At 54.1% G+C, this 69,025-nt stretch overlaps 3 protein-coding genes and 1 non-coding gene across 6 annotated transcripts in view; all 4 read right to left on the bottom strand.

Moving 5' to 3' along the window:
- The window catches only part of LOC132244085 (uncharacterized), a 12,814-nt gene extending 5,813 nt beyond the window's left edge, over nt 1–7,001 (bottom strand). Inside the window, exons 1-5 of one of the 2 annotated variants that reach the window (XM_059715057.1) lie at nt 6,885–7,001; nt 5,546–5,653; nt 1,691–1,777; nt 793–1,400; nt 1–258 (exon numbers count right to left, since the gene is read on the bottom strand). The exon at nt 1–258 is cut by the window's left edge and continues 266 nt beyond it. In XM_059715057.1, the coding sequence (XP_059571040.1) occupies nt 1–257 (257 nt within the window). In that variant the 5' untranslated portion in view covers nt 258; nt 793–1,400; nt 1,691–1,777; nt 5,546–5,653; nt 6,885–7,001. Of the gene's footprint in view, nt 259–792; nt 1,778–2,284; nt 2,350–5,545; nt 5,654–6,884 lie in introns of those variants that run through there. The other variant, XM_059715058.1, reaches the window with a different exon arrangement.
- A 9,060-nt stretch (nt 7,002–16,061) lies between these two features.
- On the bottom strand, nt 16,062–16,143 carry TRNAS-GCU (transfer RNA serine (anticodon GCU)). Its single transcript has one exon. It is a non-coding gene; the product is annotated as a tRNA-Ser (tRNA).
- A 24,673-nt stretch (nt 16,144–40,816) lies between these two features.
- Nucleotides 40,817–48,960, bottom strand: LOC132244086 (uncharacterized). Of its 2 annotated transcripts, XM_059715060.1 has the most exons (15): nt 48,896–48,960; nt 48,302–48,388; nt 47,404–48,011; nt 46,354–46,871; nt 45,897–46,015; nt 45,470–45,598; nt 44,988–45,067; nt 44,733–44,835; nt 44,538–44,624; nt 44,224–44,331; nt 43,647–43,782; nt 43,439–43,533; nt 43,059–43,211; nt 42,056–42,219; nt 40,817–41,461 (listed from the first exon to the last, which is right to left on the bottom strand). In XM_059715060.1, the coding sequence occupies exons 4-15, from the start codon at nt 46,868–46,870 to the stop codon at nt 41,449–41,451; spliced, it is 1,704 nt and encodes a 567-aa protein (XP_059571043.1). In that variant the 5' UTR covers nt 46,871; nt 47,404–48,011; nt 48,302–48,388; nt 48,896–48,960; the 3' UTR covers nt 40,817–41,448. The 2 variants fall into 2 exon arrangements, with proteins under 2 accessions (XP_059571043.1, XP_059571042.1); XM_059715059.1 differs by having other exon boundaries at nt 47,404–48,388.
- A 4,379-nt stretch (nt 48,961–53,339) lies between these two features.
- On the bottom strand, nt 53,340–60,856 carry LOC132244087 (butyrophilin subfamily 2 member A1-like). Its single transcript, XM_059715066.1, has 3 exons — nt 59,700–60,856; nt 54,427–54,708; nt 53,340–53,656 (listed from the first exon to the last, which is right to left on the bottom strand). Exons 1-3 carry the CDS (start codon nt 59,809–59,811, stop codon nt 53,625–53,627), a joined length of 426 nt encoding a protein of 141 aa, XP_059571049.1. The 5' UTR covers nt 59,812–60,856; the 3' UTR covers nt 53,340–53,624.
- Nucleotides 60,857–69,025: the final 8,169 nt, after the last annotated feature.

Raw genomic sequence — 69,025 nt, 5'->3', positions numbered from 1 at the left:
CGCCTGCCCGGGCGCACCCAGGGCCACCTCCACTTGCACCTGGAGGTGGTGGGCTGCTTCAAAGGATCTTTGGCGCTGGGAAGTACTGGTTTTTTATGCCAGCACATGGAGCACAGCCACGTCCTCGCCTGGATGGGCCCCTCCTCTTCACGGCTGGGGGGGCCCAGATGTTCCTGCCCAGGCCCCCTGCTGTGATCTTCTGGCACAAAGCCCACCTTGGCGGTCCTCCTCCTCAGCACCCGCCTCAGCCTGTCCATCCTGGCACCGAGCAGGAGCAGTCATCAGCTGGCCTTCAAGGCACCCCTGCACACACACGTCTCCCCCGACCCTCCTGCTCTCCAGGAGACAGGCAGGTGTGCCCTGTATTTCCCCCATGACACCAGTATCCTTATCACTTGGGGATCATGGACAGGAAAAGCCCTGGGCTCGGGGTGAATGACCGGCAGGCAGCTGGTTTGGACACAGCTCCCTGCTGCTGCCCCCACCTCTGGCTCCATGTGACTGGCTGTGGGCTGAAGCCCCTGGGAGTCCAGGCAGAGGAGGCCAGGGGCCCCTTCCCTGCGACCCGTGATGCCCATCAGCGCCACAGCTTCGGGCTCCCTGCCCACTCCGGCTGGGCGGCACTGGCTGAGCTGGGAGGGGTGGGAGCTTCTGTACCTGGGGATGTTTCCAACCCCATGGAGCTGGTGGGAGAGAGCATCGGGGCCGCGGTCACCACCTTGGAGCGGGGTGGATTTTCCTCCCCTTTCTGCAGTCGTCTGCACAGACATGGGAAAACCGCTGGCCCCTCACCTGCCCGGGGGGATGGAGTGCTGCTGGGCAGGTGCTCAAAGGCCCTCGAGATGCCGCGCACTCCTCCCTCTGGTCCGCTACCGAGGCCTCCTGCCTCGCCTCGGGGGAATGTCCCTCGCCGCCTGGATCCGCAGTCACTGCCTTCCCAAGGCGATAACGCCTGCCCCTGAAAGGGACTATAGCATCCACTATGAAGCGATCTTCTTGTATAATCTCTTCCCCTATAACAGATCTGCACCGCTCCTGCCTCCCACCCCTTTCCCTCTCTTGTTCTGTCCCCTCCAGGAGTCCTGTCCCCCCAGACCTTCCCTTTCAGGCCCTTCTCGGCCATTAAAGGAAACTCTGGCTGCCTTCTGGCACTTCTTTTCCACACCAGGACTGCTATTTCCTTCTCCCTGGCCCTTGTCTTCATGCCTTTCACGATGCAGGAGAGCCCGACTCCCCTGCTCTGCAGAAACAAAAACCATGGCCCTCAATATAATGGAAGAGGAACCAGTGTTTTAATCGACACTGGCTGTGCACTGCACTCCAGCCATCCTGGCAGGGACAGCAACCTGGGCCCGGGACTGGTTTTGAAGCCTTCTGACACCCGTGCAGGAGAAGATGGTCTAAGGAGGCGATAAAAGACACACAAGGTTAGAGCGCAAACATTTCTTATCTCGGCCTCGGCAGGGGGTGTCCTGCAGAGCCTGCCCGGCTCCTGCCTCCTGCACACCGAGCTGGCAGGGAGCATTACTCAGCCCCTCGCTCCAAAGGCAGGGTCTTGTCGGCTCCGTCTCCTTCTGCACTTTTTTCCGAACACAGGCACAAGCCTGGAAGCAGAAGAGACCCTCACTCCCCTCCCAGATCTCCCGCTGCCGCAGCCTCCAGCAGCACTGCCTGAGGACCTCGTCCTTACCTGCTCACTCCTGGGTGAGAGATCCAAGAGCGAGATCCTCCCCGACCTTGGCTCTCCCGTCGCTCTCCAGACGATGCGTGTCGATCACTGCAAGAAAGAAGATGGAAATTTAAATTTGCAGAAAATACTTGTGCCCCTGGACTGTCATTTCAACAACAAAATGAATCCTCAGGCGTTGGAAGTGATGTGGGTTTGTGCTCCAATTCTGTGCTTCTTGAAAAGAGGGGAGACCCCACGTCTAGGTGCCTGCGGTGCGGTCACTCAGCTGGGCACGGCTCCGCTTCCTCGCTCCGGGCTTTACACAGGAACAAACCAGCCCCGAGAAAGGCACTGACCAGATGCCCACTGTTGACAACCTGCAGGATCGGGCTCCACTGCCCTTCCCGGTGCCATTTCTGGTGGGGCTGGTGCAAATGTCACCCCGTTGGGCTGCGTCCCCCTGGCACACCTCGTCATGGGGCAGGAGGGTGCCGGCCTCGTGACTCTTTGACGTCTGGCTCTAACACCCCCCTGGGGCAAGAGGCCTCGTCTCAACACCCATGTTGCCCTCAGCCAGGGGCAGAATGGGGGCAGCGGTCTCCGCAGCCGACTTACCCGTCTGTGCAGACCCCGGGCGCCCGGCAGCACCGCTCCAGCCTCCGCCGGCAACTGCCCGGAATCCCGCGGTGCTGCGATGGTACGAACACTGCCGCGGCAACGCCCGGGGACCAGCTCCATCGCCCCCCACCCCGCACCCAGCACCGCAGCCCCCAAACAGCACCCCACGTCCAGCCTGGAGAGCTGGCGCTGCCTGAACCCCACTGGACACCAGAAACCCTTCCACCCCCAACGTCTGACCCCATGGCTAAGAGCCCTCCCGCCCCAGCCCCCATGTGGGGTGCCCCAAGCTCCATCCCATTTACTACTATCACCGACTGCCGTACTCGCCTGTGCCCCAAACACAGTGCCCAGAGTCCTACCACATAAAGCAGAAAGGCAGCTCCATCCCTGCCCATTCCCTAACCCTAATCCTTACCCTCAACGGAGCTGGAACAGCCCAATGCCAGGCCGCAGGAAGGGACCACGAGCAGCCTGACCACAGGCACTACATTGAAGTGCCTGAAACCCACAGCCCTAAGTTGAGTCAGGAGATCCTTAGCTGCCTCAATCCACGGTGGAGTCAGAGGAACCATCAAACCCGCACGCCTGACCCCATCTCTGGGAGTCCTCCCACCCACAGCCCTGGACGGGTGCTCCCCGGCTCCATCCCACTCGCTACGAACATGGACTGCCCGAAACATAGCTTCGACAGCCCTGCCGCCCCAACTGCACAGACGGCTCGAGTCCTTGCCTGCTCTCTCCTGCGACCCGTAGCCCTAGCTCAGGCTGCTGAAGTCCTAGGTGCTACCCCTGTGTAGACATGAAAACTGCTTTAGCCTGGGGAGGGGTAGCAATCCTGGGCCAGCACTGTGGAGATCAAGATGGGCAGCAAAACTGTTGGAGAAGCAGGGCCTGTTAGCTGCCCCCTAAGTGACATGCTGGGGTCACAGAGAAAGATTAACAAAGCAAGTCTCTTGGTATCTGAGAGCCCGATCTCTTGCCTTGGTGAGTCTTGAGCCAGACCCTCAAGTGTTCACCTTCTACACTCAGCTGAGGAGCCAAGGCATGAACAAGCCCCACAGACTCAATCCTTTAAGAAAGGAAGCATTTTCCGGTTGTGTTGAGTGTCTATGAGGTGGGCAGGACGCAGACACTATGTTAACTGTGTTGTATGTATTTTGCTGAGTGAAAGCTTCAGTTCCCAGGGACTTTGTTGTCAACACTGATTCACTGATGTGTTGCCAGTTCCTCTTTCCCACATCTGTGCACATGTGGACGCACCAGCTCACCTTCCCTCTGTGGCCCCATAAGATAGAGTTGCTTAGTGCTGAGCTGATTGATGTACTAAAAGCCAAAAGATCAGCTGTGCTGAGCTGAGTAGGTGCCCAAATATTTGCCTATTGTTGCAGGAACAGAATCCACTAGATGGTGCCATAAGACTCTAGTTGTGATGCACCACAAGGCTAGGGATGGGGTGCTTGGCAACGAGTATATACAGAGATGGTTAGTAATGAAGTGGAAAAAGGAAATGGGAAGTTGTCCTCCCAGCACCAACAGCACAAGAAGAAATGGGGGGCGCGGGGGAAGCAGAGGAAGAGCGGAAAAGCCAAAGGTCCTTGTGGCAGCATGAGTGCAATGGCCAGGAGTCAGGAAAACCTTGAACATGAGGACTGAGAGAGGACACTCTCATGGACCCAGAGGAACAGATTTCCAGCTTCAGTTTTCACTGTGCAAAAATGAAGTTGATTTCCTCCATATGGGCACTTTTTACCACCTTTAAACTTTCCCCGAGCTTGATGAAGGGCGCATGAAACCAAAAGCTTGCAGAAAGACAATTTTTTGTTGTTGCAGTTTCTCAGTTGGTCTAATAAAAAGGTATCGCCTCTGAACCAAGAGCTCTAGATTTTTGCATTCACTTACCACAAGTGATTAGACCCCTTGAGTTCATTCCTGCATTGGTGCTGGAGCCTGAGGACCAGGGATGGCAGAGCAGTTACAGTGTCTTACAGATCCAGAAGCCAGAGTTCAATGCTTGTCCTGGACTCATGCCACAGGCCAAGTGGGTACCTGTTCATTTAGGCTGAGGAGCCAACAATGCCAGACATGATACTACCTACTTTGATTCTTTGTGTATGGTTAGCTACAAAACCTGGGGCACCTCGGCCCCACCAGCCCAATGGGTCACCGAGGCTCAGACACACCTATGACCGTTTTTCTCTGCAGGCGAGTCACTACTGGTCGTGGTGCTGCTGGCAGAAAATCGAGACCCAAATATTTCCCACCTCCCCTTTGCTCCTGGCATTGGGCTAGGAAGATGAAGTGGGTCAACTGTGTGAGGCATTGAACTGGGCTGGTACAGGGTGGACTCCAGGCTTGGTCAACCCCTGGCCTTGTTGGTAGTCCCTGCTCCTAATTGTGAGGTTAATGGGGAGAAGCTGCTCCTGGGACCAGGGTAGAGGAAACGGCTCCATGAAGGGATGGGGCAGAGGGGCCATTGGCCAGCACATGCTCACATCAGTCTGTGCTTAGTGAAGGAGGTTGGGATGGGCTTGGGGTGCTTCACTTGGAGCTGGTCCCCTCAGGTGCCTGCCCTGGCATGCATGTCTGGTGGGGCATGGAAGCATCGTCATGCTTGACCGTCACTGCTGAGCACAGCTGGAGCCACAGCACCTGGGTGCAAGCACCAGTCATGTCTGAGAATGCCCTGCAGGTCCCGAGTGCAATTTCTGTGTTACAACGTTTGCGGACATCGGGTCACATCACAATTATCAGCAGCTCTAGGATCCCACTCTCATGCATAGGCAGATGCTTGCTGGGCAAATGCCACCTTTGGAGACCTGGGAGCAAACCAGCAGAAAGCAGCCAAAGTGCCCAGAATAAATTAGCACATCAGATGTGCAGTCCAGCCCATCCCTGTGGGAGGATCCCAGGCTGAGCAGTCCTAGCATTGAGGAGGGAATTGCCAAATCTCCTCAGCACCACCGTTTTGCCCATTTAGCACCTCCTGCCAGCTTCAGAGGACAGGATTCGAGGTAAGCACCTCCCTTCCTCCCAGGCCTTATCCCTTCTCCCCTGCTTGCAGGCAACAGGACAAACACATTAACAGACTCCCGGCGCAGAGCTCCTCCCTCCTCACCTGTTTCCAGGTGAGCAGCACTGATCCCCCGGTGCTTAGCGCTCCTTTCCGAGCCCTGGACCAGAGCCCCCGTCCACCCTGTCCTGTCCCCTCTCGGAGGAGCTCTCCTCCCCCCACGCTCTTCTACCCTGTTTCATTACCTTTTGCACGGTGCTGCCAACAGAAGCAGAAAATGCCCAGGATAATCAGAATGGGCAGAATCACAGCCAGAGCCACCACCCAAGGGGAGCCCCGTGGGAAAAATTGATCTGCAAGAGAAAGGGTCATTCACTGGACAGCTCTAAGTGCGTAAATGCACAAGGCTTGGGAGCAGCAGTGACTTTCCCTGGGCCCCTCCTGATGGATTTCAGGTTGACGCGGCTCCTTTGTGCTTCACGCTTAGTATACTGGAAGCTCAAGCTCCAGCCCAGCTAATGCGACCACTGTCCTGCCCACTGACCCGAGGCAACAGAGCGGTAAATCCAGGAATAAACCAGACCCAGCAGCACAACCCCTGGGTGCAGAAACCTCTGTGGGAAGAGACAGCAACCGCCCCTTCCTCAGGGCATCATGGGATCCTTATGGGAAGGAGCTGCATCATCCACAGGTCACCAAAGACAAATACTGTTCCTATAGTCACAGGCTGGAAGCTGAGCTCCGTGTCAGTGTGAGGTTGTCCTGTAGCTCCGTGTAACCCCCCGCCCCCCCCTCCCCATGCTGGGCAGCGCAGGCTGAACCCCGGGCACAGCCAGGTACTGAGGTGCTTGAGCACCACGAATAGAGCCCGCAGACACACTCTCCTACGGAGATGCAGGCACAGAGCGATGTCGGCCGGGGAGCCAAATCTCTAGCTTGTCCCCAAGGCTCTGCAGGCAGTTTCTAGCTGGGCCCTCAGGGGATCCTGCTGCTGCTCTCTCACCCAGGAAGTGACTATTGGATCAATAGCAACTTCATCCTCACTCTTCTCCCAAGGGCTGTGTGGCAGGCCAGCAGCAGGTGCTCCTGCGCTGAGCCACCCGCCTCACTGTGCCCGACCACTTCCAGGCTCCAAGTGCCTCCCTGGGGGCGCCTCACATCTGGCCGACCCCCTTCTGGAGCACACCCGCTAGCCTGGGGTTAAATTGCTACCACGCAGGGAAGGGCTTGATTCTAGCTCTGCGTCCCCTGGGAAACACAGGTCTTGTAGCCCTTGTGGGTACTTGACTCACTTCAAGAACTTGGGGATGCTCTCCTCAGTCGGAAGCACAAGTAGTGGTCTTTCTTAGTCAGCCAAACCAAGGGGACCCAAGGCATAATCTAGACCCACTCCCAATAAGACTCCCACGCTAGGTACAAAGGAGAACTTTATTGGTTACAAGGGGTAGGGTTGGAATAGGGTACAGGGTTGGGCTATATGGGAGAAATCTCATAAAGCAAACTTGCATGTCCAGGTAGCCTTTGATCTCGCATCTGAGTTACTGCAAGCTATATATCTAGTTAGATCTCAGGTAGCTTACTTACTAGTATCCTCCAGAGGCAGGTGGAGATTCCCTCCGGAGGCAGGCATCTCATTGATCATGAGTTTTGAGAGAGAGCAAGTTTCAGATGGTCCACCTCTTCTCTCTCTCCGAGTCTTCCTCATGGCTGCTTCCCCCTCCTCCTGGGCAGTCCTTAACTTATATAGCCCTTCTGACCTTGTTTACCTGTCAGCCAACCAATTTGAAATACTTCATTGGTTGCCAGGCAGACAACCCCTCGCCCAGCCCAAGCCCCTCACCCAGGGATGTGATGCCAGTCACGTAGGCAGAGGGAGCAGGTTTCCCCCCTCCCTCAGGAATGTATCCAGCTCAGGTTAAACAAAGAGGTAGAGTAAGGTGTGCGTCCTCTGCTGGGCCCGTCCTAACCAAATCGTCAAAGAGCACAGTTTTGAGGAAGAAACAGAGGTGGCCTTCTGCCACATCCCTCCCCCTCCCCTCCACACTTTGAAAGCTCGGACACACGGCTTTACAGAGCTATGGAAACAAGCATGTTTCATTGGGAAGGGTCACCTTTTACACCTAAAGAGAGATTACACAACACATAAGACTGGTCATAGCAATAATACACCTAGAACATCCTAACCAAATTGTCACAGAGCTGAGTTTTTGGGGAGAAACAGAGGTGGTCTTCTGCCACAGGCTGTCGCAGGTGGGGCACGGGCCAAGTCCCGGAGGACTGGAAAAGGGCCAACGCGGTCCCCATATTCAAAAAGGGGAGGAAGGAGGACCTGGGCAACTATAGACCTGTCAGTCTCACCTCCATCCTTGGCAAAGTATTTGAAAAAATTATCAAGGCTTACATTTGTGACAGCCCGGCAGGACAAATTATGCTGAGGGGAAATCAGCACGGGTTCATTGCAGGCAGATCATGCCTGACCAATCTAGTTTCTTTTTATGACCAGGTTACGAAACACCTGGACACAGGAGGAGGGGTGGATGTTGTATACAAGAAATAATGGCCACAAGCTAGCAGAGAGCAGATTTAGACTGGACATTGGGAAGAACTTCTTCACAGTTCGAGTGGCCAAGGTCTGGAACGGGCTCCCAAGGGAGGTGGTGCTCTCCCCTACCCTGGGGGTCTTCAAGAGGAGGTTAGATATGCATCTAGCTGGGGTCATCTATACCCAGCACTCTTTCCTGCCTATGCAGGGGGTCGGACTCGATGATCTATTGACGTCCCTTCCAACCTTAACATCTATGAATCTTTGAATCTATGAATCTATGAGGTGAGGTGCCTTTGGTGCCCGAACATCACAGGCTCCCACTGCTCCGCTCAGCTCACACCAAGCACCTGACTCCTGTCCCAGCTGGGAGTGGCAGCAAGGCCTGGCTCCGTCGCAGCCCTGCTGGGCAGGTCGGAGCCGGCCAGGCATGAGGCGGACACTTCCAACCCCAGAATCTCTCCAGCTGAGGCAGAGGTTGCAGTAAAAAATACTCATGTTGTCAGAGCGGGTCGTGAAGTTGCTTTTTGAAGCACAACAAGAATACATAAACAGCAGCAGAGTGTTGCAGTGGAAGCATGCCGGGCCCATAACCCAGAGGTTGATGGATCGATGCCTTCTGCTGAATGGCTCTCCTTTTTTTTTGCTCTTTCTCCTCCTGACGTTGTGCTGTGTTTTTCCCTCCATCCTGAAGCTTTGCTCCCCATTTGATTCAAAGAGGAAGAAATGCTCCTACTCCATCTTGGGCTCCCCACCCTTCTTCTCAATGTTTGCTATGAGGGGAGCAAAATGTTGCAACCATGGACCATGGGCATCTGCCTCTTCCTTGGCACCTGGCCAGTCGGGGCTCCTGTCCCCGCTCTGGGAATCCCAGGGCAATGCAGGACACTGCTCCCTGCAAGGTGCCAGCCAGAGAGTTACCTGTCAGCTTCCCTGGTGTTGTCTGGCTTGGGCGAGACCTGAGCGGGAATGTCTTGCACTGCACACCTTGTCTACTTTGAGCAATTTGGGACTTGGCCTGGGCTGAAAGGCACGGCTGAAAGGCTACATCTGTTGGAGCCTGGGGGGAAGAGAAGCTAATATCGCCCCTGTCCTCTGCCAGTGCTTGGCCTGTTTGGGCATGGAGGGATGCTCGGAAGGCGTGGGGTGAAAAGGCTTCTGCAGCAGCCACTCCCCACCAGTCATGTAAGCAAACATGTTGGGGTGCAGGGATGAGTACCCAGAGCGCAGGTAAAAATCTCCACTTCTCTCGCCCACAGGTAGCATAGCTGTTTTTCTGGTGAATCACATTTCTCTTCTGTGCCAACCCCCGCAGTTGGGATCTCGAAGGCTGAGTGAGGAAGCAAAACTGGGAGAAAAAGATAAGAAGCAGTGATGGCCAGGAATTGAACCCCGATCAATGGGTGGGATCAGCTGTGCTCGCCACTTTAGCATCCACGCAGGGTTACCAGACCAGGGTCATCCAGCTGGAGAAGAAGGGCTCCTCCACACTGTGTGCATCTTTCCTCAAGCTGGCAGCAGCTCTAGGGATTTGTGGAGGACAAGACCTGGCCCTTGTGATCCCCTTGGAGCAGTCTCCCTCGCTGTATGGAGCAGGGACACCCAGCAGTGGTCCAGAGACCCAATTCCCTTTCAACTCGAGAAAAACTTCAGCGCGCAGTCAGAGCTGCCCCATCCCTGCGCTTTCAGGAGCAGCTGGAAAAGTGACACTGCAGGGTGTCCGGGAGCCTGCACACCACAGCCGGTCCCTGGGCACTGCGGTGCTGACGGGGATATTTGGGACCAGGCAGGTGCCAGGATCAGTGCCCTCCACTCGGGCAGTTTGACAGGGAAACTCCTGTGCTTGTGGGCCCCGCAGCTGGGAATGGATGCTGTGCAGAGCAGAGAACAGCAGCGCTCCTGGTTATGGTGGGCAGCGCGAGGCGGTGCTTTCCTCTGGCAGCAGGTGGTTTAGCACTTCCTTTGCTGGGCAGAGGGAAGGGCAGAGGTGGGGCAGGGAGAGGAGGGTCTCTGCTGCCAGGCCCAGGCCAGGGGGCAGGAGGGGGCTCCTAATGCCAGGAGTGATTTCCCTCAAAAATCCCTCGTGTCATTCTGCTGGAGACCCCCAGCAAAGGGTGGCCAGTCCTCAGCTGGTCCTTGCCGGCCCGGGGAGATCCAGCTCCTTCAACTGTCCCTGTGGGGGATGCAGAGCCTTGGAGGGGATGGCGGCAGCTGGTGCTGTGGGCAGAGATGGTGCAAGAGCAGGGCCTGGGGCACAGCCGTCGCAGAGCAGTGGCAAGAGCTGTCTGTCCACAACCCGAGGCAGGAGCATGTGCCAGGGCTGCATTTCCAACCGCAGAGTCCCTCCAGCTTGGCACAGGCCGCAGTACTAAATACTTGTGTTGTCAGAGGGGATCGTGAAGATGCTATTTGAAGCATGATGACAAGTTCGGGACTCCCATAGCAGAGTGGTGCAGTGGGAGCATGCTAGGCCCATAACCCAGAGGTCGATGGATTGAAACCATCCTCTGCTAAATGTTTCCTCTTTTTTTTTGCTCTTTCTCCTCCCGAGGATGTGCTGTGCCTTTCCCTCAGTCCTGAAGCTTTGATCCTGGCTTGGCCACACAGTGGCACCAAAACCCAAGGGCGAGAAACTGGAAATAAATTCAGACACGGCCACGAGTACCTGGTGCAGCCACCCGCAGGGACCAGGGCACGGGCTCCACCGACCCCTTGGGCCCAAGGAGCTGCTGTGTGTCCAGGCTTGTGAAAGAGGGTTTCTAATGCAGGGACTGTGGCACCCTGGGCCACCTTGAGATCCTCAGAGAAAGTCTGAGTCTCTCCAAGGCAACGTTAGATCTGGAGGAAGTGTACGGAGCCTGCCAGAAAGAGCTACTGAGATAGGAGGGATCCCGGGCTTCCCACACAGACAAGCTGGCTGCTGGCTGGGAGTCTGATCCATCCTGCTTAGACTCTCAGGTTTTCCCACTCAGTAGTGGTTAATGCTTAATTCACTGGTGCAGGAGATATGCCCCACAGGCCAGATTCAGCCTGTGGAGCATCTTCCACCAAGCCTTCCTTTCTGCACCTTGGTATGCCAGAGAGAAGAGTGGCAGTGGGTTCCAGGTGCTCTTGTTCGCTGTGGGTCCACTGGGAAGAGGTGCTAGGAGTGCGGACCCACCTGCCACTGCCACTGTCCCCAGCTGCTGCTTCCCTGCTCCCCTAAATGGAGCAGGGCAGCAGCAGGCTTGACCCTCTGCCACCTCTTGGTCAGCCACAGAAACCAGACAGCAGGAATCTCCATGCTACTTCCACCCTGTGCACACTGTGGGAGCGGAGTGAAGTACCGGCACGGAAAAGCAGGGGATGCTGAGCTGTGCTCAGAGAAGTCTAATTACTTCAGGGACTGAAAAATATCATAGGTTGATGCAATCGTGTCCTCCTGTACCTGGACCATGTGGAAGGTGGCACTGGTGGCATCTCTTGCACCTGCTTCTCCAATTCCTAGAGCTTCCCCTGGCCTCACCTCACAAATCTGTAAGACAACTGAAACCAGTGTATGCTCCAGGGGCAACTCAGCCTTACTTTTCTTGCACTGCTTTTCCCTTTGTAGGACATGTGCAGGAGGCAGCTTAAATGCATCATAGGGCAGAGAGCAAAGTGTTGGGAGGACACGAGTGAAACATGCACACCAGGTTAGCACCAGAGTGACCCTGCACCACACTACACAGCGCAGCCCACTGAAGAGCAGCTTCTGTCAAGAACTGCTTGGCTTCAGTCTAGTTCTTCTCTGCTCCTCCCGATGGTGCAGCTACTCACTTGCCCTGCAGCCAGACGGACCTTTACCCCTTCCAGGTGTGAAAACATAACAAACACCTGAGCCCATCAGCTGGGGACACCAAACCTCATGTTTGGTGCTGGGGTGGGCACCCCTGTAGCTCCTGCCCAACCGGGGTCCTGGCCCTGGCCCCAACCCCAGCTCTGGCCCTGGCTGTGGAGAGCAGGGGCTTGGTGCAAGGTGGATTCTTCAGGCCTTGATGAGGATCTGTGCAGAAGCCTTGAGGCTTTCCCCTCCCCATAGCAGTCAGGGGCTGCAGAGACAGACACAGAATATGATCGGTGCCATATCCTGGGACACCTCTGCCTGTGCTTCTGAGGGTGGATTTTGTTCCCATTCTATAGTTGATGGGCTTAGTTTTTCACCAGGTACCAGGGATTTCCTAGGACCACATAGAGTGGTATCATGCACCCCTAATCTCACACAGAAGCTTGCACACACACACCCAGTTTGGGTCTGGGACCCTGGGGGTGAGTCTCTTCCACAAACATAGTATAACTGGGGCTGGCTTCTGTGGCAGAAAGGGAGGCATCTTTCCGCTCCTCTTCCAAATCAGCCTCTTTCCAAGGAAGAAATACAGGAACCTGGAGACTGTTGCAAGTGAGTTTTGGGACCTAGCGTCCTGGGAGAGCACTCTATTCCAAGCTCCCTAGGTTTCCTTTGGCCAAGGGGCTGGGGGTGAGGGGCAGTATGTGATGACATGGGCAGCAAAGCTAATCAAACTCTGGCATGAATGTGTCGATGCATCTTTAACAAAACCTGGGATGGCCTCCTCCCACTTCATTCAGCTGTGGTGAGTCCACAACTGGAGTACTGCACTCAGTTTTGGGCCTTCCAGTTCAGGAGGGTTGTGGATAAGCTCAAGAGAGTCCAAAGGAGAGCCACTCATATTATCGGTGACCAAGAGAGAAACCTTCTGAGGAGAGGCTGAGGGACATGGGACTTTTCAGCCTGGAGAAGAGAAGGCTTAGGGGAAACTTGGTGGCAGCCTGGAAGTACATAAGGGGAGTGCATCAGGACCTGGGAGAAGAGTTGTTCACCAGGGCCCCCTCAGGAATAACAAGGTCCAATGGTGACAAGGTCTTAAAAGGCTTATTTCAATTGAACATAAAGAGAAACTTTTTTATGGACTGAGTGTTCAGCGTCTGGAACAGACTCCCCCGATGTGGTGCAAGCACCGACTCTGCACTCATTTAAAAGGGGTTTAGATATTTGTTGCTGAGATCATTTGATTCCCACGGACTTGCTGTCTCTGGCAGGGAGGCTGACCTTGATGATCTTGCTCAGTCCCTTCAGGCCCCTAATGTCTATGAAATCTATAAGTACACACATGCACACAGATTGCAATTGCCCAGACCCTTCCTTCTTTTACAGATATAATTCATGTCCATTCTGCAGATTAGGGGCCCAAGACTAAATAAAAAAGGAGCACAACGAGGGCTTTAAGTGGGTTCCTGGTCGTCTCGTACTTAGGACTTACTGGTTTCACTGCCACAGCCTGGGTTTGATTCCTGATCAGAGACCACTTTTTTTCCTCCCCTGCCACCCTTCTGCTTTTCTGCTGGCAGTGGAGTGGCATGGAGTTTATAAACACAGCTACACAAGGGAGTCCTACCTACTGCCAACCACTCCTACAGCCCATGGGAGACAAGATCTGGGGAAACATTTCCCCTAATGCCCCACAGTTCCCTTATTCAGTTCTGCACTGGTGTTAGCTCTGGTTAGGGTGGGCTGGGGCAGGAGGGGGCAAAAATATTGGGTGGGTACAGCTGGAACTGGGAGGGAGAGGGAGACAAGTTTCTTACATGATTTCCAACTCGGAGAGTCTTTCCCAGGTCTGGACAAGGTGACATTTTCTGCATGACAGAAGATGGGGATCCCATACGTGTAAACTACAGCTCTGCTGCTTCCCACTGACAGCAACTTCCTCCAAATATGGATTGGGTCAAGTGCCATCCTGGCAGCTCCGAGCCTACCTCCCTCCCATGCCATGACAATGCAAGGGGTCTGGTACTGCAATGGGATGTAGGGAGGTGCTTGGACCTTTCTACAGGACTTTGGTCTTCCACCCAGGAAAATCCATGCCCTCATACACTCTCCAAGGACACTGGCTGAAGCTAATGCTCAGCCCCAGGAGCTCTGCAACTTGGTAACATCTGGACTTGTCTGGCAATGGGCACAAGTAGCAGCCTGGGGCTGTGGCATATCCACAGTGAGGCTAGCCCTTCCCCATTGCCCTTGCACCTGCCGGGCTTTTGGACACGTCCATAATGCTTTCCATTCCAGGGTCAGGGTTGCTTCCTTTCCAGGCAGTGGGAGTCATGCCTGAGCAGGGATCAGTGCTGGGAAGCGGTGAGTGGGATGGACAGATGCAGAGCTGTGGTCTGACTACCCAAAGGAGCGTCTCATTGGCTTGTTCCATGGGGAGAAGCATGTCAATCATACGGGTTGAGATGGACCCAAAGGGCTCCACCTCAGTCATGTGGTATGTCCTCAGCACTCTCCTCTCTGCTCTGTGAGGTATTTGGTCTGCCCCTACGCATGACTGGGAAAGTGCAGAGTAATCCACGTGGTGCCACTTTTCATTGCTTCTAGCTCTTTTCATGTTCCAGCAGAAATGGCATTAGCAAAAAAGGGTAGTGTCCCAAAGGAAATAGGCACAGAGCATGTCCAATGGAAGACCAAGGGCTTTGCTTTCTGGGGAGACACCAGTCTCTGCCTTGCTGCTCTCACTGGCACATCAGCCCTAGCCACACAGGGGCAGCTCTCCCAAGAGTCTCCCAGCTCCAGCACCATTTCTCAGGTTGGCTTCTCTCCTGCGGGTGGATCCTCCTGGCTACAACCCAAACAGCATTGCTTGGCACATGACCAAGGTCCCGATTAGATGGGGACCAAAACGCTCTAATTTAAATCAAAGTGTTTTTTCAGTTTTGTGCCTCAAAGGAGGCAGCAGCTTCAGAATGGATAGCAGGGTCATTGCTCCTCCTGGCAGACTGCAAAAGAGCAAAGCTTCATGGTCATGCTGGGATAACCCCCGCCCAGGGATCCCTCTCACTGCAAGCAGCACCCCCAGCCTGCTTCCCAGCATCTGTGCACATCCGTGGAGCATACCAAGCCAGGGTAAGTTATGGCCGGATGCACTACTGCCACGGGGAACCAACAGTACAACAGAAACTGCCTCGGTTCCCAAATTAGGCACCCCAATGGCAGTTGACTTTTGGGCAGTGTGTGGTCATGGGAGCTCATACTCAGTTGCTCATTTATCACTTCTCTGAAATCTTTTTTGACAGCCATTGCTTCCCAGCAAGCCAGACCGAGGTGATGAATTTTTAGTGGCTTGAAGCTTCCTTCAGAACAGGCATATTCAGGTCAGATTATTCACCTGAGCCTACATTCCCAGACACCGACACTGCACCCATGTGTTGGCCTGTGCTCTTTACTCTTGCCTGCTTTGCTAGACTTTATGGCGTATGCAAATAGCATCCTTTATGAGCAGTGTTTCATTCCAAAGTCCTGAAAGCCCAGGTCAGTCCCTTTGAGGCTGACCATACTGGAAATGCACCTGCTCGGTGAAGTTGCCTCTCCTGCAGTTGAATTTGAGGTCTGTCATTTAACTCATTCATTACCCAGTGAATAGGTGTCATGCCTGTGACTTTGGACAGGTATTTCCTAGGCAAATCCACTAAGATACCCTCATTTTAGTTATTGCAGTTGAGGCCCGGATATGGTGAGATATCAATAAAAACTACAACAATAATAACTTGTGAATGTATAACCATAACACATACATATGAGGTGACTGTGAAACCACAGCTGTAGGTGGGATAAAGAGGACAAAGTCCACCACAGATTGCTGGTGCTGAAGGCTGCTGCAGGTGATGCTTCAGTAGCCCAAGGTTGGCACTGGATCATTACTGGGCCAGAGATTAAAACCACTTCTGATATGTGGCTCCTGGTCCTCCCTGTGCTCTGAATCCTGGTGCTTGTAGCCCAAAAGGGATTTGGAGAAGATGCAAGCCCAGCTCAAGGTGGAGTAGGCAAGGGAGAAGACTGAGTAGTTTTCACAACAGGTGGAGAAGAAGGTGGTGTGGGTCTGCTCAAGATCAGGCATGCCGCACCCACTCCTGGAGAGCAGCATTCCCTTTACGCTGTGCAGCATGCATGGACGTGCAGGCGTGCTCATGCTCTGCTACCACGTGTGTCTGCAACACCGCTCACACCACACAGCTTAGAGGGAGCACTACTAGAAAGTAGTGCTTGTGTTGGATGTTGGTCACAGTTGAGTTGGGGCTTAGCTTTGCTTTTGGCAGAATTAAGAATGAAGATTTGGGGAACGAGTGGAGAAATCCTGGGGATATGGTATTACAAGGAATAAAGAAAGCTGCCAAAAAAAAGGCTTGACCGACAAGGATGGGATTCGAACCCATGCATGCAGAACACAATGGATTAGCAGTCCATCGCCTTAACCACTCGGCCACCTTGTCACAGAAAGAAGTTGCATGGCACTGATTTTCCAAGGGTACAGAGTGTCCCAGTTCCAGGTAACTGTCTTTCACATAACACATGAAACATGGCAACTATGAAGCTTCCAGTTAAGGGCACTTTTATGGAAGGACAAGTAGTCCTACACCTCCCTCACCTCCAGTCTCCCTCCTTATCTCTGGGATACAGGTGAGGCTATATGGAGTTGGGGCAAGGCCAATGATTTGGAATGAAAAGGCTGAACTCCCCAAGCAGCAGTTTCTGCTTTATTTTGTAATAATAATAAAACAGCCCTTCTTCTGACTATAGCGAGTCTTCTGCCCTGTGCAGTCCCTTGTTCAGGTGACTTTCAGCCCTGTGGTGGGTGCATTCATGTTTCCTGGGAAGGTCAACACCTGGTGCAGGTTGTTCAAAGACCCCTTGGGAGGGGAAGTGAAGAGAGAGAATGAAAAGGAGACGTATGCAACTAGACCTGGAGACAGCGAGAAGGACTACAACAGGACCAGGACACTGGCTCCACCTAATGCTCAGCACGTCGGATCTTTGCAACTCAATAACCTCTGGACTTGTCTAGCAAGGGGCACGAGGGCAGGCAGGGGATGCAGCATATGCACAGTGACGGCAGCCCTGCCCTGTTGCCCTTGGGGTGGCCCAAAAGTGGGTGCTCCTGCACTAAGGCACCAACCTTACTGCACCCAACTGACTTGCAGGCTCCGAGTGACTCTCTGGGGGTGCCTCACATCTGGCCGACACCCTTCCTGGAGCACACCCACTAGCCTGGGGGTAATGTTGCCAGCACCCAGGCTCTGAACTGATCATAGCTTTGTGCCTCCTGGGAAACACAGGCCTAGTAGCTCTTGAAGGTACTCGACCCACTTCAAGAACTTGGGGATCTTCCCTCAGTCTTAAGCACAAATAGTGTTCCCCCTTAGTCAGCCGAAGCAAGGGGACCCAATGCATAATCTGCCCCTCTCCCAAGAAGTCTCCCACACTAGGTACAAAGGAGAACTTTATTGGCTACAAGGAGAAGGTTTGGCATAGGGTAGAGGGTAGAGCAATATCTGATAAATCCCACAGAGCAAGTCCCTCCACACCGAGTGCTTCAGGGTCACACTCAAGAAACCTTCCAGGCTGGAAGCTTCCCCGGACCCTGCAGGTGACCCCACACTGGTATATCTCCCCATCCTCACCCAGTTTCATCTTCACAGCCCTTAGCAGGGAAGCCCTCCCATGTCAGGGCTCCTGAGCATGTTCCCATCAGGGGCCTGAAGAGTCCACCCTGCCCCAAGGCCCCCCAGTGCCCAGTGAAGCGCGGCAGTGGGGGCAACTCCATAGGAGCCCTGGGCTCCTCCCGGGCTGCGGTCGGCTCTGGATGCCTGCTGTGTGGGGTGCGATTACAACAGTGAGATGTGGGGAGAACAGCGGTGCTCCCAGGTGGGGTGGGCAGGCAAGAGGTGGGGCTGTCCCAAAGCAGGAGGTTTAGCAGTGGACACACCTCCTTTGCTGGGCAGACGGAAGGGCAGAGCTGAGGCGGGGAGCAGAGGGGTCTCTGCTTCTGGGTCCCAGTCAGTGGGCCGTCGGGGCAACTAATGCTGTGAGGTCTTTCCCTCAAAAATACCTCATGGCATTGTCCTGGGAGACCCTCACTAAAGGGCCACCATCCTCAGCTCATCCTTGCAGCCCTGGGGAGATCCGGCTCCTGCAATTTCCTGTGGGGAAGAGCCTGGGCGGGGATGGCTGCAGTTGGTGCTGTGGGCACAGATACCACAAGAGAAGGGTTTGGGGCAGCACTGTCCAAGACCAGTGGCAAGAGTTGTCTGTCCCAAACCCCAGGAAGAAGCATGTGCCAGGGCTGCATTTCCAACCCCAGAGTCCGCAGTACAAAACTCTTGTGTTGTCAGAGGTGACAGAGATCTGTCTTGAAGCTTTGCTCCTAGTTTGGCCACATGGCAGCGCCAAAACCCACGGGCAAGAAACCAGATACAAACCCCAGACGTGGCCATGACTACCTGGTGCTGCCATCCAAAGGGACCCTAGCGTGGGCTTCCACCGACCCCCTTGGACCAAAGGAGAAGCTGTGTGTCTGGGCTTGTAAAAGAGGGCTTCTCAAGCAGGGACTTTGGCACCCCGGGGCACCTTGAGATCCTCAGAGAAAGCCTGAGTCTCTCCAAGCCAATGTTAGATCTGGAGAGTCTGAGGAGCCTTCCAGGAAGAGCCACAGAGGTAGGAGGGATCCCAGGCTATGCACAGAGACTAGCCTGCTTCTGGCTGGGAGTTGGACCATCCTACTTAGACACTTGGGATTTCCCACTGAGCTATGGCCTTCGTGGACCCTGCCTACAGACAAAAGCCTCCTGCCCCTGGGAAGTGGCAGTACACTGCTATGGGAACAAGACATCCAAGGTGAAGAAAAGCAAAATGGTGCTCACCTTCCCACCAAGTAGGCAAGTAAGAGTAGGGCTGCTTGACTGCAAGTGCAGCTTCCTTTTGCCTGGGAAGCATGTGTGCTTGTGCATGTTCCACATGTGGGTTGTGAGGCAGCAGGTCCAGTGGAGCGGGGAATGGGCCTGTGGTGTGTCAGCCACTGCTTTCAGATTTGCAAGCAGCAGCATGCTGTAACCCCACCAAGAGACTGGGGCTCTTTGGGCCCAAATATTCTCTGCCCCTTGTGGAAGTGATGAGAGAATCATGTTGTGAGATGGATGTGTGATTCAGGTGTGCCATCGGGAAACCTTTGCCTTGCCACCACATGACTGAACGGACCAGGCATGTACCTAGGGCTCAGAAGAGCAATGGCTGGGCTCCCTTCTTGGTCACACCTGTCCTGTGTTTAGGGTTGACTACAATATTAATATATCCTAGTTGGCTTGCCTCTTCCCCACCTCTTGGTCAGCCACAGAAACCATCAGAAGGAAGCTCCATGCTTCTTCCATCCTGAGGCAAGTCCTGTTGGAGAATGCGGGAGAAGAGGGCAGTACTGGCACCAAAGAGAAGGGGATGGTGAGCTGTACTTAGAGCAGTCTAATTGCTCCAGGGACTACAAAATATCATAGGAGCACAAGAAATGCCACCTTGAGTCAGAACAGGGGCTGCCCCAGCCATGAGGCTGTCTGGACACTTGCAGGCAGACAGGTGGGAAAATACTGGAAAGGGACAGGATATTTGCAGGTGAATTTCACGTCCGCTGTCCTCTGTCATACCTTCTCTGGCATGTCAAACCCTCATGCTCACTAGGTTAGCCACCTAAGTGTAGCATTTAGCAGTGTACATTAGTAGTATAACATCTTCAGAGTGATCATGAGTGTGACTGTGACTCTGTGTGTGTGTGTGTGTGTGTGTGTGTGTGTGTGTCTGTGTGTGCATGAGAACACTTCTGAATATTATAATCAATAAACACGGCATCTTGATTTATCCCCCTCAGAAACCTTTACTCATCTCTTGAGCTAACTAGTTGTTTGTGCAACACAGAGGCAGCCACATGTGATGCCAGCCACATCACTCCTTTGTGCCTTACCTGCATTAGTCCAATGGGCAGCTGGGCTTGGATGAAATTTCCTTATTTAGCTGCCTACAGCAGAGTTTAAAATCATCTGGCACCTTGGGTACTATTGTTCAGGTTGCATCCAGAGCACGGGACTACGTCATTTGGCCCACAGGGGTGGAAATTTGATGGCAGCAGCACAAATTGTTTTGGCTTCCACAGTGATGGCATCTAATTCAACCACCATGTGCCTCCACGTCATATTTCTGGCCCAACAGGGAGGCCCTTGGGCTAGATGATATGGCTCCTCAGTCTCGAACCACCCAGTAGGCTCTATGTTTGGCAGCCCTGACCTCCAGGATTAATTTGTGATTTGAATTTTTGAGTTAACAACTTGGTCTTAACTGTGACTTTGACTTGGTGATAGCATTGCTCTGTTGTTAATAAGCTTGGGGAAATGATGGAGCTAATTTATTATAAGCCACTATAAAGTGAGAATTTGCCTGCTTGTCCCTTGTAATATCATGCAAGACTGGCTTTAAAAAAGTGTTTGAAATAGCACCCATCATGCGTGGGAAGAGAGATGCTACAAAAGGGGTGATGGGGCAGGTTATCTGTTAATTACACAATCATTATCTGCCCAGTTATTTGTATTATTATACGCTCAGGGTCTCCTGGCCACCACGCTGCTCCCCCGCTCTCTCCTGCCCTGCAAGGCCACCAAGCCATTCTCTTTCACAGGCCCATGAAGGCTACAGGCCTTGAACCTGGATCAAATGTGGCAGGACAGAGCTGATATGCACCCCACAGCAGAGAGTTGGACACGCAGAGCTCAGTGCCAGCCTTGCCTGTGGCCTCAGGGGAAAGGTCTATGCCCCGACCCTGCACACAAGGGGCAGCCTGAAGAGGAGGTGAGCTGCCTTTGGTGCCCCAATGCCACAGGCTCCCTCTGCCCAGCTCAGCTCACATGTGGCACCTGCTTCCCATCTTGGCTGGGAGGGGGCAGCAAGACATGGCTTCATCGCTGCCTACTGGGCAGGTCGGAGCTGCCTGGGCAGGAGTCAGGCACAGGCTGTGAGGGGTTCTGGGGGGAGAGAGGCCAGGAAGGTAGGAGTCAGCATGGAGCAACCGTGGGACCACAGCCGGAGATTGTGCATGGACGTGTGCATTGGAGGGATCTGAGCTTGTGCTGGGCTGGGAGCAGCCGGTGTCTGCCCCAGGAGAGAAGGAGCAGCTAAAGAAACAGCTCGGTTCTGCTCCTCGCTGCCCATCCTTCACCTCCTGCAGCCTCCATCTGCACTGGATCATGGCCCGGGCCCAGCAGCATGGACCTGCACTCTGCAGTCGAGTCTGTTCCTTCCACATTCAGCACTTTGCGGTCGCACCAAGAAACCTCCCATACTGGAAGCTTCCCCAGCATCTGCAGGTGTCCCCATGTTGGGACATCTGGTCATTGCCCAGCTTCATCTTCACAGCCCAAAGTGAAGCAAGACCTCCTGCCTCAGGGCTCCTGAGCACGTTCTCACACAGGGCCTGAAGAGTCCACCCTGCCCAAGTCCCCACAGTTCACAGTGCGGTGCAGCAGTGGGGGCAGCTCCACAGGAGCCCTGGGCTCCAACTGGGATGGGGTCCCCCCTGGTTGCCTGCTGTGTGGGGAGAGACCACGGCAGTGTCATGGGGAAGAGCAGTGGCACTCCCTGCTGGGGCGGGCAGGCAGGAGGTGGCGCTGTCCCACGGCAGCAGGAGGTTTAGCAGCAGAGATACCTGCTGTGCTGGGCAGAGGGAAGGGCAGAGATGAGGTGGGGACCAGAGGGTTCTTTGCTGCTGTGTCTGGGTCAGCGGGTGGTCAGGCAACTAATGCCATGAGGGCTTTCCTTCAAAAATCCATCATGGCATCATGTTTGGAGACAGCCGTGAAAGGGCAGCTAGTCCTCAGCTTGTCCTTGCAGCCCAAGGGAAATCCAGCTCCTGCCACTGTCCCCGTGGGGAATGGAGAGAGAGCCTGGGCGGGTATGGCTGCAGCTGGTGTTGTGGGCGCAGATACCACAGGAGCAGGGTCTGGGGCACCGCCATCCCAGACCAGTGGCAGGTCATTGTTCCATGGGCAGCAGCATGTCAGTGATGGGGGTCAAGGTGGAGCCCAAAGGGGGACCGGTGTCTCCAGTGTTTTCCTAAGGAAAGATGGACCCGTGGGGACCTGACAACTAAAATACCCATGAGGATTACAGTCCATGTCTCTGCTCAGCCCTCCCCACCTCAAGAAATGGCAGCAGGAGGCAAAGAGGCAATGGAAGAAGCACACCTGGAGCACAAGAAAGGCCGTGTTCAGTGAGGGGCCGCCCTATCCATGAGGCTGTCTGGTCACTGGTGTCATGACTGAGTCCTCGAAAGAGTTAAGTGCCCACAGTGCAATAGACTATGTGAGCAACTAGCTCCACCCCGAGTTGCCTCCAAATATGGGGAGTGATTACGTCACCATCCAGGACGCTATTTGGTGCACTGTAATTGGTTGAGCCTTACTATAAAAGATTATATGATTTCCGCCCAAGGCGGAGATCTCTGAGGAGAGATCCGTGCACACGTGTCGGAGATCTCTGAGAATACCTCTGAGACTATTGGCGGCTTGATCACCCTCCAATATCTCCCCATCGTCGTCTTTCCTGACGTACCCTGCACCTTGCTAGCTTGTTGCATCTACAATTTTTCGACTCGTCACGTTACATCCCGCTATCTAAGTTACCTGTTATCCGTTACATCATTCGTTACCTGTCATCTGTTACCTATACCTGTAACCAAGCAATCGTTCACCACCTATGCCAGTGTCATCGGAGGCATAAGTAAAATCTTTTTTGCAACCGATACGCTGTCCCGCCTCTCCATCCACTCGCCTGCCTGGACGATTTAATTTTATTAGCTAAACCGCTTTCTGAAATCGGCTGGACCGATTTTCAGGACATGGCGTCACGAACAAGACCCAAAGGCAATGTGGTGGAGAAGGATTTAATTAAGTGCTGCCCCTGGCGCACCGGGAGGCGCCGCAGGGACCATGCGGAGGAGCTCTGGGCGCATATCGCCTATCATCGGGCGGTTGGAGGGGAAGGAGAGAACCTCCTTGAAGGCTATTTCTCTGTAAGGGGAGAGGAACCGATCGTTAAGGAGTGGAAAGTAAGCATGTACCGAGGCGTTCGGCTGCGTTATAGCCAGTGAACGGGTCCGCTTCAGACCGGTGAACGCAGTATTGTCCCTATCCCTAGTGGGATGAAGATGAAGGGAGCAGAAAAACCAACTCCCGCCCAGGAATTTGCCCGGTGCATGCGGTACCTGAGGGAAGGAGGGGATCCCACCCCACCGGACCAGTTCAATTGTCCAGCACTCGTGCCTGGGTCGAGGAGGCACGAGCTCCTCAGCCAGCTACGGGAGGAGCTGGAGACAGAGGGTCGTCACACAGCAAAGTGGTCCGGGATTAAGTGGAATAAAGGAAAAATGATTAATGTGTTATTTTGGGCAGTGGCGGGTCTCTTAAGGGAAAACACAAATTTAAAACTGCAATTGCAGACAATGAGCGTGGAGTCAGTGGAGCAGGCGGCGGGGGCTCCGAGCCGCAGCTAAAAAATGGCGCTGGTGAAACTGAAAAAGGGTGAAAAAAAGAGAAAGAGCGCGAACAAGTGGCTCTGCCCCGGGGGGATGGTTGGCCGTGTCACCAACTTCGGCCCTGCTCCCCGGAGTGGTGCCAAAAGATGGTACGTTCCCTGGAGTAACACCAAGAGATGGTACGTCCCCTGGAGTGGACCTTGAAAAGGAAATGCCAGTTCAAGGACAGCTTCATTAGAGAGGCGGGGATCATAGTCCGGCGGATGAATTGAACTGATGAAAATAATAGACCCAGCTTATTTACAATGCTGTAAATGCTATTAATTATTAATAGCTGACGGGAACGCTGGAAAGGTGGAAACAAACCTGGGCTCCCATGTCTCTGATCTAGAACAGCGTGAATTGTTTCTGAGCTGTTTGGAGCCAGGCTAAACTCCTGCTGCTTGGTCTGAGAGAAAAGAGGCGAGATGGGTCCCAGCCCACAAACAGGCCTCTGAGATAAAATGCCAAATCCTTCAGGGAAAACCATAGTCATTTGTTATTTAACTCAGGGCCACTTTGCAGAGGAGTGCCTCAGAGAGTGCAGGGTGGGGGTGAAAGGTCTTAGTTCCCACGTAATGACTACAAAACGGGGTGCCAGGAGCTGCTATTCCTTTCCCCCAGCCCCCCTCCTCTGCAGCCCCCTCCCTGCCCTTTAGACTTTATACACTCTGGCAGTGTGGTGCAGTGCGCTGGGAGGGGAGAGCCAGGGCTCCTGGGTCCGGCCCTAGTACTGGGAGGGGAAGGGGTCTCAGCAGTAAAAGCACAAGGGAGGGAATTTGGGCCAGTTTCTTGGGGAACTTGTGTGCCTATCATCAACGTGGTACTTGTATGCACAGAGCTCTGCAATAACAGAAGGACTACATTTGGGCTGTTGGTCCTGAATCTTTCTTGAGTGCCACTTCTATCCACGTGGCCCATTGCGCTCAGGTCTGCTGCACCCACTGCCTGAGCACGTGGAGCTTCCTGGCAGGGTCCTGGTGGCTCCTCCGACAACTGCTAGTCCAAGCTGTCTAGATCGCTCAGCCCAAGGGATTACTCCACCTCACCATGCTCTGCTTGGCCCCACAACAAATGCACTGGCTGCATCAAATCACCCCCGAGGCAGGAATATGCACATGCCTGTTCCTCAAAGCACATGCATGTGCACACTCACAGCAGCCACCACCACGGGCTTGCACACACTTGCATGTACTTGTCATCAGTGCGCACGCACACCAAAAAGACTGCAAGGGATACAAAGTGCATGAGGAGGGGGAACAGGCAGAGACCCAGACAATGTCCCATGTGAGAAATACACTCCATGTTGCAATTGGTGGCAACCCAGAGCAGCAGAAGTGAGAGAGAGAGTGCCCAGCAAGCCTCACAGACAGGCAAGTCCAAGTGTGGTGTAACTTTTCCTGTGGTCCCCTGCTGTGGGGCCTTTTAGGATTTGTGGGGGCATCTCAGTGACAGGCTATCATTTAGAGCCAGAAAGGGAAGGACAACTCCACCCGTGCCCCTTGCAGGCAGCCCCTGTGCCCCGGGGTTGGTCACTGCTGAGGTTGTGTATTCTCAAGTCAACCCAGTCTATAAAAACCTGCAGGTCTGAGGGATATGGCTCCTTTCTTAACATCCTGTGTCAGCCCAGCCTCTGGCTCAGCCAACATGGGCTTTTACCCATTCTTTGCAGCACTCAGACATCTAAATTCAATCCTATTCCAGCCTGCTTAAAGCCCTATAAAGCCCTCACTACGTCAGTGTTACTCATCTTGGCCTGTCGACTAAATGATGATAAAGCAGCAAGGAGGGGGAGGAGGAGGAGGAGGAAAACCGACCCCTCTCTGCTGCTGTTGGCGTAGGACAGGGTGGCGTATGTGGAACAGAAACCTAAACTCGCAGAGATGCCTAGCAGGGAGTGCAGGATCTGGCCCAGTGTCTCTCCCTCAGCTGTGTTTGTACAGGGCCTGACACAGGCTGCTTTGTGATGCATCTCCTCTATGCCATCACCGCACCATGGAGACCAGTGGGGAAAAGCAGAGCAAAGGTTTTTTTCTGGTCACTCTCTGGGTTGACCTGGAGGGAGCCGTAGTGACTCTCGAGAGAGTTAGCGGATTGTAACGTTTTATTCTAGTAGCCGTTAGATCTTACATCAAGTGTTCAATTATTTGTATTAGTCGTGATTAGTATTCACAGTAACACTAGCGATATTGGCTGCGGGGACATGGAGGGAAGGAGACGCTCACAGCCTGTGCGGGTAAGTGGCCTGCTGGCTGTTCTTGTTCACTTCTGCTCTTCTTGGTTGCCAGTTCCTGACAACTGGTTCTCTTCTTCTTCGATGGAGGGTTTTTTCTAGTGAGAGATTGCCACGTTCCCACCTCTCATGCACTTTCTGTCCCTTACAGCCTAGTGCAGTCCAGTTCATGGAGGCTCTTTTGCCTGCTTTTCTCCTTATTCTTGTCCATTTCTGGCCCCAGCTGCTTCTCCTACTTCTTGGCCCATCTAGCGTAGCTGCATCCTGCAGCCAGGATCAGTGCAGCCTGGTGCAACCTGACCGTTTTTTCCGGGTCTAGGTCTCTCTCTTCCTGCAGCCTGTTCTCTAGCTGGGGGACTTGCACTGGAATCACGCTCTGATCTGCACTGTGGCAATCTGCCCAGCTAGAATAAGAACACGCCTGGCTTGGAGAGGAGTAACTGGCCATTTTGCCGCCCTTGCTGCCTGGGCCCCAGGATGACTTCTGCTAAACATCTGCTGTCCGTGTTCAGCTCCCCCAGGTGGAGGCAAGCCGCACAGCCGGACACGGCGCACCAACGCCAGCACCTGCCCGGCCCAACACAAGCTGGAAAGCCCCGAGGGCCTCGGTCCTTCCAGAGCAGGACATGTTTGGAGGGCTTGGGAGCAGACAGCAGGTGAGTGGCCGTGAGGCGCTGGCAGAGATGCATCTGTTGCCATCAGCTCTCCTATCTGGGCAGGTTGTGGTCCCTGTCCTGCAGTCCCCTATGCCCTGAGCTGGCTGAATAGCCTGAAATGCTTGCACCAAAAGGCAGAACAGTCCATGGACACCCAGGTGCCCCAAGAGGCCAAGCTGAGACTCCTCCGTTTGCAGCATCTGGGCACCTCCCAGCACTTGAGCCTGCTGGGGGCGGGTATTGCCTATAATTTAGAGATGGGGAAACTGAGGCAAGGCTGTGGGGAGGACGTGCCCAAGACCACCCAGGGAGTGAATGGCAGAACCAGGAATGAAGCCTGGCAGTTTTGCCCCCAGGCATGTGATGGGAGAAGGAGACGCATGTCACCTTGATCTAGTGCCTAGGATCTAATGGTGCCCCAGGTCTCCCCTTGTGCGAGGCTGCATTCAGGAGGGCCTGGCGAGAGCCCCTCTGGGCAGCACAGGACAGAGCCTGAGGTGTCTGCCAGGGCCCCAGGAGTCAGGGGGCTTCTGCAGATGACATGGAGGACGGCAGGGGCTCCCCAGCACCTCGGGATCCCCCAGGGGATGATGAGGCTCCCTCCATTCAGCTGCCATGTCACTGTGCTCAGGGCACTACAATGTGTTCCTTTGCAGGGTATCACTGATTTTGCTCAATACGAGAAACGCTGCAACCAGTATAAAGAGCTCCTCCGAAGCAGTCGTGCCCTGACCAAAGAGCTGGAGGAGCAGGAGACTGAGTTGCTGCGGCAGAAGCCCAGCAGGGATGTTTTACATCAGCTGCAAGATATCATGAGGATGGTAGGACCATGGCCCGCCGTCCCTCCCACCCCCTGCCCTCCTGTGGGGTGGGTGGGTCTGAAGGCCTGCTGAGGGGAGGGGTGTGGAGCTGCTGGCCTGGGCGGGTGTTACAGTGGGTGTGAGGCCGTGTGTCTGTCTGGTGGGTTTTGAACACATGTGAGTATGTGGATGGGAACGTGGTCTCAACGTGCACCCTGGGATGAGTGTGAGTGCAGGTGTGTCTGTCGGGCAGTGTGTGCACTGGTGACAAGTGCATGTACGTGCATGTGGTGTGGACAGGGATTGTGTGTGTGAACCTGTGGGGGTGGCTGGTGTGTGTACATGCACACATGCTCTGGGGACTGGCCTGTGGGGGTTTCTGAATCAGGGGTGATGTGGTGCAGCCGGTGAGGCCATGGGGCCTTGTCCCAGGCAGCTGCTTGCTGCTCCCTGTCCTGACACTTCCTTTGCTCTCTCCTGCATCCCACAGAAGTTGCATCTGGTCAGGGAGATACAAAATTATCAGCGAGGAATCGACCTCCTTCAGGAGACAATCATGAGGAGGGAGCCGTGGCAACAGATGCGGGCCTGGGACAAGGGGCTGCCCCCAATCAGGTCTGTGTGGTCCTGGGCAGGACTGGAACAACCCGTCACAAGGGCCCAGGGAGGGGCTCGGCGGGGCTGGCTCTGAGAGCAGGGAGCCTGAGTCTCTCCCTACCAGGCATCCTCCTTCCCTCGCCCTCTGGCCCCTCACACCTTCTCCTCATCCTGGGCACCTCTCTTCTGCAAACTCACTCAGGTCCTCCCTTTCCACTGCATCCCTCTCTGAGTGCCTCCCTTTCAGGGACTTCCATCCCCCACAGGTCTGCACGGCCCCCACTGCAGCCCCTGAAGGACTTGGGGAGCTGGGCTGTTTGCAGAAATCCATTTGCCTCCTGACACCCCCAGGGGTTTCTCCTGCTCCAGGCTGACCGCTCCGTACCAACCTGGGAACAAGACGCCACGAAGACAACTATCGAAAAAGTTCCCAGAGCTGGAGGCACGGGGCAGCCCCTGCAGATGGCGCCGGGACTGAGAAGAGGGAATAGATGCTTAGATTAAGTTAATCAATTAAAATGATTTTTAAAAAGTGAATGATTTTATGTGGATACAGATGATTGCGTCCCTGCTGGAAAAAAATAAATAAATAAATCAAGAAGCTGTCCAAGTGTGGAAATACCCCATTTCCACCTGTTTACGATGAAAAGTGATGTTATTTATGCCTGACTTTTCAAACCCATTTTGCATCTGGAAATAGAAAAGTCTTCTTCTGGGTCTGGTCTCTCGAGACATCCCTGAATATGTGCCCCCGCAGCCCAGCATGAACTGCAGGCTTGGCTGACACCCAAAGACATTGCTGGAAGAATTTCCACAGACCCGGGTGGGCTCTGGGTCACGTCATGTTCCAACCCCGGGATCCTTCACCATGCCCATAACCAGGGGAGTGACCAACCAGGTGACCTCCCTCTTCAGTATTTCTCCCCGGTGCCCCGTGCACCTGGCACAAAGTCCCTGATAAGACCCAGCCGCCTACTACGGCGGCGGCAGTAGCCGAGGAGACAGCAGAGGGGGCAGAATTCGACCTGGGGGGGAAGTGGGCAGCGGATTCCCCCAGGGCTCGGTCCTTGGGCCCGCGCTGTTCAATTTATTTATCAGCGATTTGGACGACGGGGTGCAAAGCAACCTGTTCAAATTTGCTGATGATACCAAAATATGGGGAGAGGTGGGCACATTAGCAGGGAGAGAAAGACTGCAGAAAGACCTGGATAGGTTGCAGGGGTGGGCTAACAAAAACAGGATGCATTTCAATACTGACAAGTGCAGGGTGCTGCACTTGGGCAGTAGTAACCACCAGCACACTTATAAGATGGGAAACTTTTTCTTGAGAGCACGGAGGCAGAAAGAGATCTTGGAATCATTACTGACTCCAAGGTGAACTTGGGCCGACAATGCGAGGTTACAGTCGGTAGGGCTTACCGGACCTTATCGTGCATTCACAGGTGCATCTCTAGTAGGGCCAAGGAGATGATCCTCCCCTCTATGCGACACTGGTCAGGTTGCAGCTGGAGTGCTGTGTCCAGTTCTGGGCACCCCACTTCAAGCTGGATGTGGGCAACATAGAGAGGGTCCAGAGGAGGGCCACCCACATGATCCGGGGACTGCAGGGCAGACCTGATAACGAGAGGTTATGGGACCTGAACCTTTTCAGCCTTCACAAGAGAAGGCTGAGGGGGGACCTGGTGACCATCTATAAACTCACTAGGGGGGACCAGAAGGGTTTGGGGGAGACCTTGTTTCCCCTAGCGCCCCCCGGGATAGCAAGGAATAATGGCCACAAGTTGTTGGAGTGTAGGCTTAGATTAGACATCCATAAGAAGTACTTCACAGTTCGGGCGGCTAGGATCTGGAACCATCTTCCAAGGGAAGTGATGCTGGCTCCTACCCTAGGGGTTTTTAAGAAGTGGCTCGATGCCTACCTGGCTGGGGTGATTTGAGCCCAGTTTCCCTCCTGCCCAGGGCAGGGGGTTGGACCTGAAGATCTGCAAGATCCCTTCCGACCCGACTTCTATGTTTCTATGATTCAAATCGGGAGGTCCAGATGCTCTCCACCCCAGGGTGCTGAGGGAATTGGCAGGGGTTATTGCGGGGCCCCTGGAACGGCTTTACAAGCACTTGTGGTGCTCTGGCCAAGTGCCGGATGACTGGAAGAAAGCCAATGTGGTCCCCATCTTCAAAAAAAGGAGGAGGGAGGACCTGAGCGACTATAGGTCCATTAGTCTTACTTCAATCCTCGGGAAACTCTCCCACCACTGCTATGGGTCCAACCCTGCCCCCCACGCTTTTGGCTTGACCTGATTCTCCGCTCCCTTTGGGCCCGATCCTGCTCCCCCCTCCTTCGGGTCTGATGCCATCCCCCTTGGTTTGTGTCCAACCCTGCTCCACCCTGTTTCAGGCCTGACCACAGTCCCCCCCTCCCCCCTACTTCAGGTCCGACCTCACCCCCACCATCACCCCTGCTTAGGGTCTGACCCCGCCCTGCCCTCTCTGTCCCAGCTCAGGTCAGACCCCTCCCCCCTGCCACTTTGAGTCCAACCCCACTCTCCACCAGCTGCAGTTTGGACCCCACTCCCTCTCTCCCCCCCAGTTTGCATCCAACCCCACCTCTCCCCCGCCCTTTGGGTCTGACTCCACTCCCCAGCTCTGCTTCAGGTCTGGCCTGGCCCTCCTTCCCCCCTCGTTCAGGTCCAACCCCGCTCCCTCGCTCCCCCTGGTTCAGAAGCCACCAAGGGTGACATCCCACGAGGTCAATGACCCCTGGATTGGGTAAGCCCGAGAACTGGGGAGTCACCAGAGTCTGCCAGAGAGGGATAAAGGGCAGCGAAAATGACCCTCAATGGCACCCTCTTTGACCTGACCGGCACTGTGCCTGTCCAGCTAGAAAGATCAGCTGGCAACCCCCTTCTGAAGCAACATTGCGCTGAAAGAAGCCTCGACTGGCCACCAACGGTGGACTCCAGCACTTGGGGATAGGTATATCTTGACACCGGTGCTTAGTATTCATAGCTAGCTACTGCGAGTATGTGTGTGTGCATGAACGTGTGTATGTTTGAGGGGATCAGCCCCACGGTTTATGATCTGACTTTTGCATCCATCTAATAAAACTAGAATTTTATGATGATCCTGCGAGTTGGTCCTTTGTAGCCAACATTGTGCCTGCAGCAGGGCCTACCAGGCCTGCAGTTTTCACCCCGCTCTGCCCCAAGATAGATACAGGCAGTTGCACAAGCACCCATGTCACAAGCTTTGCCTGTCAGCAGCCAGAGGTGCAAGCCCCAGAACCCAGAACCCCCTGCACCAGTCTCCTTGACAGCTTGCAGGCTTCATGGCCTCAGCAGGGGCTAGCAGGCCTGCAGTTTTCACCCTGCTACGCCTTAACACATACAGCGTCACGCATGTCACGAGTTTTGCTCATCTACGGCTTGAGGTACAGTTTCCCCAAGCCCCTGCACCTATCTCCTTGAAACTTGGCAGGCTATGTGGCCTCAGCAGGGGCTACGCCTGCAGTTTTGACCTTGCTGTGGCTTAACACACACACACGACATGAGTTTTACTTTCAAGAATTTGGGGTGCAGTTTCTCTGAACCCCCTGCACCTATGTCCTTGAAACTTAGCAGACTTCATGCCCTCAGAACGAGCTACAATTCCTGCAAGTTGCATCAAAATCAGGCCAGAAATGACAAAGTTATAGGCTGTTTCAGCCTTCCCCATTATACCCTATGGGCAAAATGCCGAAACAGTTTCACCGTTTCCACCCTGTTTTGACAGAGCAGAGCAGAGCAGAGCAGAGCAGAGCAGAGCAGAGCAGAACAGAACAGCTGTTTTGAATCGAAACAAAATTCGAAAAAGAATGCTGTTTCACCAAAACAGAATGCTGCCATTTCGCACAGCCCTACTGCTCAGTACAGGCACGCATCTACTCGTGAACGCCCATACTGTGTGGTAACTATAGCAATTTATGCTGCCTTAAGCATAATTTTGATACCTGCATCATGTCGGTATCATGCCTCAGCAGTAATGCATGTGTAGACATCTTACTGCATAGTAAGAGTGTGTGTGCGCACTGATTTGAGACTAACTTTAGCCCAAGTCAGTCCACATGCAGCATTACTGCACTTTAATGACTGCATGTGTAGACATGGGCCAAAAAACCTACAATAAATGCATTTGTAGACATGCCCTAGGAGTAGAAATTTTACAAGAGATTGATAACCAGTTGTCAGTCAGCACTGACACGGAAAGAAACAGCTGTGATTCAGCGAGCATTGTTACCACAACAGTACAGAACTTCCCTTCCACATGGAAGGTAAATTTACTGCTCCATGTCCATCAAAATTCAATGTTATTTTGTGTATGGATGAATGGAAATAAATATATCCCTCATCCAAAGTGACACTACTGAGCTTGACTAATGGATGGTCATGCATTTTGGTCCAAAAAAATTTATTAAAGATTACATTCAGTTCTGTATTTTTGTCTTTATACATAATTGTGTTAAGGCCCAGAAATCTAGAAAGAACAATGCTCCTTTTTACTATGGAAAAGCAAAATGCAAATTTGAAGGGTGTACTTCATTATTTATGAAGATCAAAGACAAGGAAATCATGATCAACGTGTGAAAATTGAAATTCAAGTGAAAGGAGAAATCAAACAAAACTGGTGAATTGCACAGCACATGTTAGCAAGAAAGAAAAGAATTAAGGTAAAAACTAAAGGTAAACCAGCACTGTTTGGCAAAAAATAGCTAGTGAGAGTAACCTTGAGGGAAGAACTGAGCCTAATATATATCTTGATTGCCTCAATATCCAGAGAAAACAAGATGCAGAAAACTGCACATACCTACATTGCTGTATCGTTTTTCACACTGCATATGTACCTGGATGTCCAGCTGCGCCTACTTTTTGATCTTCAGAAAGCAAAGCTGTATAAGCTTGTATCTTGATGCCACAGGGTCTGTTGTTAGGAGCCTTCCATCATGTAAACACTGAATCTTGTATTATGCGTTATGTGCAAAGTGTCCATCCAATTCAACAAACATCCTACCAGTAGCAGAGGTGCTAACAGCTGACCAAAGTACTCCAACCATATCATACTGGCTGACTTTGATTTCTCGAGATACTCTGATAGTAACTGGTCATTGGTTTGGACCACAAAAAGTAGAATGTGACTTCAGCTTTAACACATGCAGCTATTCAGGTTTTCAACCATATGACTGCCATACATTACCTGAATGCCTGTTGTGAAGTATATACTGAGAAACAGAAAGCTGTTTTTACAATTTTGCACGTGTCCGCCATATATACGATCAAAACAGTTTATGGACATGTATCTAAAGTTGCTGTTTCTATGGATGTCAAGCATTTTTTTGTATTCTTTTGTCCTACTGCAAAATGCAAAAATAATATCTGAGTGCAGAAAAGTAATCAAGAAGCTCACCATAATTTGCAGTGTATCACACATCTTGACACACAATGCAGGGAAACAATAAAGAGGTAAAGAAAGGTATACAGACCCAGCAGATCACTCAAACCATTCTATCCTTTGATCAGAAAACTGGGATTGATCAGAAACAGGAACCAATCTGCAAAAAATCTCCTTTTGTTCAATTGATTCCATCATGCAGTTTGGAGGGAAAAAAAAAAAAAAAATGATCAGGAGAATAAGACTTGTTCTCTGAACAGTTATTATTCTATTGAATTGCAAAAACTCCTGGTCAAGTATATGCCAACTTTCCCATTACGGAGTGGCATTTTCGTTACAAACAGTAAAATGTCCACAAACAGCAATGCAATTGTTGAGAATTGGTTCAGAATTGCCAAAAGCAGGTTCTGAATGACAAACTCCATCACAGAGCTTCTGAGTTTGCAGAAGTTATAAAAGACACAGTTCAAGGTAAGATGCATTCAATAACAATAGGCATCTTTATATTTCTGTCAGGTAAGGAGAACTCTAAGAGGAAAGTAATGAACAGTGTTGCTTACATGGAATAAACACCCCTAATCCACACCAAAGAAGCAAGCTAGGTGTTCTCAGGCTTCTCCAGAACAGGAAAAGAAACACAATGGTTGCCCTGTCCTCCTTGGCGTGGTGGCATCAAAATCAAGAACAGAAAAGTGAAATTCACCAACCCTTGGACCATTAACAACCTTTCATATATCATTCATTTGATATTTAAAAAATATGAAGCAATTAAAACTGAATTTGAACTTCTCCAAGGAAGAAGTGAAGTATTTCAATGTCTTCTCAGAGAGAATGAGGCGGTGAGCAGCAACAACTGGGATGAACGGAAATGGCAGTGGTTGGCAATTTAAAAAAATTTACAAGAAGGAGCATATGGAATTGCTATGGAAGTGAGGAAGATATGGTGACATCTTCACTCTCCGATCTCTATAGCACAGTGCAGTACACCGTATGCTCCTATTTAGGGGGCGTGTCTACATGTGATGCATTCATGTGCATTAGCCTAATTTAATACGCATTAAAGGTGCACATGTGCACGCCCTTAATGCACATTAAAAATGGAGACATTGGGCTAATCACACCTACATTTGATACCTGCAAATGCAAGTATCAAATTTAGTAATGATTACTTAAAGCATATTAACGCACATGTAGATATGACCTGGCACTAATCTTAGTGCCCAGCCACGTGCCACAGGGACGTGGTACTAGCTTTAGTGCCAAATGCACTAACTTCAATGCCAAGTCTCTGCACGTGTAGACACCTCCCAAAAATCACTTAGCACGCACTAGCTTAATACATATTAAATGTAGTGGTGCTTAAATGCATGCATAGAGGCACTCAATTTCCAAAAAAGAATAGGACATTGAAACCAGCAGTTATACTTGCACGGTAGGTATGCATCTGGTTCGATTCAGATTCAGAGATTCGACCACTGAGTCAGGGCGAATCTCCGCCAAATCAAATCAGGGACCAAAGCTTCACACAGCCATAATGTAGACTAAATTAGGAAAGTCCTCCTAACAGAGAACTTAACATGTTGAACAGCCTCCCTCTTGGAGTAATTAGTGCAAAAACCTTAAGTTCTCATGAGCCAGATCTCAAAAAGTTCATAGAAGAGATTATATGACTGGATGCCTGCCATAGCACTGCACAGGACACATTGATCCAGGAAATCCCTTCCAGTCCTACATTGCTAAATAAACTTCTTTGATTCCATATGAGCACGGGTAGTCCCTTGCTATGAGGATGACTCTTCCAGTAAGTAGGGAAGTCATTGGTGAGTTTTTAGATAACCAATGAGGCAAATTCAATGTCTGCATGTTGAAGTATTGATAGGACAAATAGTTCTGGGAGAAAGGAATACCTGCTGATGATGTTGGGTCCCAGCTCTTTCCCTTTGTGTCAGTATTAACTGGGCTGTAGGCATTCATTCAGCCAATTGCAGTAGACAGGATGGGGTCACAGCAGGTAACAGTTGAAGTTTGGGACTAGGATTAAGGCAGTGAGACAGGCAGATCAGAGACAGGAGGTCCAAACAGAGTGAAGGCAGGACGTGTGATGAGGCTGGGATCAGGCTGGAACAAACAGGAAGAAGGCAGGAGCTGGACTGGAGCAGGGCTGCAGCAAGGCAGAAGCAGGGCTGGAGTTTGGCAGGAGTAGGGCTGGAGCAAAGGAGAGGTCCAAAGGCACACACAAAAATCATGATCTGGGATAAGTCCCAAAAGAAGAAGGCAGGTTTTTGTTGCTGTCTTTCCCCCCCGGTCACCTGACACCTTATTAATATCCTCATTGGAGGAATAAGGCTGGGATGGGGCTAGAGTCTGACCAGTGGTGTGGTAGAAGTGAGGACCCAGCCTCTATCTGCTGCTTTGGATTCCTTGGGGCCAAAATGTACAAAGACAGCAGTGGCACTTTTTATCCAGCATTGAAGATGTGTACCTTAAGGCAAAGTTAGGGGAGCAGAAGTCATATATGGAGTCATAGCCTAGCCATAAGCAATGACTCCATGTGCAGATGTCAGTGCACGAAGGGACGAAAGCCTAATTTCATCTAGCAGAAGCAAAAACATACTGATTTTTCCTTGTAACTTTATCCTGTCACAGCTGGACTTATCCAAATAACCACTAGCATGCAAATCAGCAATTTCTATTATATTGGCAATAGCACTTTAATCACATAGCCCAGGATAGAGTCTGGGACCACTAGAAAACCATGTTTATTAAGAAGTCCTTTCATTTTTACCTAAGGAACCCTTGTTTTTCCATCAGGAACTATTTTTAGGCAAGGAAGTAAATATTAAAATGTATGTATTAAAAGGTTGACATTTTAATTGTGATTTATGAATTTTAAATGTAATTGTTCACTGAATACACATGACACATTGCATCATAAATAAGCAAGCCAAAGGCACACTCCCACAGCTGTCATATTATGAAATTTAAAAATTTGAAAGCTATACAAAGAAACTAAATACATGAATCACTGACCTACTACATTCAGGTCCAGTATGGTTGCACCAGTAGTATTGCCAATGCGAAGAAAACAGCTGTACTCCCCTTCATCTGAATATTTGATATTAAGAAAATTTAAGGGAACATTTCCATCCGCAATGCTGTCTTTCAATAGCTCTGTCCTTCCAAAATATTCTGGTATCTGTTTTTCATACTGATCTCTCCCATCACAGTACAGATGCACGTAAGCTTCAAAGTCATTTCGGAACCACCTCACTTCCATGTTCTCCGCGCTCACTCTGGGGGACAGGTGGCAGGGTAACACGATGTCCTGTCCCACAATAGCAGTGATTGGTTGAGCAGATCCAATTACTCTGAACTGGGCTGTGACATGTGCCAAAACAGAACTATAAGAAGCTCAGAGAGACAATAGGAATTTCCAAAATAATCACCACGATACAGATACCCACATTAAAAAACTGCAGCTTAAACAGGAAAAAAAAGGAAAAGCAGTCGAAAGCACAATCTTGAAATAGGAAGTGTCAAGTAACCTTAGAAATACACGTACCTGACAACTCTACCCATAAGTTATATAACACGTTGTACCTGTAAGTGGGTGGGATGTCCTAAGTATATGTAAAACACCATGTTAACACTTTTCATAGGACATTTTCTGAACCATTCAGCATACAACATGTGTCCTGACATTTAATTCCAGTTTGTGATAACAATGACTGTCAAAATATAGTAATTTCCAAAAAGAGAATTGTTTCCTGATCAGGTCTATTTTTTAGTCTATCCTTTATTCTATCCTTTAGTTGTCTTTCTGAAAGGTCAACTGCATACATTTCGAATAAGGACTGAAAGTGGGAGTTCACATATTGTTGGCTATTAGGATAATAGAAAAGCCCCCTAGGGATTTCTTGACTATGAGGCCCAGTCTCTTCCTGTGGAATATGAGAAGGTGGTGAATACCTTTGGGAGGACTGGGAGGTGTCAGTGTCTTAAGCGTTAAGAACTGGTTGTAAAGACTACCTATTTTGTATCATCCCAGTCAAGGTGTAGTTTCCTGAACATGACTTGGAAGTTGACAAAAGAGTTGACGAGGTACAAAACAGATGCTAAAAAAGGGAGCAATACCTACTAGGGTGGTGTGAAGCTTCAGTTCCTGATTCGATTCAGAGGAGATTCAGCTTGATTCAGTGGCTGAATCTCTGAATCCAAATCGAATCAGAGCACCCTTTAATTTCTCCAAATCGTATCGGAGCCCTATGAATTCATTCAGAGAGATTTGGAAAGAGTCAGCGATTTGAATATAGACACAGCTTTAAATGTTTTTTCTACATACCTCTAGGTAGGAGGCGGCTCATGAGTGCTGTGATGCTGGGCGCATGGAGAGTCCCACAAAAGCACGAGGGGCTCCCTAGCACGCTTGGAAGCAGACCCAGAAGTGGACCAGAAGCACTTCCAGTCCACTTCCGGGTCTACTTGGGAGTGTGCTGGGGGGCACCCCTGTGCCCCCTGGATCGATGACTGGTGCCTCCTGGGTCTGGGGGGGCACCTAGGATACCCCCGTGATGGATCGCTGAGCTGGGGAGGTGCAGGGGGGCCTCCCTGCCTGCTCCCCCATGGACCCGGAAGTGGACTGGAAATACTTCCAGTACGCTTCCAGTTCGCCGCTGAGCACACTGTCCCTGATTCGGGCTGAATCCTAATCAAATACGACTGTTTCACACACCCCTAACACCTAACTGTTTTTATACCTGTATTATCCAGTGATGAAATGGTTCAAAGAAGAATGCATGTACAAATAGGCACGGTTTCAGGAGACCTTTAGATTTTTTTGTACTCTAGGACTGACATCCTCTACTGGTTGGACTGACTGGCCAAGTGCAGGAAATAGAGGGTATTAGGTTTCTTTTATTTACTGGGCTGGAATAAAAGTCCCTGGAAGTTGTGACAACAACAACCACATGATTACATGGAAGGGAAGGGAGATCAGACTAGTGCATGAGTGAAAGCTTATTTCTCAAAAATAAAAAAAAAATAAAAAAGGGGGAAAAATGTAACTATTTACAATCATTTACCCTGAAACTTATGACTATTTTTGTTGAGTTTTGTCTAAAAGACTTGAGTCATTACAATAATGCAACCACTGAATAAAATCATAAAACCTTGCAAGCAGCACAAATACACATTTCTACCTGGTTCCAGCTTCTGGTTCCAAAACAAGTGAAGAAAATGATCAAACCAGGGACAGAGGTGCTGGCCCTGGAGCTCAGACACAAGGAGGAAGCCACCTTCTTCTGCATTGTATCTTGAATCTGAAGGTACAAGCAGCACAGGGAAAAATAGGGTCTGCAGGCCCTTGATCATACGAGTTGCCCTTCTCTGGACCCTCTCCAGGTTATCCGCATCCTTCTTGAAGTGCAGCGCCCAGAACTGCATGCAGTACTCCAACTGCGGTCTGACCAGCGCCCGATGAGGGGAAGTATCACCTCCCTGGACCTATTCGTCATGCATCTGCTGATGCACGATAAAGTGCCATTGGCTTTTCTGATGGCTTCGTCACACTGCCGGCTCATGTTCATCTTGGAGTCCACTAGGACTCCGAGATCCCTTTCCACCTCTGTGCCACCCAGCAGGTCATTCCCTAGGCTGTAGGTGTGCTGGACATTTTTCCTCCCTAAGTGCAGCACTTTGCCTTTCTCCTTGTTGAACTGCATCCTGTTGTTTTCTGCCCACTTGTCCAACCTATCCAGGTCTGCCTGCAGCTGTTCCCTGCCCTCCGGCATGTCCACTTCTCCCCATAGCTTTGTGTCATCTGCAAACTTGGACAGAGTACATTTGACTCCCTCGTCCAAGTCGCTGATGAAGACATTAACGAGTATCGGTCCAAGGACCGAGCCCTGCGGGACCCCACTGCCCACACCCTTCCAGGTCGAGACCGACCCATTCACCACGACTCTTGGGTGTGACCCTCCAGCCAATTCGCCACCCACCGGACTGTGCAGTCATCCACATCACAGCCTCTTAGCTTGTTCACCAGTATGGGGTGGGATACCGTATCGAAGGCCTTCCTGAAGTCTAAGTATACGACATACACCCCTCCTCCTGTGTCCAGGCATTTCGTAACCTGGTCATAGAAAGAGACTAGATTGGTCAGGCACGATCTGCCCACCACAAACCCGTGCTGGTTTCCCCTCAGCATAATTTGTCCTGCCGGGCTCTCACAAATGTGAGCCTTGATAATTTTTTCAAAGACTTTACCAAGGATGGAGGTGAGACTGACTGGCCTATAGTTGCCCGGGTCCTCCTTCCTCCCCTTTTTGAAAATGGGGACCACGTTAGCCCTTTTCCAGTCCTCCGGGACTTGGCCTGTGCGCCACGAGCGTTCGAATATTCCTGCCAGTGGCTCTGCAATGATGTCGGCCAGTGCCTTCAGCACCCTGGGATGGAGCCCATCCGGGCCTGCCGACTTAAAGGCATCCAGTTCTTCCAAATGACTCTGCACCATCTCAGGGTCTACGTATGGAAGTCTGGCGCCTTGCTGCTGCCTCTCTACAACCCCAGTGAGAGACTTGTCGTTCCCCTCGCTTAGGAACACTGAGGCAAAGAACATGTTGAGGAGTTCAGCCTTGTCCCCCCTGTCTGTCACCAATTGTTTCTGCACATTTAGCAGGGGTCCTATTCCTCCCTGGGCCTTCCTTTTACTCCCAATATATCTATAAAACAATTTCTTGTTGTCTTTTACTTGGGTTGCCATCCTCAGCTCCATGGTAGCTTTGGCCCGTCTAACTGCCTCCCTACAAGCACGAGCAGAGGAGGTATATTCACCTTTAGTGATCTCACCTTGTTTCCACTTTTTATGTGCTCTCCTTTTGGCCCTTAGGCTGCCCTGGATTTCTCTGGTCAGCCAGGGAAGCCTCCTGGCCCCTTTCCCTTTTTCTCATGAGAATGTCATGGGAGACAGTTTCAAAAGTTTCCATGGAGACCCCAGCAGTACTGGGACCATGACAGCACAGGGCCAGAACTTGCATGGAGACCATCTCCTACAGCACTGGCAAGGTGTGTAGCAGGGCAGAGAGCTGGTCTGGGGCTGTGATCTTGCTGCACTGAAAGCATGGTGTCGGGGCACAGCTGTGATACACTGCTCGCGTGCCCCAGGCCGGGGTGTGCAGGCAACAGACTGTGGCTCTGTCCTAGCTCTGAACCATGCTGTCATCACTGTAAGATCCCAACCCTGGCCCTGGAGCAGTTCCCCATCCAGGAGCATGCCCTGCCAGCATTGCCGGGGCTGGTCTCTAGAGAAATCCTGGCCCCGTGCTGTCACAGCCCCAGCCCCAGCGCTGCTCCAGGGAAATCGGATGCAATGATGTGGGCAGGAGCTGCTGGGAAATGGAGTCTGGCCACTGGCCAGATCCACCAATTTGCCCACCCCAGCTCTACATGGAGAGAAGCTAAACAGGAGACGCATACATCCCAACAGGGACATATTTCTGGGTCTTTCACATCAGACCTGGGAGCCCTGAGCACCAAAGCCATCTTTCTGCTGACGTGCTGGCCCCGCTCTTTGTCATCTTTCCTGGGGCCTTGACATCAACCCCAACTTCAAGTGGAGAAAGAGTTTTGCTTTGAAAGCTTCTTGAACCATGTACCTGACCACAATGGCCCTTTCCAATAAAACAGTACTAGATATTTTGTAATCAGCTCTACCTTGACACCCTGAGCTAAAAACACCAGGTTTCTTCGGTGGGCTGGGGAACCCATGTTTTCCATAAGGGTAGATCATGTTTGCATCTTTCTTTCTTTGCAGGTCATGAATTTGTATTAGAAGCAGGAAGAGGAGATCAACAACAACACTTATTAGAAAAGAAAATTTGATATTAAATTTATTAGTCTAAAACTACTCTTAACTCCTACGCACTCATTCTACTCGGTGCCTGTGGTTCATTGTCTCTCCCTGCACGGCCTTCGAAGGATTATCCCTTCAGGGGGGAGCGCTAAGGCAGGCTGCTAACACAACAGATGCTGCAATGGACTGACTTTGCCCCGGTGCCTCAGAGGAAGGCGAAAAACCCCCAGATGATACTTCCACAGGTGAGGGGGAAAAAATTCCTTCCTGGCCCCAAATGGCGACCGGCAAAAGCCCTGAGGCAGGGGGTAACAAAATGCCACCCGCACAACACGAGCGTCCTCCATTAGGCAACCTGGGGACCACGAGCGCATGGTGTCTGTGCTTTCGTGACCCTTGGCGTGGCAGGGCTGACGGATGAAGTTGTCGAACCCTTCACCCACGAGGGGCTTCTCAGGCTGCGTCTTTGGGGACAAGCTGAAGTCTAGGGAGGACCGCTGTGAGCGGGCGGATCTGCTCAGTCGGTGACTCTCGTGCGGTGGCTTCGGCACTGTTGCAGGATCTCTACACAGCCGCCAGGCTCCTGGTGAGGTGCTAGATGTCCTCATCGCTCATGGAGGGGCTCTCGTGCTCCTGATGGTTAGGAGCTCTCTCTGCACAGTGCACGAAAAGGGAGCAAATGTTAAATATGGACATGGTCACACTGACACAAGGCCCTGCTCCGAGGAAACGGGGACTGAAAGCTTTCCCAGGACACAGAGACCACAATATTTGAATGAGGGAAAACAAAATAGTCCCCCCTTAGCTTTCGACATGGAAGCAGCTGAACACCTTCAGGCATCACAGCCCAACCAGATCTGAGCTGAGCTAGAAGCGCAGCACGGAAAACCCCAGCCGTGGACAGGTGGACAGGTGGACGCGCGGGGAAGCAGCCTCCAGCCTGTCCTGGGGTTGTTTAGTGACTTGGGGGAGCTCCTTTGAGAAAGATGACAAAGGCAGGTCCATCCACAGCCCCGGGGAGGGACGAGATTTGTGCACAGGCAGCAGGGCACGAGGCAAAGGATCCTGGCAGAGGCGGGAGGCAAGAGGATGGCCCACGGAGCATGGGCGGTAGGACAGGACTCGCCAGGGGCAGAGCAGACAAGTCCCCGCACATGGCAGGGAGCAGGTTTGGGTTAGTGGTGCGAGCCTCCCCCTCTCCCCCCACAAGACCTGCTTCCCCAGAGGCCCAGGGCACAGCACAGTACCTGCAGGAGGACCCGGGGGGCTGCTGGAGGGAGGAGAGGAGAGGAGAGGAGAGGGGGCCGGAGGAGCAGGCCAGCAGGCTGTGTCCTTGCAGCTCCTTGGGCAGCTCATGGCAGCACTTCATGAGGACCAGCTTCCTCACGATCCTGCCAGGGACTTCTTCCTCCTGCAGGGGCACAAGAGCCAGTCTGAGCCTCTGCTGCCCACATGAAGGACGGGGATGGTGGGACGGGTCAAGCCCCGGGACCCAACCTCCAAGACAGACTCTTCTCAGACCCCCCAGAGACCCCAGCCCAGTTCCCAGCCCACGGCAGCCGGAGCTACTGCCCCACTCCCCACCCACCTCCCTGGCCCCTCCTCACCATGTGCCCACGTGGGGAAGCCAAGACCCCACTCCAGCCTCCCCCACAACCCCAGCCAGCACTCGGCACATGAGGGCAGGGACTGGGCTGCAAGCAAGGGGTATTGGCAGCAGCCCAGTGAAATGGGGGCAGGTTCCTGCAGGGACGTTTGTCTGAGAGTCGTGGGGAAGGCAGGGGGTGGCAGCTGGGGAGAAGGGGGCAGATGGCCAGTGCTGACTAGCTGAATACTCTGCTCTCCCTAGGGCAAGCACAGACCCAGGGGCAGCAGGGGAAATGCCCCCCAGCCTGTGATCCCAGGGCCCAGCCTTTCCGTCTCTGCAGACAAATCCATCTTCAGCCTGCCCCCCGAGATTGGCCTGGCTCTGAGGAGGTGGAGGGGCAGGCCCATGGGCACGTCTGGGCCTTGGAGCAAGCTTCAGCCTCTGCTGATGTGACCTGGCGGTCACCAGATCTTGGACTTTCTATACAGAGCTCACGGATTCAGTTCACCTACATAGTACAAATCAACCCTGCCCTGTGCTACAGCTCACGCTCCCATAGCTAATGACCTCTCTCCACCCCTTGCGATGGGGGAGAGCGATAAGACATGGCACAGAGGCGAGGGGCCCTTTCTCAGTCCCCTGCACCTGAGGCGGCTGCTAACCTTGTCCCCGATCAGGAGGCTGGTCTCCCCCAGGATGGCATAGAGGAAGAGTAGCGCAGGTGTTTTAACGTGCATCCGCCCATGATGAATTGCCAGAATGGTCCGCTGCAGGAATGATCTCTTTTGCTCCTCGGACAAGATCTCTCTCAGCACCTGAAAGCAAGAGGGCGCAAGGCTTGGTGCATCTCAGAGCCAGGCTCCATCTCTGGGACCTGGGACCATGTCGCTCTGCACATTGCATGGCTCTACCCCGCCGCAGGAAGATCTCTGCAAGCTGGAGAGAAGCAGCAGACCTTTCTCCACAGCCCAGCACACAGCCAGGCCAAAGAGACACAAGTCCAGCCCTGCAGCTTGGCAAGCACTGGGCGCAGCATCCTCACCTCTCCGACTCTTGCCAGGTCCCTGTAACACTGGACCTGGCTCGGCTCCAGAGGGCACTCGCCGAACATCTCGTCCGCCCCTCGCATGTCTCGGCCTGTGACAAGTGGAGACATGAGGATCTTAGCTGCCATCCTAGCTTTGGATCAGGGTTTGCGGGGGCGGGCACCATTTCCATCGTGGTCCAGCGCTTTGGACGGGTCTCCTTACCCCTCTGGTGCAGGAGGATTCGAGTGAGCCAGTACAAACTCTCCACGGCGTCGCAGCCGATGGTCTCCTCTGGGTCACTGATGGACAGACCCAGGCGCGCTGCCATGTCCCCCACCTCAGGCACGTCAGGGGAGCCCTAAGCAGAGGCAGAGGAGGGGGGGTCCATGCCTGTCCTACCTTCCCAAACCTGCAGGTTCCCCAAGGCCATCTCCCTCGCTCCATCTCCCCCCACCACCATCACAAAGCAGGAGGGGGCCAGAGATCATGACGCCAGGGCATGAAATCCTTCTGTTCCCACAGGAACCTGGAGCCGGGGCACCGGGTCAGCACCCCAGCATGATTCCCTGTGCCTGCTGCTCCGGGGCTACAAAGGGCCCAGGACCCCGGGGGGTGGGGGGTAGGCCAGTGCGCCCAGAGCAGGCCATGGAAAAGAGACCCAAAGAGGAGAGCTGGGGTGCACCGATGAGACAGAAGCAGAGCCCTGGAGTGAAGCTCAGGTCCCAGCTCTGACTCCTCTCTCCCAGGAGGGTCCTGACAACGGCAGGGGACCAGGGAACTGGGCTCGGGGCTCACTGACCTCAAAGTGTGGGAGCAGGAGGGCAGCAAAGGACATGAGGGTGGTGCTTGCCCTCATGCCCAGGGCTCGGTGCTGGGCATCCACCGCCTCCATCCAGAATGTGAATTGCTGCGGGAGGAAGACATCAAGATCAGCGGGCACATGCCCCTGCTGTACAGACCAGCCGTGTCTGCTGACTCCTCCTCGGGGCCGAGGCTTGGAGCTGGGCCTTCATCCCCTGCCTTACAGCTCCAAAGGCATTGAGAGAGGCTCGTGCAGGTCACGGGGCTGCAGGCCACCCCTCCCCGAGCCCAGCCCCTCTCTATCCTGCTCACCTCCCACAAGAAATTCAGCCTGTCCAGGCTGGGGGCGCTGGACAGCAGGCACCACAGCAGGCCCTCCAGGTTGCCCATGTGCATCCTCTGCATGACCAGACAGGGGAGGGAGAGCCCAGGGTCAGCGCCAGGCAGCTTGTGCCCGCACCTGCCAGGGGCTGGCTTGTGGGACAGGGCAGGGGCAGGGGGACCTACCAGGTTGCTGATGTTGTTGCGCCCTATGGCCCCAAAAGTCTTGGATGCTGCAGCTCGCAGGAGGCGCGACTGCAGGAAGGGGTCCAGGCACATCTCCAGGTCGCTGTCAGGAGAGAGGAGCCTGTGTGACGCTGAGCTGTGCGGGGCGGGGGTGCCACTGGGGTTGGCAGGAAGAGCCAGGAAACCTGGGCCTGAGCAGCGGGGATCCCGCTGGCCCATGGCAGAGCTAGGCCAGTCGGGCAGAGGTCCTGGTACCTGAGGCACCAGATGGCAGCTATGATGTCTGGGATGGTGTTTCCTAGATATTCTTCCCTGGGGACATCCTCCATCAGCTCCTGCGAGACCCAAAGGGAAGGGCGAGGTTACGGCCCCACAGGCCACAGCCCCGTCCCACACGGGAGACCACCCGGTGCTGCAGGCACAGGCACCAGGATCCGCCCATTGGGGTGCCTCACACATCCCCCTGCCCCCCACCCACTGGGCTGGTCCTCCCCCTCGCATGGCCACTCAGACATGTCACTCGAACCATCCCCTTGCTCCCTGATCAAGCCCTCCTCTGCCCTCCGCACACACCATTCCCCCCGGCCTGTCCCAGGATTTCCCGTCTCTGCTGCCCACCAGCGCGCCTGCCCTTCTCTCCCCGGTCCAGCTCCATCTCTCCCCTCCACCCTGGACTCAAGAAACTCTTCCCCTCTCTTCCCCTTTCCCCAAACCATGCCGTGCTACCTCCTACTCACCACGATCTTGTCTGGCATGGACGCTTTCCACCCCTGCAGCTCCACTGCCTCGTGTCCCCTCTGCTGCACGGCTGCCTGCAGGGTGAGGAGCTCCTGCAGCAGGCACTGCCCATCCTTCCTGTGCTGCATCTACCAGGAGCGGGACCAGAGTAAAGGGAGGCTCTGAGCCAGGGACCTCCCTGTCCTCCCCAAATCCGCTGTGGGTCTCAGGTCTCTTGGGACCCCCACGGTGCTGACATGGGTCTCCCCCTGGGCAGGCGCAGGGAGGAGCATGGCAGTGTCTGTGGTGGGAGGGCACCCAGGTGGGGCTTCACAAAGACACCCACCTCGAGCACTGCCCGCGGGTGCAGAGCGTCTCTGCTTGTCATCTCCGGTCAGCAGGATGGGCTCCCCAGGGAGGGAACAGAGGACTGAGCGGGTTTCCTACCTTCCTGCGTTCCTGGAGGCGCTGGGTGACACTTAGCACAGCTCCCTCCTGCGTCCCCTGATCTTCCTTCTCCTGCTCTTCCTCATCCTGCACCTTCTCTGTGGCCGGACTGGGAATCACTGCAGCAGGAAGGAAAGTGGGGCGGGTGAGTCCTTTGCCCCCCAGAGTAAGAAACGTGAGCTGTGGGGGGCAGAGATGGAGTCGCGCTCCCTTCGCCAGCTGAGAGCAGACTGGACTGTCCCTGCTGCCCTGGGAGGTCCCTGTCCCCACCACAAGCGACTCTGCCTCCTCCTTCACCCACCCCCACCAAGGCCACCCCTGCGCAGGGACCTGGAGGTCATGCAGCTCAGCCCCCTCGCCTTGGCCAGGATCCCCCTGCCCAGCCCTGCGCAGGGTCTGACTTGCCCCCTGGAGCGAATGGCCCTGAGACTTGGTGGCCCCCAGCGCGTCTCCTCACCGGTGTGGCTGGCACCAGGGGCCGGGGGGCTCGCGGACCCCAGGGAGCTGTGCGAGACCGCCGAGGAGGAGCTGCAGCTCAGGCTGGGGCTGGTGCAGGACAGGCTTAGCTCCTGCCCCAGGGAGGCTGGGCTCTCCTCCACGCCTCTGCAGGGGGCTGCCTGCGAATGCGGGGCTGCAGAGCTGGGCTCCAGGCTGCTCCGTGCCCTGGGCGGGAGGCTGCACGGCTCTTCTGCCCGGCGCTCCTCTCCTCCGGGCTCCCGCCTGCCCGGGCGCACCCAGGGCCACCTCCACTTGCACCTGGAGGTGGTGGGCTGCTTCAAAGGATATTTGGCGCTAGGAAGTGCTGGTTTTTTATGCCAGCACATGGAGCACAGCCACGTCCTCGCCTGGATGGGCCCCTCCTCTTCACGGCTGGGGGGGCCCAGATGTTCCTGCCCAGGCCCCCTGCTGTGATCTTCTGGCACAAAGCCCACCTTGGCGGTCCTCCTCCTCAGCACCCGCCTCAGCCTGTCCATCCTGGCACCGAGCAGGAGCAGTCATCAGCTGGCCTTCAAGGCACCCCTGCACACACGTCTCCCCCGACCCTCCTGCTCTCCAGGAGACAGGCAGGTGTGCCCTGTATTTCCCCCATGACACCAGTATCCTTATCACTTGGGGATCATGGACAGGAAAAGCCCTGGGCTCGTGGTGAATGACCGGCAGGCAGCTGGTTTGGACACAGCTCCCTGCTGCTGCCCCCACCTCTGGCTCCATGTGACTGGCTGTGGGCTGAAGCCCCTGGGAGTCCAGGCAGAGGAGGGCAGGGGCCCCTTCCCTGCGACCCGTGATGCCCATCAGCGCCACAGCTTTGGGCTCCCTGCCCACTCCGGCTGGGCGGCACTGGCTGAGCTGGGAGGGGTGGGAGCTTCTGTACCTGGGGATGTTTCCAACCCCATGGAGCTGGTGGGAGAGAGCATCGGGGCCGTGGTCACCACCTTGGAGCGGGGTGGATTTTCCTTCCCTTTCTCCAGTCGTCTGCACAGACATGGGAAAACCGCTGGCCCCTCACCTGCCCGGGGGGATGGAGTGCTGCTGGGCAGGTGCTCAAAGGCCCTCGGGACGACACGCACTCCTCCCTCTGGTCTGGTACCGAGGCCTCCTGCCTCGCCTCTGGGGAATGTCCCTCGCCGCCTGGATCCGCAGTCACTGCCTTCCCAAGGCGATAACGCCTGCCCCTGAAAGGGACTATAGCATCCACTCTGAAGCTATCTTCTTGTATAATCTCTTCCCCAATAACAGATCTGCACCGCTCCTGCCTCCCACCCCTTTCCCTCTCTTGTTCTGTCCCCTCCAGGAGTCCTGTCCCCCCAGACCTTCCCTTTCAGGCCCTTCTCGGCCATTAAAGGAAACTCTGGCTGCCTTCTGGCACTTCTTTTCCACACCAGGACTGCTATTGCCTTCTCCCTGGCCCTTGTCTTCATGCCTTTCACGATGCAGGAGACCCCGACTCCCCTGCTCTGCAGAAACAAAAACCATGGCCCTCAATATAATGGAAGAGGAACCAGTGTTTTAATCGACACTGGCTGTGCACTGCACTCCAGCCATCCTGGCAGGGACAGCAACCTGGGCCCGGGACTGGTTTTGAAGCCTTCTGACACCCGTGCAGGAGAAGATGGTCTAAGGAGGCGATAAAAGACACACAAGGTTAGAGCGCAAACATTTCTTATCTCGGCCTCGGCAGGGGGTGTCCTGCAGAGCCTGCCCGGCTCCTGCCTCCTGCACACCGAGCTGGCAGGGAGCATTACTCAGCCCCTCGCTCCAAAGGCAGGGTCTTGTCGGCTCCGTCTCCTTCTGCACTTTTTTCCGAACACAGGCACAAGCCTGGAAGCAGAAGAGACCCTCACTCCCCTCCCAGATCTCCCGCTGCCGCAGCCTCCAGCAGCACTGCCTGAGGACCTCGTCCTTACCCGCTCACTCCTGGGTGAGAGATCCAAGAGCGAGATCCTCCCCGACCTTGGCTCTCCCGTCGCTCTCCAGACGATGCGTGTCGATCACTGAAAGAAAGAAGATGGAAATTTAAATTTGCAGAAAATACTTGTGCCCCTGGACTGTCATTTCAACAACAAAATGAATCCTCAGGCGTTGGAAGTGATGTGGGTTTGTGCTCCAATTCTGTGCTTCTTGAAAAGAGGGGAGACCCCACGTCTAGGTGCCTGCGGTGCGGTCACTCAGCTGGGCACGGCTCCGCTTCCTCGCTCCGGGCTTTACACAGGAGCAAACCAGCCCCGAGAAAGGCACTGACCAGGTGCCCACTGTTGACAACCTGCAGGATCGGGCTCCACTGCCCTTCCCGGTGCCATTGCTGGTGGGGCTGGTGCAAATGTCACCCCGTTGGGCTGCGTCCCCCTGGCACACCTCGTCATGGGGCAGGAGGGTGCCGGCCTCGTGACTCTTTGACGTCTGGCTCCAACACCCCCCTGGGGCAAGAGGCCTCGTCTCAACACCCACGTTGCCCTCAGCCAGGGGCAGAATGGGGGCAGCGGTCTCCGCAGCCGACTTACCCGTCTGTGCAGACCCCGGGCGCCCGGCAGCACCGCTCCAGCCTCCGCCGGCAACTGCCCGGAATCCCGCGGTGCTGCGATGGTACGAACACTGCCGCGGCAACGCCCGGGGACCAGGTCCATCGCCCCCCACCCCGCACCCAGCACCGCAGCCCCCAAACAGCACCCCACGTCCAGCCTGGAGAGCTGGCGCTGCCTGAACCCCACTGGGCACCAGAAACCCTTCCACCCCCAACGTCTGACCCCATGGCTAAGAGCCCTCCCGCCCCAGCCCCCATGTGGGGTGCCCCAAGCTCCAGCCCATTTACTACTATCACCGACTGCCGTACTCGCCTGTGCCCCAAACACAGTGCCCAGAGTCCTACCACATAAACCAGAAAGGCAGCTCCATCCCTGCCCATTCCCTAACCCTAATCCTTACCCTCAACGGAGCTGGAACAGCCCAATGCCAGGCCGCAGGAAGGGACCACGAGCAGCCTGACCACAGGCACTACATTGAAGTGCCTGAAACCCACAGCCCTAAGTTGAGTCAGGAGATCCTTAGCTGCCTCAATCCACGGTGGAGTCAGAGGAACCATCAAACCCGCACGCCTGACCCCATCTCTGGGAGTCCTCCCACCCACAGCCCTGGACGGGTGCTCCCCGGCTCCATCCCACTCGCTACGAACATGGACTGCCCGAAACATAGCTTCGACAGCCCTGCCGCCCCAACTGCACAGACGGCTCGAGTCCTTGCCTGCTCTCTCCTGCGACCCGTAGCCCTAGCTCAGGCTGCTGAAGTCCTAGGTGCTACCCCTGTGTAGACATGAAAACTGCTTTAGCCTGGGGAGGGGTAGCAATCCTGGGCCAGCAGTGTGGAGATCAAGATGGGCAGCAAAACTGTTGGAGAAGCAGGGCCTGTTAGCTACCCCCTAAGTGACATGCTGGGGTCACAGAGAAAGATTAACAAAGCAAGTCTCTTGGTATCTGAGAGCCCGATCTCTTGCCTTGGTGAGTCTTGAGCCAGACCCTCAAGTGTTCACCTTCTACACTCAGCTGAGGAGCCAAGGCATGAACAAGCCCCACAGACTCAATCCTTTAAGAAAGGAAGCATTTTCCGGTTGTGTTGAGTGTCTATGAGGTGGGCAGGACGCAGACACTATGTTAACTGTGTTGTATGTATTTTGCTGAGTGAAAGCTTCAGTTCCCAGGGACTTTGTTGTCAACACTGATTCACTGATGTGTTGCCAGTTCCTCTTTCCCACATCTGTGCACATGTGGACGCACCAGCTCACCTTCCCTCTGTGGCCCCATAAGATAGAGTTGCTTAGTGCTGAGCTGATTGATGTACTAAAAGCCAAAAGATCAGCTGTGCTGAGCTGAGTAGGTGCCCAAATATTTGCCTATTGTTGCAGAAACAGAATCCACTAGATGGTGCCATAAGACTCTAGTTGTGATGCACCACAAGGCTAGGGATGGGGTGCTTGGCAACGAGTATATACATAGATGGTTAGTAATAACGTGGAAAAAGGAAATGGGAAGTTGTCCTCCCAGTACCAACACAGCACAAGAAGAAATGGGGGCGGGGGGGTGGAAGCAGAGGAAGAGCAGAAAAGCCAAAGGTCCTTGCGGCAGTATGAGTGCAATGGCCAGGAATCAGGAAGACCTTGAACATGAGGACTGAGGGAGGACACTCTCATGGACCCAGAGGAACAGATTTCCAGCTTCAGTTTCCACTGTGCAAAAATGAAGTTGATTTCCTCCATATGGGGACTTTTTACCACCTTTAAACTTTCCCCGAGCTTGATGAAGGGCGCATGAAACCAAAAGCTTGCAGAAAGACAATTTTTTGTTGTTGCAGTTTCTCAGTTGGTCTAATAAAAAGGTATCGCCTCTGAACCAAGAGCTCTAGATTTTTGCATTCACTTACCACGAGTGATTAGACCCCTTGAGTTCATTCCTGCATCGGCGCTGGAGCCTGAGGACCAGGGATGGCAGAGCAGTTACAGTGTCTTACAGATCCAGAAGCCAGAGTTCAATGCTTGTCCTGGACTCATGCCACAGGCCAAGTGGGTACCTGTTCATTTAGGCTGAGGAGCCAACAATGCCAGACATGATACTACCTACTTTGATTCTTTGTGTATGGTTAGCTACAAAACCTGGGGCACCTCGGCCCCACCAGCCCAATGGGTCACTGAGGCTCAGACACACCTTTTGACCGTTTTTCTCTGCAGGCGAGTCACTACTGGTCGTGGTGCTGCTGGCAGAAAATCGAGACCCAAATATTTCCCACCTCCCCTTTGCTCCTGGCATTGGGCTAGGAAGATGAAGTGGGTCAACTGTGTGAGGCATTGAACTGGGCTAGGTACAGGGCGGACTCCAGGCTTGGTCAACCCCTGGCCTTGTTGGTAGTCCCTGCTCCTAATTGTGAGGTTAATGGGGAGAAGCTGCTCCTGGGACCAGGGTAGAGGAAACGGCTCCATGAAGGGATGGGGCAGAGGGGCCATTGGCCAGCACATGCTCACATCAGTCTGTGCTTAGTGAAGGAGGTTGGGATGGGCTTGGGGTGCTTCACTTGGAGCTGGTCCCCTCAGGTGCCTGCCCTGGCATGCATGTCTGGTGGGGCATGGAAGCATCGTCATGCTTGACCATCACTGCTGAGCACAGCTGGAGCCACAGCACCTGGGTGCAAGCACCAGTCATGTCTGAGAATGCCCTGCAGGTCCCGAGTGCAATTTCTGTGTTACAACGTTTGCGGACATCGGGTCACATCACAATTATCAGCAGCTCTAGGATCCCACTCTCATGCATAGGCAGATGCTTGCTGGGCAAATGCCACCTTTGGAGACCTGGGAGCAAACCAGCAGAAAGCAGCCAAAGTGCCCAGAATAAATTAGCACATCAGATGTGCAGTCCAGCCCATCCCTGTGGGAGGATCCCAGGCTGAGCAGTCCTAGCATTGAGGAGGGAATTGCCAAATCTCCTCAGCACCACCGTTTTGCCCATTTAGCACCTCCTGCCAGCTTCAGAGGACAGGATTCGAGGTAAGCACCTCCCTTCCTCCCAGGCCTTATCCCTTCTCCCCTGCCTGCAGGCAACAGGACAAACACATTAACAGACTCCCGGCGCAGAGCTCCTCCCTCCTCACCTGTTTCCAGGTGAGCAGCACTGATCCCCCGGTGCTTAGCGCTCCTTTCCGAGCCCTGGACCAGAGCCCCCGTCCACCCTGTCCTGTCCCCTCTCGGAGGAGCTCTCGTCCCCCCACGCTCTCCCCACCCTGTTTCATTACCTTTTGCACGGTGCTGCCAACAGAAGCAGAAAATGCCCAGGATAATCAGAATGGGCAGAATCACAGCCAGAGCCACCACCCAAGGGGAGCCCCGTGGGAAAAATTGATCTGCAAGAGAAAGGGTCATTCACTGGACAGCTCTACGTGCGTAAATGCACAAGGCTTGGGAGTAGCAGTGACTTTCCCTGGGCCCCTCCTGATGGATTTCAGGTTGACGCGGCTCCTTTGTGCTTCACGCTTAGTATACTGGAAGCTCAAGCTCCAGCCCAGCTAATGCGACCACTGTCCTGCCCACTGACCCAAGGCAACAGAGTGGTAAATCCAGAAATAAACCAGACCCAGCAGCACAACCCCTGGGTGCAGAAACCTCTGTGGGAAGAGACAGCAACCGCCCCTTCCTCAGGGCATCATGGGATCCTTATGGGAAGGAGCTGCATCATCCACAGGTCACCAAAGACAAATACTGTTCCTATAGTCACAGGCTGGAAGCTGAGCTCCGTGTCAGTGTGAGGTTGTCCTGTATCTCCGTGTAACACCCCCCGCCAACGCCGGGCAGCGCAGGCTGAACCCCGGGCACAGCCAGGTACTGAGGTGCTTGAGCACCATGAATAGAGCCCGCAGACACACTCTCCTATGGAGATGCAGGCACAGAGCGATGCCGGCCGGGGAGCCAGATCTCTAGCTTGTCCCCATGGCTCTGCAGGCAGCTTCTAGCTGGGCCCTCAGGGGATCCTGCTGCTGCTCTCTCACCCCAGAAGTGACTATTGGACCAACAGCAACTTCATCCTCACTCTTCTCCCAAGGGCTGTGTGGCAGGCCAGCAGCAGGTGCTCCTGCGCTGAGCCACCCGCCTCACTGTGCCCGACCACTTCCAGGCTCCAAGTGCCTCCCTGGGGGCGCCTCACATCTGGCCGACCCCCTTCTGGAGCACACCCGCTAGCCTGGGGTTAAATTGCTACCATGCAGGGAAGGGCTTGATTCTAGCTCTGCGTCCCCTGGGAAACACAGGTCTTGTAGCCCTTGCGGGTACTTGACTCACTTCAAGAACTTGGGGATGCTCTCCTCAGTCGGAAGCACAAGTAGTGGTCTTCCTTAGTCAGCCAAACCAAGGGGACCCAAGGCATAATCTAGACCCACTCCCAATAAGACTCCCACGCTAGGTACAAAGGAGAACTTTATTGGTTACAAGGGGTAGGGTTGGAATAGGGTACAGGGTTGGGCTATATGGGAGAAATCTCATAAAGCAAACTTGCATGTCCAGGTAGCCTTTGATCTCGCATCTGAGTTACTGCAAGCTATATATCTAGTTAGATCTCAGGTAGCTTACTTACTAGTATCCTCCTCTGGAGGCAGGCATCTCATTGATCATGAGTTTTGAGAGAGAGCAAGTTTCAGATGGTCCACCTCTTCTCTCTCGCCGAGTCTTCCTCATGGTTGCTTCCCCCTCCTTCTGGCCAGTCCTCAACTTATATAGCCCTTCTGACCTTGTTTACCTGTCAGCCAACCAATTTGAAATACTTCATTGGTTGCCAGGCAGACAACCCCTCGCCCAGCCCAAGCCCCTCACCCAGGGATGTGATGCCAGTCACGTAGGCAGAGGGAGCAGGTTTCCCCCCTCCCTCAGGAATGTATCCAGCTCAGGTTAAACAAAGAGGTAGAGTAAGGTGTGCGTCCTCTGCTGGGCCCGTCCTAACCAAATCGTCAAAGAGCACAGTTTTGAGGAAGAAACAGAGGTGGCCTTCTGCCACATCCCTCCCCCTCCCCTCCACACTTTGAAAGCTCGGACACACGGCTTTACAGAGCTATGGATACAAGCGTGTTTCATTGGGAAGGGTCACCTTTTACACCTAAAGAGAGATTACACAACACATAAGACTGGTCATAGCAATAATACACCTAGAACATCCTAACTAAATTATCACAGAGCTGAGTTTTTGGGGAGAAACAGAGGTGATCTTCTGCCACAGGCTGTCGCAGGTGGGGCACCCAAAGCTGAGGCACCCCCAGGCCTTAGTGGTTCCTGCAAACCTTGGGCAGGACTTGCTGTCTGATTTCACCCTGTGCTCAACCAGGCCCAGCTCTTGACTCAGCCACAGGGAGCTTGGCCTGAGCCTGATGTCCTGTGTTACCATAAGCCCTGCTGAGAGCAGACCAGAAAGGCACTTGTGCTGCCCGGGGAAAGGGCTCAGTAGGTGTCAGGCACATGATCCTGGCGGTGACAACCCCTCCCCACCCCAGGGCTCACAGCATGGAAGGCACTGACCTGAGATGTTGACTGTTGCTGTTTTCTCCTGGTTGAGGAGCAGGTTCCTGACAGAACAGTTCACGTTCCTGTTAGACTCCTCCATGATAACAATAGAAATCTCGGTGTGAAACAGCCCGTCAGCATCCCTGGAGATTTTCTCAGAGGTTGCTGGTAACGGCTGCCCAAGGTGATCTCTCCATTGAGCCTTGGGCTCTGGGTACCACCCAGCCGACCAACACCCAACCCGTATCCCTCCATCCTGGTACCCATCAGCAGAGATGTTGGGGGCAGAGCCCATAGCTAGAGAAGAGCAGAAAGAGCCGACATTAGCTCCAGCTGGGTGGGGTGGATTTTCAAGAAACAACTCTGGGATTTGGCATTCAATTCCTGTGAGTGTCTAAAGGGAACTTGGCTTCCAGGTCCTTGGGGGCCATGAATAATCTCTTTCTCATCATATACAAAAGAGTTCCGACGTCCAAGAAAAAGAACGAGGTAACAACCTGTCTGGGAGTGCTTGTAGCTGGAGAAAGCTACTGGCCTGCTGGGACGTCTGTTCCCTTCATTATACATATAGTCTGTCACACCAGCATCTATCTGAGCAACACACTGCACCACGACACATGCTTATAGGAGTCACATAGTAGGGAACTGGAGGACCCATGCCCCCCCTGACAGGGCCATTCTCACTGCCAACAGCATCTGTGGGTGCTCACCAGCTCCGTCCCTGCTGCCAACGCCGGCTTCCATGGGTGCCCCCGCAAGACTCAGGAGGCACCAGTCGCCCATGGACATGCTCTAAGGCAAAGGTTTGGTGTGGTCTGGACAGGGTGGGAGCACTGGGGATGTACAACTGGCTTGTAGCACCACGGCTCCTGCACCTGCCTTCTTAGTCCCAGCAGGGTCCTCTCAGCCCTTCACCTCCTCCCAGAGTAGAGGAACCAGATCCATGTTCAACCTGGCACTCCAGACCCTCCTGTAACTGCTCCGGTGTGACTCTGTCCTTCTGTACACAGGTCCATACAAGCACACCTCAGACAGATGGGAAGTGGACTGCTGAATGCAGCCTGGTGTTCAGTCCAGCAAGAGAAACCCACAGACAGCAACACAGACTGCAGTGCTATTTCTGAGACAGCAGCCCTGCTCCATCCACCTCAGCTATTGCTCTCGTCTCTGCGGTGTCAGCAGGTGAGGACCTGTGCCCTACACTGAACGTATCTGTTGTAAGTGCCTGGCAAGACCAGCTCATGCAACAGGTAGACGCAACACTGTAAAGAGGCAAGAGCAGAGCTGTGAAAATGGGAGGGGTGGAAGGGAAATGCCCAGCCATAGCTGACTGTGGCAAGGCACTGCCATGTTAAGGGGAGAAGCTGCCTGAGCAGCTGTCAAGTCCAGAGCGGGCAGGCTGTACGGGCACAGAGGTCCAGCAGGCAGAGGGGCCCGGGGTCTGGTGCCCAACAGCAGACAGTACACCCGCGAGGCTTGCAGCGTGGTATAGGGGAGGCTGAGGAGCCACTCCAGGAGCCCTTCAGGTGATCAGTGCCTAGCAGGGGCACAGGCAGGCTGAAGTGGCCTCCTGGTCTGCGGGTGCAGGACTATTACTGAGGGGACTCAGGGAGAGCCCAGTGGGAGTCGACTCAGGCTTGCGTAGAGCCCACAGGCAGCCTCCCCTTTATAATCTTTATTAAGATCAAGGCATGGCAAGAGCTGCAGTCAAGCCTAAGCCAGGCAGGGCCACTCGGGGGTAGGGTGGCCATCATAGAGGACAGTCCGGTTGTTCTCTGTCCTCTATTGATATGAAACTGGATGGCTTTATGTCGGACATAAAGGCGTCGGGTTTCGTATCCATGGAGGACACAAGACAGAGTAGCAGAAGACCGGTATGTCCTTCATGATGGCCACCCCGCTAGGGGGTGTCACGGCCACCTCGTGGCCACGGTCCCTGCTACAGTGCCCTGCAGGGGCACTTCCAGGCTAAGGGTGTCTTCTTAGCATAAGGGCAGGATTGAGATTAGTGGGATCCGGGAGGGACTCACTGAGCAACCGATTGGACTCGGGCTTTCTCTAAGGCCCATGGATAGCCTCCCTTACAGTAACAACAAGGTGTGGCGGGCAAGCAATTAAGGGAGGGCAACATTACAGACTAAGCCAGGCAGGAGCCATGCAGGCACCAGGAGGCATCACGGCTTCCCCTTTGGCATGAACCTGCTACACTGACAGACAATCAGCAGAAGAAAAGAAACTGGGAGTTTACTGGGAAATCAAGACACCACAAAAGATGCAAGACGATCCCCGAGCGAGGCAAAAGAGGGAAAGGGGCCAGGAGGCTTCCCTGGCTGACCAGAGAAATCCAGAGCAGCCTAAGAGACAAAAGGGGAGCACATAAAAAGTGGAAACAGGGAGAGATCACCAAAGACGAATATATCTCCTCTGATCGTGCTTGTAGGGAGGCAGTTAGACGGGCCAAAGCTACCATGGAGCTGAGGATGGCAACCTAAGTAAAAGACAGCAAGAAATTGTTTTTTAGATATATAGGGAGTAAAAGGAAGGCCCAGGGAGGAATAGGACCCCTACTAAATGGGCAGAAGCAATTGGTGACGGAGAAGGGGGACAAGACTGAACTCCTCAACGAGTTCTTTGCCTCAGTGTTGCTAAGCGAGGGGCACGACAAGTCTCTCACTGGGGTTGTAGAGAGGCAGCAACAAGGCGCCAGACTTCCATGCATAGACCCTGAGATGGTGCAGAGTCATTTGGAAGAACTGGATGCCTTTAAGTCGGCAGGCCCGGATGAGCTCCATCCAAGGGTGCTGAAGGCACTGGCAGACATCATTGCAGAGCCACTGGCGGGAATATTTGAACGCTCATGGCGCATGGGCCAAGTCCCGGAGGACTGGAAAAGGGCCAATGTGGTCCCCATTTTCAAAAAGGGGAGGAAGGAGGACCCGGGCAACTATAGACCTGTCAGTCTCACCTCCATCCTTGGCAAAGTTTTTGAAAAAATTATCAAGGCTTACACTTGTGAGAGCCCGGCAGGACAAATTATGCTGAGGGGAAATCAGCACGGGTTCATACCAGGCAGATCGTGCCTGACCAATCTAGTCTCTTTTATGACCAGGTTAGGAAACACCTGGACACAGGAGGAGGGGTGGATGTCGTATACTTAGACTTCAGGAAGGCCTTCGATACGGTATCCCACCCCATACTGGTGAACAAGTTAAGAGGCTGTGACTTGGATGACTACACAGTCCGGTGGGTGGCGAATTGGCTAGAGGGTCACACCCAGAGAGTCGTGGTGGATGGGTCGGTTTCGACCTGGAAGGGTGTGGGCAGTGGGGTCCCGCAGGGCTCGGTCCTTGGACCGATACTCTTTAATGTCTTCATCAGTGACTTGGACGAGGGAGTGAGGTATACTCTGTCTAAGTTTGTAGATGACACAAAGCTATGGGGAGAAGTGGACATGGTGGAGGGCAGGGAACAGCTGCAAGCAGACCTGGACAGGTTGGACAAGTGGGCAGAAAACAACAGAATGCAGTTCAACAAGGAGAAATACAAAGTGCTGCACCTAGGGAGGATAAATGTCCAGCACACCTACTGCCTAGGGAATGACCTGCTGGGTGGCACGGAAGTGGAAAGGGATCTTGGAGTCCTAGTAGAGTCCAAGATGAACATGAGTCGGCAGTGTGACGAAGCCATCAAAAAAGCCAATGGCACTTTATTGTGCATCAGCAGATGCATGATGAATAGGTCCAAGGAGGTGATACTTCCCCTCTATCGGGCGCTGGTCAGACCACAGTTGGAGTACTGCGTGCAATTCTGGGCACCGCACTTCAAGAGGGATGCGGATAACCTGGAGAGAGTCCAGAGAAGGGCCACTCGTATGGTTAAGGGCCTGCAGACCAAGCCCTACAAGGAGAGACTAGAGAAACTGGATCTTTTCAGCCTCCGCAAGAGAAGGTTGAGAGGCGACCTTGTGGCTGCCTATAAGTTCATCACGGGGGCACAGAAGGGAATTGGTGAGTATTTATTCACCAAGGCGCCCCCGGGGGTTACAAGAAATAATGGCCACAAGCTAGCAGAGAGCAGATTTAGATTGGACATTAGGAAGAACTTCTTCACAGTTAGAGTGGCCAGGGTCTGGAACGGGCTCCCAAGGGAGGTGGTGCTCTCCCCTACCCTGGGGGTCTTCAAGAGGAGGTTGGATATGCATCTAGCTGGGGTCATCTAGACCCAGCACTCTTTCCTGCCTATGCAGGGGGTCGGACTCGATGATCTGTTGAGGTCCCTTCCGACCCTGACATCTATGAATCTATGAGTCTATGAAAAGGCGGGAGACCTGCGGGGGATGGGGGGATGGGGGTCATGAATACCTGTTGCATGTAGGAAAAAATCTGGGAATCAGGTAAATTAGAGTGCTCTTAGTTTGACCCTAAGACCGAGCTGAACGCTCTGTACTGATTTTGATACAGTATCATCTACCTGATTGACACTCTGTGCTTGCTTGCTTTCCTCCTCAGACCTGATGAAGGATGCCTTGCATTTGAAAGCTTATTTAACTTTACTCCAACCAGGCAGTTGGTCCAATAAAAGATACTGCTCCCAAAAAATCCTTGCCTCCCGTGTAACTCTTTGTCCACATGATGTGTCTGACCCTGAATCTGGGAAAGGAACCTGGGACCATGGTTTTAGGCCAGACAGGGGAGCTCACACTTCACTAGTTTGGTCAGCTGAGCTCCCCATGCACATGATATCTCAGCATCTGTCATTCCTGCCAGAGACACAAATCCCCTTGGTGTGAATGGTGGGACCAGGAAACTCTCCAGTGCATGGTTGATGGTGTAAGAATCAGAGTATGGTTATTGAGATGTGGTGCAAAGCCCAGGGCACAGAGCACTCCAGCCTTCTTGCAAAAGGGTCTGGAAACAGGTTGGAAGATGCAGGGAAACCCTCCAAGCCGGGGCGAGGTTGGAACTGTTCCTGCATCTGCATCAACTGCAATACCCACTCCCGTGCTCATCCCAGCTCACACTAGTTCACATGCTCTTTCTTTTTCCTGAATTATAAAGAGACTTATACAGAATCAGGCTTTCAAACTTCTGTGAAACTGAAACCTGCCCCAGTCTACTCCTGGGCACTAATGACTAACCTGTCACGTGCAGTGCCAACAGAGCTTCGTCTGAGGCACCACCAGATTGCAAAAAAGAAGGTGTACTCCCCGTTGTCAGAGGGTCGGACGCTGCGTATCATCAGAGATACACTCCCAGTGGTGATGCCATTCTTCACGAGCAAATTCCTACCTTGATATTCAGGCAGCTGCTGCAAATACTGATCCTGTCCATCATGGTACAAGTGCACGTAGGGAGAGAACTGGGACCAGACCCACCGCACCTCCATGCTCACAACACTCATGCTGGGGGAGAGGCGGCAAGGGAGGATAGCAACTTCTCCCACAGAAACAACGACCGTCTGGTCTGGTCCAATCACGCTGAACTGGGCTGGGAGCAGCACAAGACACCAGAGAAAGGAAGAATTAAGAACAGCATCAGTGCAGCTGCAACAGGACAAGAGAGTTTAAGCGTGGACAAGGGCAAACCTGCATCCTCAGCACCCTAGCTCAAATGGGCACAGTGTAGCACTGTGCAGGGCCTGCCGCCTGGGCACAGTGCATGAGCACAGTGCAGGCCCTGCTGCCACCCCTCAACAAAGGACCTGTTTTCTGGTGCAGATACGGCCCCATAATGAGTAAAGGGCACTGTGGGGGAGGGCACCTGGCTCAGTCCCTATGCACAGAGGGGTGGGCACCTCCAACTGCCCCCAGGCACAGGGGATGGAAGCAGGCATGTAGCAGGGGAGGAGCGGGGTTGGGGCTTTAGGCCACACCTTAGCCCATGGAGGAGAGGGTTTCTCCATCCCAGACAGGCTGACAGTTACATTTCAGAGGAGAAAGACTGATCCGAAGGGGTGGAATAAAAGACTGAATAGGTTCATCAGAGACTGAGTGAGCCAGGCCAGTGAGACAGACCACATCCCAGTGGCAGTAAGTGCCAAGGAACAAGGTCTCTACAGAGTGGATGCAAGGCAGGAAGTGGGGGAAGCACCTGGCAGTGGGCTGGTTCAGGGAGGGAGGGTGAAGTGAGGGCAGCAAGTCCAGCAGCTGGATGGACACAGGCTCAAAGACAGGGGTTCACTGGGGAGGGTAGTGCCTGCCCTGGGCTGGGGCTGGATCCCATGGGGGCAGCTGTGGAAAGGGGTGACATGGTCACATCTCTGCTGTGCAAAGTGTCACAGGGCAGTGATTTCAGTGTGGGAACAGCAGTAAATGCCATGAGGAAGCAGAGGCACCTACCTGCCATGAGCTGGTGGATCTGGAGTATAACAAGGAGACCGATGCAGCTGGGCAGAGAGCAGAGGGGGAATGAGGAAAACTCCCTCTCCACGCAATGTGGCCTGGGCAGCAGGGAAACATGTAAACCCAACGTAAATGTGCACAGGGCTGTGACTCTGGCACCAGGGCAGGGTGTGGGGGACAGAGGGAAGGGGATCTCTAGAGGCCTCTGCACTAGCCTTGGCAACCTCACACAGCAACGTGGTTTAACCAGAAGCAGGAGGTGGCACCTGTGCATGGTAGTGCATGCCCCATGGAGCTGCCCTGGCGCTGCCACAGTGATGGGGAGCCCGGAGAGGTGCCTGGCAGGGACAGACCTGTAGGGACAGGGCTGGGCTGTCACCAAGCAGCTGGAAACCTCTGTCCCTACATACCCTGAGGTGAGACTGACACAGACTGAGCAAGGGGTGAACATAGCCAGGGATCAGCTCCAGCACCTCCCTGTGACTGCTGCGGACAGGGTGGCAGCAGGACCAGTGTCTGCTCCCCAGGGAAGTGGGTGGCTCTGCCTTACCCCAGGGATGGCAGTGACCCTCCAGTTACCCCAGTAAGAACTGGTCTTCTGGGCACTGGCTACTGGTCTTGGGGTGGCTGGCTGCTCACAGCTGCTGCCTCGCAGTGAAGGGGCTGTCAGTGCCGGTCCCCCAGCAGAGGGAAATCCTCTCCAACAGGACCTGGCTGCAATCTTCAGCAATTTTAGGAGCCATGGCTCTGGTCTGGGGCAGAGTCCCAGCCTTCAACAGGCTGGGGGGAGCTGGAGAAGGGCAGCCAGGCAGCGTGAGATCAGCTCCGCAGCTCCACGCTGGTAAGTCTTGGGGTGGGGATTGAGGCCCCCATAGGGAGGGAGGGGGAGAGAGAGTAGGTCAGGGCTGGGGCTGGGGGTGCTACCCAGCCAGGGCTGTGTGTGGGGCCCAAGGCTTGGGGTCTGGGACCAGAACCAGAGCAGGACTTTGCGGCCGCAGGGCTCAGCTGGGGAGTGGGACAGTGCTGCCATCTGCAGGGTGGGGGGGTGGGGCATCACTCAAGGGTGGGGCATGGGGATCATGTACCCCCAGATTTGTGCATGGGGCAGGGGTGGATGGGGGCCACCCGCTGGGTGCTTGGGGCTCTGCAGCAGGGGCCTTTGCAGCCCAGAGGGTGAGACCCAGTGTGGGAGGGCAGAGCGGGCTGGGAGGCTTCTCTGCCCCTCCATGGCGAGGGACCCCCTGCCCGCCTGGCAGCAGTGGGGGGCACAACTCTGTGCTGTCACCCTCACTGCTGCTGGGAGGTCAGGAGGCACCTCGCCATGGTGGCGCAGGGCTACCAGGGACAGCACTGAGCCTCCCTGCCCCGCTCTGCCCTCCTACACCAGGTCTCACCTTCTGGGCCACGGATGCCCTGGGGTGAAGGCAGCAGGATGGGGGAGCCCCACGCCTGCAGCAGGCAGCCCCCATCCGCCCCCATGGGCTCCATGCCAGCCGTGCTGCCCACGCTGCATTTGGGCAGCAGCAGCTGCCGTCTCCTACGGGCGCCGGCCAGAGCTAGGGCTCTGCTGGGGGGAGCAGGGGGCTGTGGGCGCAGGTCCCTGGCCACGTAGCTCTGGCATCTGGAGGCCCTGTCCAGCAGGGCAGGGGTTGTGGCTCAGGAGTGAGAGGCACCAGCAGGGCCTAGGGGGCTGTGGGCCGGGTGGCCAGCATGGGGGACATTCCTGCTTTCTGCTACTCTGTCCTCTATGGAAATAAAACCCAAATCCTTGACATAATGGCACCTGGTTTCGTATCTGGCCCCAGGATGCCCCTCTTGCCTGGCCGTCCTCTCTTTCACTCCATCCCCTGGAGCCGGGCCAGGCGTGTTCACCCCCAGGAGCCCTGGCCCAGGCCCTCAGGCATCGCTGCGAGACAGGGCAGGCGAGGGCACCCCCTGCACCCACCCTGCTACTCACCCATCCTGTCTGCCTCTGCGGTGCCACAGGGGCTCTGTGTCTCTCTCAGGCTGTTTCCCAACAGGACTGTTCCCTTGGGGCTGTGCCCTCACTGAGGGTCCTGTGCTTGCTCCAGACAGTGGGGCCTGGACTAGGGCCCTTGGAGATCCAGCCCCGGCTGTTACTGGTTTAATGTATTCTCAGAGAGATGCACTCCCCCTCCTGTCACTCCCAGCACCTGCAAAACCAAAAGCAAAAAGTAAAGCAGACGTGAGAGCCAGGCCTCATCCTGCCACTGCTGCCTCCTTCCCCCACACGCATGCTTGTCCCTTCAGTCAAGAATTCAAGTTCCCTTAAACACACACACACACACACACACACACCCCCCAGGCTGCCACACAACAGCAGCACTGCAAATCTACTCTCCAGCACCCTGGCACCCGCCTGTCCTGCCCTCCAGGGACTGCTAAAGTGTCACCGTGCATGGCATGTGTCCTGTGCCAGCTGCCAGGGCCTCTGCTCTCAGCAGCACCCAGAGCTCCCTGCACTCCCCGTCTGTGACAGGTGCAAAGGCCCCGAGTGCTTCACCCCCAGGCACCCCTGCGCCTGCACCCACCCTGCACCCACACCCACACCCACCCTGCGCCCACACACCCGATGCCAGAGGGGCCGGGCCAGAGAGGAGTCCTCTGAGGGACGTCTCTGTGCGGATACAGGGGCTGGTCACCTGCAAGGGACTGTCCTGAAAACACTGACTGCCCAGGGCTGGGTGAGCCCCAGCTCCTTCTCACTGAGGGTAACGAATCTGTGCAGTGTCCCAGGCACTGACGGAGGTGTAGTGATTTTAATGGGGCTTTTTTGAAAGGTTTTCATCTATTGCTTCTTATCCATTTCTTGTTGCACTTGTCATTGCAGTAAAAAGACAGGTTTGGACTTTTAAAAAATAATTAGTATTCGCTGAGGCAAATGTGATGACAATGTGGGGTCTCAGCGGGGTAGCTCGAAATCTGTGACTGTCTTTTGTGGATCCCTAGGGCCTGGGCAAGCCAGAGACAGCAGATCATAGGGCAGCGCTGGGGCAGCGCTGGTGACAAACCTGATGTAGGGCCTGGCCTGGCCTGATGCAGCCCCACACCCAGCTCAGCCGTCCACAGCTGGGGCCTGTGACCACCACTCCCAGCTGTGCTGAAGCCCCTGGAGCCCCCAGACCAGGGCTGAGCCCTGCTGGGGGGACTGCAGGGCCCCGGGGCCACCCTTGTCTCCTGTGCACGGTGCAGGGGCTCTCACCGAGAGCTGGAGCAGCAGGGCTGAGCCTGCGTAAAACAAAGGGCCACAGGAAGGCCTTGACCCACAGCGAGCAGGGCCCAGAGAGAGACTCCAGTGCATGGAGCACAGGGCTTGTCAGGGGCATTTCTCGGGCACTGATGGTGTGGCTGAGATTGCAGGAGAGGGTGAAGGCAATTTCCATTTTATTGGGCTGAAGAGACAGACCCCAGGGCAGGGGGTTTCTCCCAACTGCCTCTGTGAGGCTGAGATCCGAGGATCACGCAACAGAGCAGCAGACGGCTGGGTCACAGAGCGTGGGAAGAACAGATCTGGGCCCTTCATGAGGCTTCCTCAGTACTGATTTTCCAAAACCATGCCGCTGCAAAAGGCTTGGCAGCGAGTACGACACGGACACTTTGACCATGACGAGAGCCCAGAACAAGCAGTTCCTGTGGGGTCTGAACACGAAACAGTGGCAGGATTTCTTGTCTTCAAGTCCAGGGCCCAGTGTTCACAGACAGTCGCTCACCCCAGGACCCCCAGGAGCCCCACTTCCACACCTCACAGAGACAACCAAAGCCCAGATATCAAAACCACGCTGTCCTGGACCACAGGTAAAAGCCAGGGAGACTAGGGCACTGGAGTGTGTGGTCACGTCCTGGCAGGAGCAGCAGCGCCCCTCAGTCCAAGTGCCCGGCTTTACCTGTGGCCAACACCCAATGCTTCTGAGGAAGGTGAAAAAACCCAGACATGAGTCAAAAGAGGAGGGGGAAAAATCCTGCACTTTGCTTGCAGAGCCAGTGCTCCAGGCAGGGCCCTTGGCCCGTCCCTGCCGGGAATCATCTCTTCTCTTGTCTTGGGGCTGAGCATTTCTGTAGCTGCCTGGAGCCACGAGCTCGTCTCAAGGGTTCCCGTCCCCTCGGGCTGCATGCTGCTGTGTGCGCAGTCTTCAGCAATGACTCCGGCTGTGGAGCGCTGCGTCACATGCTCTCAAAGATGTTTTGGAGATCCCTGAGGGATGGGCATGATGTCTTGGGCTTTTCAACGGCTGTCTTCACAAGACACAGTGAGGGAAGCTGGTGTGGGGATTCGCCATGTGCCTGCTCCTCCATGGTGACTGCCCATGTGTGCGCTCCAAAGGTGGGCTCCTGTTCCCTGTGTGCACCACAATGGAAATTTGAACCCCACGTCTCAGTATTTGGGGCTGTGTCTCTGTACTCGGGGACCACGTGTACTGAGCCGCAAGCCCTGGAGTACCGAGATTGTGTTGTAGGCTCTGCGTGAGCCAGGCCTGGGAGCCTGTCCCGAGTGTCAGTCTGGGAAAAAGGGAACGACGGGGAGTTTAAACTTCCCCAGTTTAACCCCTGGGGTGGAGCGCCATTTGGGGCCCTCGCACTGGAGGCCGCAGCTGTGGGTTCTAGGTGTCCTCACCCAGAGGAGGTTAAACCTGCCTGTCTCTGACTTCCAGCCCAGTGCTCTGACCATCCCCAGGGCAGCCATGTCTCAGGCCCCCTCTTTGCTCCACGTGAAGCTGACACACTGCCCCTGGCAATTCCCAGTCCTTGGGTAAAGTGGGTGGCAAGCAGCCTGGTGGGATAATATCCTCAATGCTGGGGCAAGCATCCATGGCTGCACCTTGGGCCCTGACCTGTCCACAGCTGCGGCCACACCACTGAGCCACATCCCGCTCCGCCTCGCCATCTTCCTCCTACACCCAATGCCTCCCTGTCCTGGCTTCCCTGGGGGACCAGCTCCAAATGGAGCAGCTGAGCAGGGCCTGGGTGATGCCTGACCTGTGCATTGTGGGGCTGGAGCCATGACCAGGACATCAAATAAACAATTTTTGCCAGCACAGGGTAAGGGAGGGGGCACCTAAAACAAGGACCTGCAACTCTCCCAATGACCCCTGCTCACATGTAGCTCCTGGGACTGAACCACAAGAGGCTCCTCTTCCATCTCATGCCCTCTGGTGAGGACTTTGGCCCAGCTTTGTTTCCATGGCACAGGCACTGGTGCATGTCCACAGTGGGAGCGTGTGCATGGCCACGTGCCTGCCTGGCAAGTGCCGTAGCCCACTGAGCTCCAACCTGCAGGGTTTTAGGGCGGAGGCTGCATCCTGCCCCTACTGGGGAGGGAAATGAGAGCAGGTGCTTTCGACTCAAACCTAAACAAAGCTTGGATGAGCCAAGACCTATCTATCATGAAACAGTCACGAGACTCCCCGCTTCCAAGTCGGATTAACCTTCTCTCAGGATCTCAAGATACAACTCTCACACTCAGGATTTTCCTTCCAGTGCAGGTAGAGCGTGCCCAGCTGTTAAGTCTGGGATGGGGGAAGGGGATGTGGGGAAAGCCCCAGGCACTGGAGCTGCTGCTTTCCCTGCCCCAGCCCACTCCTGGCTTCCCCCCGTAGCCCGGGAGTGTGGGGAGACACTGTCCAGCCCCTGTCTCAGCCTGAGCGCTGTTGCTGCGGCTCCAGCCCCGTGGACATGAGGCAAGGACGGGACAGTGTTGTGGCTCCCACATCTCCTCCAACTGGTAGAGAAGGCACCCAGGGTCTCCCCAACCACACCCAGGGCCCTGAGCCGCTGAGCGCCCACCACAAACTCTCCCCGAACGGCCCCCTCCTCTCCCCTCTATTACCCGGCCCAGCGCAGCACGCGTGTGGGGTTGTTGTTTTTTTCTTTTTAAAGAAATTTTCCGTGTTTCAAGCCAAATCAGCCAGATCAAGTCCAAATCCGTGAGTCAGTCCAGAACCGTACGTGGCCCTACAACCGGCAAACATCCTCCACTTCCACCAGGGGCTTCAGATAGTTTGAAAGTCTTTTAGCCTATTTCACTCCTACCTCATTGAATTCCTGTTCTAGTTTCTGTTACTTTTTCTGCTCATTTACAATAAAGTTAACCTTTGCATTGATCACAATCGTGGCTGTGCAGAAATTTCTTATAAAAGCAGCAAATAAACATCTTGGCATTCATGGGGTGAGAGGACTGTTGTGTACTATGATTGCATTGGCATAACATTTGACTTCCTTTAATTGAGCCAAAAAGGAGAACATTTTCCATTGCCCTTCAGCTCTTCCCAGGCCCCACTCTTGCATTTCAGTTGTGGCTGGTCAGCACGAACCTCTCCCACCGCTGTCTGTCACTACATTGCACAGATAAGAAGGTGCGTAAGGGGCACCGCAGCTGTCCTGAGCCTCAGACCACCCAAACGTCGCAAAGCAGTATAGGAAAGGTGGTCAGTTTGCGATTTGCGGGGACAATCATCCGTCCATACCAGAACCTGGCCAGGAAAATGCCGGCCTCCTGCCTTGCATAAAAATAGATGAGGCTTGCATGGCAGACAACAACCCCACCCCTCCACACAACCCCTCTGTCTCTTTGCAGGGTTTGGGATGACTTGTTTCAACAGTCGGAGGGCAGCCCGAATGCGTATGCTCTCGTCCTGCTGATCACGATGGTGCCCGAGGCACACCTGCAGTCCTGGCTGGGGACCCTGAGCTTTGACGGTGCAGGCGGCAAGCTGGGGCTTCCCCAAAATATCTGTAGATGCCTGGATTCATATTTGAGTCACTGATACATGTACTCCCCCTCCTCGACAGAGGATGAGATAGCTGCAGGTATTGATGCTATCCTGGGCATTTGATGGGGACCCCCAGGGCCAAGCCATTTACCTAGGCTGTGCTCAATGCTTTAACTGTTTCCCTGCCGCCTGCCTCTGCCCATTGTGTGTGGTAATAGGGGCCATGGCGCTGCAGGGATGAGTAGGCCAGTGTACACTTTATTCAAAGTAATCAGTGCAGTACACTTTGTAAAATCCTTTGTTCAACTTGATTTCAATGACAGTTAAACGAGCAATAGTAAGAGTTACTAAGAGATAGAAAAGAATTACTCAAATATTGCCTGTTCCCATTCCCCACCCCACGCACCCTGTCCCATGTCTAGTGTGTAAGAGAGACATGAAAGATAGAAAGGTACTCTGAGCTCGTAACTGAAGGTCAGAGCACATGATGAAGCTTTGCCTCCCACCCACCACTACATAAAAAAAAAAAAATCAATATACAGTTACATGAAAGGCTGAAGGCCCCTCACCCCTCATTTCCCATGTATGCATAGGGAATAAACCTCAAGAAAGGTACATGCATTCAATACAAACTCCGGACACCCTTCATGCATCAGTACTACTGACTGCCTGTCAACCTGAAATTTTATTCACGCTTCAGGTTTGGGTCAACTCATGCTTTAGGCACAAGAACCTGAAACCTTGCAGGATGCTCCCCTCTTCCCCACCCATGTCTGCTCTGTCTCCTCCTCCCCTTTATCCCTAAACCACAGTGGGGATTTCCTCTTGTGGTTAGAAGAGTCTTGGCCATCATTCTGACAGCACAGCCCCTTTGGATGCACTATTCTCAGTGCTACCAGAGTCAAGGCGCCTGATAAGCTACAGTCTAAACCTTCCCTTTAGACACCCTTGACCATCAGCAATATCTACAAATTCCTTAGTGCTGGTCGTGATAGTTTCAAAATTGTTTTTGTCCTACCTTAATAGCCTTGCAAAGTTCTCAGTAATGTTGTCAGCCACCGGTCAGTGCTCGTAGATCGGCTTTGGCATGAATTCACCAGGAGCTCCAGCATGCTTTCCCTTGAGCGCCACGGGCATCTTCTGAAGTCGTGCTGTCACTCAGCACTGCTTATCACCATAGCCAAAGTAGGTTGGTACAGTGAGGGTGAGTGGCGGAAGTCAGTAGCGGCATCAGATTTTGGGGCACAATTCAGAAAGTTGCCTGATCAGTGCCACAACAGTTCGGACATGGCTACAGTCATTGCTGTGATAAGCAAGTCAAGTTGTCATTGAAGGAATTGCAGGCAGGAATCAGCCAAATAAATTTCTAGGCAGGAGGACCAGTCCAGACCATGGTTTTGGGAAGAGAAAAGAGGTTAATCCTGCATCCTGTTCTGCCTGCAAGCCAAGAGGAAGGAAGTCAAAGCAGGGGATGAGTAACATGACCTGCAGGGAAACCTGAATTACCTTGTAAATAGCATAAGTGTGGCAGTACTAATAGGACCAT

This window comes from Alligator mississippiensis, chromosome 11 (genome assembly GCF_030867095.1).
Source record: "Alligator mississippiensis isolate rAllMis1 chromosome 11, rAllMis1, whole genome shotgun sequence".
NCBI lineage: Eukaryota > Metazoa > Chordata > Crocodylia > Alligatoridae > Alligator > Alligator mississippiensis.
This window is presented reverse-complemented; position numbering and strand designations above follow the sequence as displayed.

Coding starts and splice junctions, on each gene's coding strand:
- LOC132244087 (XM_059715066.1), bottom strand. CDS start 59,811: ATGAGTGTTGTGAGCATGGAGGTGCGGTGGGTCTGGTCCCAGTTCTCT. Junction 54,709..59,699: donor GCAGCTGCCTGAATATCAAG/GTAGGAATTTGC, acceptor GCTCTTCTCTAG/CTATGGGCTCTGCCCCCAAC. Junction 53,657..54,426: donor AGCAACAGTCAACATCTCAG/GTCAGTGCCTTC, acceptor GTTGGCTGACAG/GTAAACAAGGTCAGAAGGGC.
- LOC132244086 (XM_059715059.1), bottom strand. CDS start 46,870: ATGGACAGGCTGAGGCGGGTGCTGAGGAGGAGGACCGCCAAGGTGGGC. Junction 43,783..44,223: donor TCCTGCTCCCACACTTTGAG/GTCAGTGAGCCC, acceptor GCCTCTGCTTAG/GGCTCCCCTGACGTGCCTGA. Junction 43,534..43,646: donor AATCCTCCTGCACCAGAGGG/GTAAGGAGACCC, acceptor CACTTGTCACAG/GCCGAGACATGCGAGGGGCG.